Source organism: Esox lucius, chromosome 13, assembly GCF_011004845.1.
Source record: "Esox lucius isolate fEsoLuc1 chromosome 13, fEsoLuc1.pri, whole genome shotgun sequence".
Lineage (NCBI taxonomy): Eukaryota > Metazoa > Chordata > Actinopteri > Esociformes > Esocidae > Esox > Esox lucius.
Genome location: NC_047581.1, coordinates 36,164,253 through 36,236,341, shown reverse-complemented (window position 1 = coordinate 36,236,341; position 72,089 = coordinate 36,164,253). Strand labels below are relative to the sequence as shown.

Genomic DNA, 72,089 nt, shown 5'->3' with positions numbered 1-72,089 from the left:
TGCTCACACAGCCCCTGTCCCACACCCGCCCGCCCCCTCCCTCCCCCAGCCCCCTCCCCCAGCCCCCCTCAGCCGGGAACCCAATCCCCTTCATCACACAGCAGAGAGGGAGATAAAGAGGAGGGGAGAAAACGGTTAGGTGAGAGATAGCGGCGGAATGCTACAGCGGAGAGCAAAACCAATATGGGGGAAAAACTGGGGAGGTGGGGGGAGGTGGGAGGAGGTGACGGAGACGCGGTGCTGGTGGTGGTGGGGGTATAGGAGTCTAATATGTAAAGTCAGAGGGGTCAGTGTGGGCGCAGCAGTGTTGTTTGTTTTATCAGCGCCTCACGGCCGCTGTGGGACGGGCCCTGAGTGACGGCCAGTGGCCACAGCCTTCCGCGGAAGGGGCCCGGTGATGGATGCTCAGAGGCAATCTAGGACACTGCAAAGGAAACGCCATCAATTCAGCAGCGCGAGTGGGAGGTGTTTGCTCGCTCTCAGACAGTGTGAATGCGCACGTGTGTGAGTACAGTTCTTACAGTATACTATATGTGGCTGTGTGCGCGTGTGCGCGCGTGCGCATGTGCGTGCGCGCGCGTGTGTGTGTGTGTGTTTGTATAGGGGGGGGGAGGGGTCAAGAGATTACAGCTGTCTCTTGGCTGTGGGAAGTGGCTGGGCGATCCTTCCCATTGGTCATTCCCATGAACCCTTGGCTCCCTGAGGGGCACTCTGGGAGGAGACACAGGGACATATCAGCTCCGCCTCGGGCCCAACTGCCACCAGCAGGTTCCACTGGATGAGAGGCCTGCCAGGCCTGCTCTGTGGAGAGGTGGTTGCTGTGTGTGCGTGCGTGGGTACATGCAGACTTGCGTGCAAGAATGCGTTTGCGTTTGTGTTTGTGTGTGAATCTGTGAGAGAGCGAGGGGTCGGGGGTAGCTAAGCCCCAGAGACCAGCCAGGGAAATGACACAGGGATAAGAGCACAGAATCCCAAGAACTTCATGGTTTCTCCCTTATTCCCGTCAGTGTTAGCGAAGTGCTATGAAGAAAACCATAAGAGTAATCATGTTGTGTCTGCCTTAACTGCATTATAAGGTTTTCAGCAGCTTCAAGGGGCAGTTAAACTCCGTCCCTCAATGTCATAGAGACATAAAGGATGACTTTCAGAGAGTTTTGCTCTGGGGGTGGTGGTGGGGGGGGGGGGTGGGGGGGTGGTGGCGGTAGTTGGCTGGAACATGGGCTGGCTCCCATCAGTGAAAGAATATAGTCCGTGAAATGTTTCAATGATTTACTTGATCACATTAAAATGGGAACTGACTTGTTTGCTGTGACAGTGTTTGTTGAGTTGGGCCAGCCAGCCAGTCTGCCTTGGTGTCCTGCTGGATGTGTAGAAGGTATGGAAGCCTATACAAACACAGCGTTTCTATAGCAGTGCAGTCAGGGATCTGTCTGTGGACTTACACAAACACCTGAAGTGTGGACGTTTCTTTACCACAACATTAACAATTATGTGTTTTCAACTGACATCCAATTTTTGGGGTTATTATTTTTAGTTGCATATAGCTTGAAATTACCACAAATGGTTTCCTTCTTATGTATTGCTTCAGTAAGAAAGCAGTAGGAGCTGCACATGGGTTTTGTGGGCTACTACAGGTTGCTGATTGTTTCTTGCAGCTCTCGATTAACCAGTACAGGAAAAACAATACGAAAACATGTTGGCATTTACTCTGGTTTCTTCAGACCGTCACCTTTATTACACAAATGGGGAACCCATTAATGCCAAATTGGCCGTCAGGAGTTGAATACAACGTGTTTCCTGTTTTGTTCAGCTTGGTAGCTGTTGTATGGAGCAAACATGCGACTGAGACAGAGGTAGAGAGGCACACCATGCTGTCACCGCCGGGAAAAGAGGCTCAAATGAGTCACTTTGGAAAGTAAACAAATCAGCCCAAATGATGGTGCTCATGACAGCAAACAGGGGAGAGATACAGCTGATCGCCAGCTGCCACGGTAGAAGGAGATAAGACAAATTGGGCCTATTTGAAAGTAAACTCATGAGAGCTGTTAGATACAGTTTTTTCATCACACCTCGAGTTTGACACTCGTCATGCTCATGCCTGTACCATACTGTAGCCAGTGAGCTTTCAAAAGAACCATGAAACAAAGATGTGGAAAGACAGATGGGAAGATATTCATAACCAGTTTTCATAGGCCTCCAGTTGTTTAGAAGTGGAAGGCCCCACCAAGACCTTGCCTGGATCAGGTTCTCCACCCAAACTGGATCAAGGAGGACACTCTTGTGAGAGAATAGCAAGTATTCCACAAATCTGGCCTTTACTCAAGAAAGCCCACTTTAGTACAACTGAATTCTGTGGCCATTTGGCATAAACTTTAGTGTGCTGAGAAACCTGTTGGAACAAACACAACAAGGCATATCAAACAAAGAACCCCATCCCTATTGTGAATGCTAAAATGCGTGTTGCCTTTCAAGACGTCTTGGTCTCTACACTTCCAATTGGCAAGGGGCAAACCGTATATTGCACTTCAAGATTCTTGGTTTTAGACACATGGTAGTTAATTGGGTAAAGTTGTATATGTCCAGAAGACACAAGTGAGACAATTTCCATTACACATTTTTTGAGGACAGATGAATCAGCCCCGGAATGCCACACTAAAGTGTATCAGGACCCCTTCTCTTCCTGTTACATTTAAATTAGCTGAAACCTTCCTGTCACATTTTTCTTTAGATGCAAATGAAGCAGAACTTCACTTATTGTCCAGTTATGGTCACGTAAAGACCAGATTTCAGTAGAGAGCCAGCACAGTTCTACTTCATAGACTTTATTTGTGACTAGTAATCTGATGCCTTGGGCAGCAGTGGGCACTTCAATCAACTGAGATTGAAAGCTGTTGTATTGGTCTCCTGAATGGCACAGCGGTCTAAATCGCAGCATTGCATTACTGCTGTATTACTGAGTTCAAATCCTGGTCATATCATGTCTCGGGGTCCCGCAGGGCAAACTGTCTCAGCTTACTTGACACTTTACATTTAATGACTAAACATTTTTAATTGCTTCACATCAGATATCTCATTTTTGAATTATTACTGTAGTCCTTATTAATCACTCCAAGTTATGAAGCACAGCTGAGTGAGCATATGTTGATATCATTTGTTTCTTATCTTATTTCAGTGGATCTCATGGTCAGTCAGTTGGAGAGAGGGGTTGTTATTACTTCTGCCTTATGCACATATAATGATGTTACTCATATGACTAGAAACGCATATGTTCCTTGATTTGAGAAAAACACAAGCTGCTAATAATAGCAATGCAGTTCTGTTGATGTGGTTTCAAACGTATTTACTGAATGTGCAGGGTACGACGAGTCAAGAGAAAAGTGCATTTTATATGGCTTAGTAAAATACTTGGATAGTACTAACAGTGTAATAACAATGATAAAGTTATTTATTATGTCTTGGCATCATCATCCTGACCGTCGCTCCTGACTGTCCCTCCTGACCGTCCCTACTCCTGACTGTCACTCCTGACCGTCACTCATCCTGACCGTCCATCCAGACCGTCCATCCTGACCGTCCATCCTGACCGTCCCTCCTGACCGTCCCTCCTGACCGTCCATCCTGACCGTCCCTCCTCCTGACCATCCATCCTGACCGTCCCTCCTGACCGTCCCTCCTGACCGTCCATCCTGACCGCCCTTCCTCCTGACCGTCCCTCCTGACCGTCCCTCCTCCTGACTGTCCCTCCTGACCGTCCCTCCTCCTGACCGTCCCTCCTGACCGTCTCTCCTGACCGTCCCTCCTGACCGTCCCTCCTGACCGTCTACTCATCTGGAGGCTATTTTATTTGTTACGATATATTTATTATTTTAATGTATTGAAAAGGGAATGGCAGGCAACACCTTGAAATGTTCAAATGCAAATGGTATTTGCTCATGTTGTTTGCTGTCCTATGTTTGTTTTCATTTATGTAAAAGTAGAAGTCTACATTACCATGCCTATTTATTTACTGGAGTCAGTGCTTCTAAATAAAACATGTATGTATATAAAAAGAAATCATGAGGAGCTGCATCTTTCTGCAGTGCACTGCTAATGTGGTTCAGTTACCTGTAGCTAACACTAGATACAAATCAATTATAGTAACCCAGGCTTCTAAATGTGTATATTTTCCATTTCTCGCCGACGAGACAATTATACTTCATCATTTTCTGTTATCAATACAGGTAGCTCCATGAGTTTTGTTGTAGAAAAAACACATAAAAAATATATATGTTAAACATTTTATTTAAGGAATTAGAAATAGATAATTGTGCCAAAGAAAGGTAAAGATGTGTGAGTTTGTCCAAATCACCTTTAAGTAACATCAAACCGAAAGTAGAGTTTCACCTGATTTGGAGACTCAAACCCACAGCCAATATTCCTTGAGAAATCTATAGGTTTACCACTGTAAGCCACCTATCACAATATTTGCTACACATATCTTTAAATAATTTCTTTAGATCATTGAATGTTATATGTTATGAAAGCAGCTAAAATGTAAGATGTATATTTTTGGACGGATTAGCTCAGATATTTTGGTAACGTTTGCCCCTCCCCACCAAGTCCATTTTGTTACCGTGACGTCCTTTTCACCATTTCCTTTGTCATGGTACCAGAGCCGTGGATGAGAGGGTTCCAGTAGATGTGAGTTTAAACAGGTTCTACACTTGTAGTTGTGGGCAGCCTTGGTTTTTCAACTAAGACCATAAAACAGCCAAGGCCACATGACACCGGATCAGAACATGCCCTGCAGAGATTATGTTGCCCTTTCCACCCAGAATATTAGCAACAGTTAGCTTGAAATACCGTTGTGGATGAACATGAGATGCGTGACGGAGGGAGTGACAACTTTTGGGCTCTCTATTCCCACGATGAAAGACGGGTTCTCTCAATGTGTTTGTGTACATGGTGAAGACAAGCCCTTTGATGAAGGTGGTGTGGAAAAAGAGATCTGAGGCCATATCCTTGTGAAAACCTTTGCACATGTAAATTGTTGGGTCAGCAGCGATGCTGGAATAGATGTCTATTGTAGGCTAGGGAGAGACCATGGACCTCAGTGTCACTGCCAGTCCCACAAAGTCACCAGTGGAACATTCTGACTCTGGAGGAAATTAATTGTGGATATAGAGAGTTCTTCTTGGTGCACAAGACAACACGCAATGGTTGCCCGTGGGCACTGGCTGAAACCGAGTAAACACTGGGCATGGTTCCTGAAGGAAATAGACTCCAACGTGTCTTTAAGCCCTCACCTAGGGTTCTTTGATTCCCATAAAAAGGGGAAATAAATACGTTTTGATCGTTGCAAAGTTGTAAGTGGAACGACAAGAATTAAAGCTGACAAGAAAAACATTTTAGAAAACAAATGAACACCTCACATCTACAAATGTTGGATCCTAGTTTGAGCTTGGTTTTTAACGGCAAAAAAGGGGAAGTGTGAATAATCGCTCTCGCTCTTACTTCCAATTGATATATTAAGGAGGTGACAGATTCTTTCGTGAGATACAGCCTGATCTTCAAACAAAAACTACCCAAACCCTCATTGTAACTTCAGCAACATAATTACGACATGATTTGACGTTTTAATTATGCTTTGGTGCCGTCTGTAGATGATGATGATGTGATGCAGTTGAAATTACAGCACATTTAGCTGTATATTAGCTGTCAATCAAATTGTGTTAAAAGCAGCTAAATCTTGATGTCTTCAACGTGAGTTACTGAGCTGCAGTTGGTCACGCCCATCACTAAAATCGAATTGCAATGTCAAATGTAAGAAATGTATGCTATTTCATGGAGTTTTCTACTGTAAAACACCTTTAGGGACCTCCTTAGAGGTTGGGAAACCCTGGTCTACAAGCATTTATACTGTAGCTCCCTAAACCCACCATTGTTGCCAAAATCGCCAAAGCTTGCTAAAACAGATGCTAATGCCCAACACTATTATTTTGCTGAACAAAATATTTTCTGACGCAATTGTTTTATTTATATTTTCAAACAGAGATTTTTGATTCTGTGGTCACTGAGACATTTGTCTGTGGATCTTGAGGAATGCTTTGGGTCTTTTAGACTCCTGGCAGAGGCAAATGTTTTGGTCTAAAATCTCATGGTACATAAATCCGAGATCAACAAAGAACATGTACTTGAGTAAATAAGCCCTTTTTATAAGAAAGTTTGGAGCAATTAAGGTTTATTTAATTTACTATAATATATCAAAAGACATTGCAGTTCACTAGAGTCTGGCCAGCAATTTAAACCAAAGACCAATTTTTCAGACAGGATTAGGACAGGACTTTAAAAGCAACCATAATTTGTTGTCCAGGGCCATGCTTGATCTGTGCCTCCGAAACCGGCACAGCATGTTTTAAATTCCAACATGGCCAACTTTTTCCCCTGCCTCAGTATGATCAAATTAACACTTTACAGGTAATCTGTAAACTACATCATGTTAGGTTAGAAAATTAATTCATATTTTGCCATGGAATCTAACAAGCCACTGTTGAGAAACTGTGCTTCCCATTTATCCAATGCTTTTAACCATGGCTGGACAGCCCAGTTTAAAAGCACCCTCTATCTCGTTCAGGCTGTTGATAAGAGGATAACTGTGCTTTTTGAGAATGAGAGTAAGTCCCCAGGTGGTCTAGTGGTCTGAAGGCCTCTAAAGGGCACCTACTTTACACTGACCATCTGCACCACTATGGTATATCACTATCATTTTCTGTCATTTACGAACAAAGGGGTTGAAACAAAAAGTCTATGTTGACTAGGACCTGTCCCTTGTTGAAGTTGGACTTTTTAGAGTTTTTTTTCCCCAGCAGTTATAGCTGTTTTGACAATCACAAATGAAAAATTATATTTTTTAATAATGCATGTTATTTAGCTATCATATCGAGTAATTGAGAGGCATTAGTCTCATTTAAAAATGATATTGCTGTTATGGCTTTCTTTGTTGAACCTTAAATAACCAATATAATAACAGACATAATAACAAAAAATGTTGCTATGCGTTTAAGTTGTTTGATCCATAAACTTTAATCACGGTATTTTGATTCTAGGTCGAGTTGATTGCAAAGATGCTCTAGCAGGTTGTTTGCTAAGTGTGAATGAGTGCATGCGTGTGTGTGCATTTAATCAAGCCTATCCTGAGTACATTTTAGTTGAAAGCATCAATTAAAATTAATGAAGTATCAACAGGAAAGAAATGAAACCAAACAAAGAGAACATATTAACAGAAGCTTATAACAACATGTTACAATGGTCAAAAGTGTGGTTCTCTGTATTGTTGAAAACCAAGACATCTGTTCTATCAATGCTGGCCTGGCATGATGATATAGGTGGCACTAAATATTGTTTCTGGTAAGATACAGGTGCCCACCCATCTTCAATTACTGTTTACATACCATTGTTATGGCTCTTACAATTTCGTTCCCGGTTTCGGTGGCGTTTCAGAATGATTCTATAGGTTTCAGCTCTTATTATCTCAGTCAAAATGGCACGTTTTGATGTTTAGCTTTCAGTGCTTTGTCTCGTGTAGCAGATCCTCATTAACGGCTGGAACAAGTTGTTAGAAATTGGCCATCTGCATACATTGTGATGGTCCCTGACATATGATCTGCATGACAAGACACCACTGGCACCCTTGTTCTCACCCACACAGCTTTGAGGCCACTGGGAGAAAGAACATAATGGTGACACTTTATCACATTTTACACAAACTAGGGCTCACTCAGTATGTTCCCCACCAAAAATATTCAAATCATATGCAACAAGAATTTAATTACGTGCATCCATAATGTGGTATTCATTTACATTTCGGTGCTCATGTTTTTGCTTACACAAGTGTAGTATCTATATTTATCTTTACATTAAATAAATAAACATTTCAGATTCACTAGAGATGCCTTCCATGAACTTCAGCGATGCATTCTAGTATGTGTCAAGGAGGTTCTCCACAAAGGTTCTCAGCCTTGTCTAAGCTGACTATCCCCTTTGTTGTCATCCTCCTAGACCCATCCACTCCACCCTACCTGGCTCCTTCCAAGAGATGCAGAGAGGACCTTTGTCTATCCTGCAGGGTCTCACTCCTGGTGTCCTAGAGCAATCATTTGTAGACCCTCTCTTCTGTCTTTGCTAAGTCACCTGGATGACGAAAGGCATCTCTGCTTTCAACTCTGTGAGCCAGTCAGGCATCTCCTCTTGGTTGTTGGTCCACCACCTCAAGCTCAACCATAACAAGATGAAGCAGCTCTTCCTCTGGGGGACAACCTCTTCGTTATGTTTGACAACACAATGGCGTCCTCCTCCTGGTTCCAAATATATTGGCACAACCTTGGACAACCCTATGTCCATCTCCAAACATTAAAACATTGAGTTGTTCCTGCAAATGTATTCTGTTGTCTAAGGTTGTCGAAAATGCATTCGTAGACAACCTCGCCACACAGAGAAATCAGTGCAGATCCAAAGCCAGACTTTTATTATCTTGCTTATGATCTACTGCAACATACTTTTGGCTGGGCTTGGGCCATCAACCCCTGCATCCTGTCCAGAACCTCGCAGCCCATCTTGTGTCCAATCATCTCAAGTTCTCCCATGTCACCCAGATCCTGCCCACACCACTGGCTTCCAGTAAAAGCACGTATCTGTTACAATAACATGGCACTTGCTTTAAAGGCAGCAAGGGGAACTGCCGTCCCTTCCTTCAGGCCATGCTCAAACCCTACACCCTTACATCATTCTGCCACCTCTAGTCTCTGGAAACCCCCATGGGAGGGCAGCTCCTGCCCAATCAAACATCATCTCTGTCCTGGCACCCTAAAGGTGGAACCAGCTTCCTCCTAATGCCTGGACATCAGAGGTTTATTATATTAAAATGATCATTATAAAATTTAAATGATATTATAAAATTGATTATGGCACTGCCTTCTACTTCTAATGCATGTTGTTTGATGTAAACCACCTTTCAAATAAGGCTTGATTTGGAATCTGATAGGAGGGGCTCACAAACGCTGGTCAGCAACAGAGGATTAAAACAGGTTGGCGTGTGTATGGCACGCACTTGAAAAGCAACTAAAGAGCTGAAGACACACCATTAAAGCAAATCTGGTTTACTTGTTGGAAGCAAGCGATCATTGTAACTACAGGCGTGTGATATAGCACATTTCTGTATTACACCTCCACAGGGCCTTTTCCTGCACTACTGAAAGTTCAGCAGAGCAGCTTGAAAAAGAACTGACATCAGCAGAAGACAAATGAACAAACGCCTCGTGCCACACATGCGGGCCATGGGACGAGGGGGTGCAAATGAACGGGAAAGATGTGATCCTGTGCCCCGAATCCAGGCTGTGTGAATATGTCAGACAGGCCCTCTTTCCCTCTCTTTTTGCGCTTTCCAAACCCCTTGATTGAATGCCTCCTCATTCCAAACCCAACTGGTGCTTTTGACAGCGGCGCAATGTATCACCTAAATGTGACACAGAGCACTGGATGAAGGAACAGCAGTGCCTCCTGTTTGTTTTCTTCTTCTAATAGGACTTTAAGAATGCATAACAGTGCCAACTCAGAACTCCATCTGAATACTTTAAACCCGCCCCCCCCCACCCCCCAAAAAAATCTAACATAGCTGCAAACAAAACGTAAACAAGGAAATCAGGGACACCTCTCATTACAGCTTGATGTAAGGCATGTATTCTGGGCTTGTAGCAGGGGTTTTCTGCTTCATGCGTTTGAGTCATTGACGTTTAATAGTAATACTGCGCTACGAGCTAATCTGTCGCACACGACGATGACAATAACCTGACGCTTCCTGTGCGACATACAGTACTTGCCTGCGAAAGCCTCCCAGCCACAATGCTCACTCACCGACGCGTATGAGGGTGGTAAGCATAACCAGTTTCCGTGGTTACCGTCTGCCTGTTATGCAGCCGCTTGTAACGCAATCTAACGGGCACGGCTGGCATGGTCCGCCCTGTGAACCCGTCATCTGAGACTTCCTGTTTACCTCACCAACGCAGTAAACACGGATTCAAGAATAGCGGTTCATCTCCAGTTCTGACAACGGCCCGGTCGTCACGTCAACAGACCTGCAGCGGAGGGATGGAGAACTGGATGGGTGTTCTGGTTGGCAGAGGGGGCTGGATGCCTTTTTACCCCCCCAAGTGAGAACCCACGGATCTGACTCAGGTTTGCACCCTCTCCTCGATGTGTTCTGCTCCAGCAAACAAGTCTCACCAAAGTGAGTCTTACGAGGCTTAAGCCAGGACAATACTTTATCATCGGGTTCAATTCCACCCCACTGGCTGCATGCTGCCACTTATGCACTTAAAGCTAGTGCTTTCTCTCTCTCTCTCTCTCTCTCTCTCTGTTTTTCACTCACACTCTTTTCGTCCTTCAGTATCTATCTCTTTTCTTTGGCTTTTTCTCTCTTCAGATCTCTTCTCTTGCTCTCTGTCTCTGTCTCTGTCCCTCCAACTCTCTGTCGATTTGTGTTCATGAATACTTAACTCCCTATTCATAATTTAGTCATCGCAGGGAAGGAGCGGAGGGACTCGCCTCCTGCTGCCGGACAGATTTTGGGGAGATTTGCGATGTCATGTTCAACCAGATTTTAAAGAGAATATGACAGAATTAGTAGAAAAATTTCATATCTTCTAACTTCCTGTTAAAATGAAAGATTGCTGACTACTTTAAATAAGAGAGTGGTGTCTCAAGGAAATAATGAAAAGTGCAATGCTGATTAACATATTGCAGCAACTGAATTACATGGTTAACAGCATGTGAAATATTCGTACCCCCACATATGCATGTAATGGCGTGTATACAGCAAGCACGCATGGATCCACCCACACACACACACACACACACACAGTGACAATCACATGCATGGACACCACTCAGCACCTTGACCTGATAAAGCAGCATCCATCCCCAGTCCTCTCTGGCTGAGATCTCTCCTCAGGACCACAGAGGAAAAGTCATTGTTCTGTCTCTCTGCTAATAGCGTTAATATTTGTGTGGGCCATAAATAAAGTTAACAAATAGGCATATAAAAAGAATTAATGAAACACAAACGGAAGTGGAGCGCGGAGATGCATGGTTACGCCGAGCAGCGGCAAATTGCCCAGAGGGGGGGTGGGGGTGGCGGAACAGTCATTACTCTGCACGCCGAGCGGGGTCTGGCTAACACCTGTGTTTCCCTCCCAACCGCTCACCCTAATTAGCCCACACACACCCCGGGGATCCTCCATGCCACGCGGTACCGGGCCCCCGACTGGAGGGGGTTGAGTGGGACACGGACGGCTCCGATGCCCCCCTTTAACGCTCGAAAGTCTAACCGCAAAGCCCCTGAAATCTCACGGCCGTTCGATGACAATAGCACTCTTATTTAGCCTAGCTTGGAGTCTGGGAACCTACGAGAGAGAAAAGAGAACGAGGGAAAGAGAGAAAAGGGCAGTGACTGGATTTGGAGCTGGGAGACGTACAGTGGACACTTTAGGTCCTGTCAAGGAACATACTCAACATGTGACACAGACAGATGCAACTAAGGCATTTCCTGCCAAAACCTGGGCTCTGTTCATGAGGACATGACGTTGCTCAAGCATGTTTCAGCTCAGAAATGATCATGTAATGAACAATTACCATGTGATTCAGTATACTTGTTTCTCCTTTACGTTTCACTTCACTGAATAAAGCCCGGGTCTATATCATGCTGCTCATCCTCTGCCCCCATGGCAGGCTCGATCACTGGTCCACAGCCAATAGGAGACAGGAATGGGTCGATGTGATTGGGTTTCCATGCACCCGAACATTGATCCAGTAAGGTGCCCAAGGGGTAAAGGATTGATGAGAGAGAACTGAAGGAGATAGAGATCACAGGAAGTCTGACCCCACTGAACTCTGGGAAGTCACTACAAGCACCTTGCCAAAGAGCAAAGCAACAGTCGAACAAAGACAAGCACTTTGCAGTCAGTGAATGGAAACACAATGTTATGTATTGTCTATAGATCCATAGCCTGTATGACACTAAAACTTTAAATACTATATTTTAAAGTTGTATGTCCTAGTGTCTGAATTTTCATCCCCTTTTTATTCATCCATTGGCAATACACCACTATAAAGGAGTTTAACAAATGTAGTATTGGCTATTTGTCACTAATATGGTATTTATAATAAAACTACATAATATAACAGCATTTGAATCAACCTGAAATTGGCTGAGACAGATAGAAGATTACAAGACAGAAGGTCGGATATTGGGACATACTGCATAACTTTTTCTTTCTGAAGTACACATATACTCAACAGCAGTAAATCGAATGACAGTGAACCAAGTTGCAGTTTTGATACATTTCCAGTCAATAAAAACATCCACTACCAATTCTCTTAAATTTGGACAAGTAAAAGTTGGAATTGGCATTGTTAATGTGGTCTATTTTTTTAACAGTTTGGAAAATAAATAGGATTCCCTCCAACCCTGAAAGTGTAAATTGCCCACCATCTACTATATGCAAAATATTGGTCTTCTTCTCCTATAGTGAATCCTTAGTCAATGATTCACATTAAATTTAGTCAACCAGTCTTTCTAATAACATTTTGACATTTACTTTCAGTCTTGATTGCAATTTGGATACATCCATGTTTACATTCAGATGATATATCAAGATATTATACTTGCTTTGTATCAGAATGGGGAACTGATTGGTTTACAGAAAAAGGGAAATCACAGATCACCATTATTTTCCAAATCCATTTCCACCTAGTCAGAATATGATTAGAATATGAGTAGAATATCACTAGGAGTAATGGATCTGCTAGTAGTAGGCAACGTATGGACCTACATTTTTGGAACAGTGGGTTTGATTTGGACTAAAGGGGTCAACAGCAATCTTTTCTGCCTGCTTCCTTGCCCTGGAGTCATGTACTGTAGGACCTTGGAAGATGCAGACCCAAACCAGACATTGATGGTGTGTGGGAGAATAAACTGGAGATTTTTATAAATTTTTTGCAGTCGCAAGAGGTACAGAACATCAAGTGGTACAACACATCAGGAGATATTGTACACCAAAAGATGCAAAACAATTAGAGGTAAAGCACATCAAGAGGTACAGTACAAACCCGATTCCAAAAAAGTTGGGACACTGGCATGGGCAGCCTACACATCTGGAAAGGCACCATCAATGCTGACAGTTATATCCAAGTTCTAGAACAACATATGCTCCCATCCAGACGTTGTCTCTTTCAGGGAAGACCTTGCATTTTCCAACATGACAATGCCAGACCACATACTGCATCAATTACAATGTCATGGCTGCATAGAAGAAGGATCTGGGTACTGAAATGGCCAGCCTGCAGTCCAGATCTTTCACCCATAGAAAACATTTGGCGCATCATAAAGAGGAAGGTGCGACAAAGAAGACCTAAGACAGTTGAGCAACTAGAAGCCTGTATTAGACAAGATTGGGACAACATTCCTATTCATAAACTTGAACAACATGTATCCTTAGTCCCCAGACGTTTGCAGTCTGTTATAAAAAGAAGAGGGGATGCCACACAGTGTTAAACATGGCCTTGTCCCAACTTTTTTGAGATGTGTTGATGCCATGAAATTTATAATCAACTTATTTTTCCCTTAAAGTGATACATTTTCTCAGTTTAAACATTTGATATGTCATATGTTGTATTCTGAATAAAATATTGAAATTTGAAACGTTCACATCATTGGATTCTGTTTTTATTCACAACACATCAAGAGTTACAGTACATCAAGAGCTACAGTACATCAAGAGATACAACACATCAAGAGCTACAGTACATCAAGATGTACAACACATCTAGAGTTACAGTACATCAGAAGGTACAACTCATCAAGAGGTACAACACATTAGGAGGTACAGTACATAGGGTGGTACTGTACATCAGGAGGTACAACATATCAAAAGGTGCAACACATCAAGAGGAACAACATATCAAGAGGTGCAACACATCAGGAGGTACAACATATCAAGAGGTACAATACATCAGGAGGTACAGTACATCGGGTGGTACTGTACATCAGGAGGTAAAACATATCAAGAGGTGTAACACATCAAGAGGTACAACATATCAAGAGGTACAACACATTAGGAGGTTCAGTACATCGGGTGGTACTGTACATCAGGAGGTACAACATATCAAGAGGTACAATACATCAAGAGGTGCAACACATCAAGAGGTGCAACACATCAGGGCATCATTTTAGAAAATAAGACACAAATAATAAATCCCCTTCCCACCCACTGTCCCTGTACACAGAACCAAACTCTCTTTTAGTCTAAATGTTCTCATCACTGCTCCTAGCGACAGGCCCATATGTAACCTACCATGTGAACGGATGGTCTTTGATTCATATAAACATATATAGAGTCTCTGAGAACAGAGACAATTATGGAGCTGCGGTGATGACAGAAAACTTCACAAAGAAAAACATTTTACTACACTAAAATGATACTACACGGAACATTTCTATAACTCTTCCCACAAAAGTACCTGTTCCATCCAGTAGATTAGCCTGCCTACACTCTCCCTATTGGCTACTGCTTGCACTCACAGCTGGAGCAACAGTTCTACATCTTGTCTGACCTTTATCTACAAAGCATTTGATGCCTTTTTCTATTAACAATGATTAAAGACAGCTAGCTTACAAGACTTTAGCTAGATTACCTACAGTAGCAGGTCAATGGAGTTCCTTTAGGCCACCTTCAGTAGACGAATAAGCTACCCACTGTAAATATACAGTGTTATTTTTGTCATAACTGTGACATAACTCGCTGTCTCAAATATGACATAAACCTATGCTTTATGAAGGGTGGCAAAAGCACTGCTTAATAAAAATCATATTCAATTGAAGCTTTAAGGTATTCATGCAATGCCAGGATAGTTATTTCTATCGTACGTAACATATTTCAGTTTTTCGTTTTCAATAAATTGCCACAAGTGACAATATGCTTTAGCTTTGTCACTATGCGGTATTATGTGTAAGATTGATGGCAAAAGAAAATACAATATTTAGGCCTACAGCACAACAAAATGTTAATGGTTCTGAATACTTTTGGAAGGCACTCTATATAAGCACTGTAAAAGAGCCATACCAAAGACTTGTTCTACACATTACTGTAATACTGTGTGTCATCCTGATGCCCATATTGGCTATGTAACCAATAGGAAAATGGTAGGCAAGAGTGTGGTACATGTACAATATATCATGGCAAAGAACTGTTCTTAGGCACTATGCATTGTGGTGTACCTGGATACAGTTTAATGTTATTTTACAGACTACAGCTGTAATAAATCATGATATCAAAAATAACATAAAACTTTCCCATTGGTCACTAGTTTATAATACAAATAAGGACACTGTTGTTAGGCCTGAGGCAATGGTATCTGGCCGAAGTGCGTGGTTCCAGGCTGGAGTACATGGTTCCTGGCCGGAGTGCCTGGTTCCAGGCTGGAGTTTGTGGTTCCTGGCCGGAGTGCGTGGTTCCAGGCTGGAGTGCCTGGTTCCAGGCTGGAGTTTGTGGTTCCTGGCCGGAGTGCGTGGTTCCAGGCTGGAGTACATGGTTCCAGGCCGCAGTACGTGGTTCCTGGCTGGAGTGTGTTGTTCCAGGCCGGAGTTTGTGATTCCTGGCCGGATTCCATGGTTCCAGGCCTTACCCCTGGTATATTGACCATATACCACACATTTCGGTATATAGTATTTAGCATACAATTTTTCAGTAACTTGGTGATACATTATGCAATCACCAGGTAATTTAACCCATTATCCTAACAATTAACTGTTTTGCAACCTCAATTTACAATGATTTATAAAGTCTGTATCAACGAGTCCTTAGTCACCCTTTGTAAAGCATTGGTTTATGTCATATTCAATAAAGCGGATAATATCACATTTGAAAGTTGTATGTAGCCTACATCACACTGTTAATGCCATATTAATGACCCCGTTATAAAGCATGACATACAGTTATAAATGCTTTGTAACACATTTATGTTGTGCTTTTGAAGGCATTCTGTAGCATTTATAACACAAACATCACTTAAAATGTGGTAAATATTGTTGTATTCCTCTCTCACACACTATTACTGTTAAATGTACACAACCTAACTAACATTTGTTTGTTCATTCATTCAAAAATGTATTTTCCTCACACTCATCCTAACTCCGACTCTAACCTTACCCTAATCTTGACGTAATTAACGCACAAACCTAACTTTAACGCACCACCCTAGGCATTGTCTTACCCTAACCCCAAACCCTAATCATAACCCATAAGTCTACAAACACATTCAAATATCATAAGGATTCATGTACACACACACACACACACACACACACAAACACACACACTTAGGCAAGGACAGGTAAGAAAACAAATCGATTCACGTTGACAGACCACATTGGACAATGCACTCATGATTCCTCTGCCAGGAAACTTGTGTGTATGAGCGTGGGTGGGTGTGTGTTTGTCTGAATGTGTGTGTGTTTTCTCTACTGTGAGAGAGGAAGCCAATCTCCCTACATGCTGGCTCCAATGACAAGAATGGGTTTTCTTACTTTATGCTACGGGACCACACAAACACTCTCCAAGACACATAGTCATGCCCATTGTGAGATATGCGCTGTCTACCTCTTCTTTCTTTGAACATGGTGGTCTTGTATCATAACTATGTTTTCATTTAATAATGTGGCCTTTCCTTCTGTGAAGTCACATGACAAAGACTTGTACAAAGCGCTTTTTCACGTGGGAGACTGATTCTTAAACTTTGCAAGGCGGGTGGCTTGAGGTGGGAAAGAAAAATACGTGTTAGGAAAATATACAAGGTGTGAGAGTGTTGATGCGGAATGTAAGGAACAGAAATGGGAAACAGTGGTTGCGTGGAGCCCCCCCCTGATTTTACACCGATTTTGCTTACCAGAAAGCAATTCCATGGAAAATGAAAGAAACTGTACTTAAAACCACAAAGTTGACATTAAATACATGGAAAGTAGTCGGGTGTTCTCCAGTTCAAATAATATATAATAAAATGCTATAAAGTTCTCCATGAGATTGTGCTTGATTGTAAAAATTACCTCAAAAGATTGATGGCACAATCTCTAAGGTGTTTGGCCGTACGTCTTTAATCAAGGCTCTGGGTTCTTCACGCTTTCCTCCTATTTCCAAACTTTAATATCTAATTATCCTCTCCTCTCCTTCCTCTCTTCTTGGTTGGGTCCACGTTGGCTGAGACAGATCTGAGGATCCTCTGGCGGTGACAGAAGTAGGCTGCGCACACCGGCTCTGGCCCAATCAGGGCCGATCTACATGGTAATGTGTGGCGAGGGCGGGATAATGAAGTTCCCAGCTTGCCGGCTGGAAGGGTATCCTCCAGTGTGCTGTGTGATTTATCTCCTCTGTCAAGAACCAGGACAGCCAGGACTTGTCCTTCCCCATGGTCCCCAGGAACAGGAGCCAACACAAGTCCAGATAAGAACGGCATAGAAGCCTGGATACGGCTGGATTCAAAACCTGGAATGGTGGCATGTAAATTCTGTGGTTAGCGTCAAGTGGATAGATTAAAGTATATGTATATTTATTATCACACACAAACACCTTTCTTTTTTAAAGCTATTTTTACAATGCTGGCCACCCACATACTATAGTTCAGGGAACTATAGTAAAAATATTACAGGATAGGAGAACTCATGTCAGGGTTTATTAAAGCTGCAAATACTTTGGCCAACAAATAATGTTATTTTTACCTCAGCGCAAGCTATAGCAGACCAAACAAGCTATAGCAGACCAAACAAGCTATAGCAGACCAAACAAGCTATAGCAGACCAAACAAGCTATAGCACACCAAACAAGCTATAGCACACCAAACAAACTATAGCACACCAAACAAGCTATAGCAGACCAAACAAGCTATAGCAGACCAAACAAGCTATAGCAGACCAAACAAGCTATAGCACACCAAACAAACTATAGCACACCAAACAAACTATAGCACACCAAACAAGCTATAGCACACCAAACAAACTATAGCGCACCAAACAAGCTATAGCACACCAAACAAGCTATAGCACACCAAACAAGCTATAGCACACCAAACAAGCTATAGCACACCAAACAAGCTATAGCACACCAAACAAACTATAGCACACCAAACAAACTATAGCACACCAAACAAGCTAAAGTATAGTACACCAAACAAAAGTTAATTGCTGTATAGGTGTTGGTGGAAATCCCAACATTCTGATTAAGAGAAAATCACAACTTCACAGTTGTCTTAAGTGCTACAAATGTGACAAACTGAGACAGTGGCATTTGCATGTTGTTGACATGTCTGTCAAGCCAGAATGAAGTAGATGCTCAATTTGTTATGGGGATTTATAACCCTAATTAAGTCTATGTACACTGCTATTCAGTTACATACTAATCCTGGAGAATAATTGACTCACCATTCATGCAACTCATTATGGGCATGCTTCTGTGTGCTTGAGTCCTTTGGTACATGAGTTTGCATGGATGTTTTTTTTTTTTAAATCTTTGTCCTTGTGTGCGTGAAATGTTCTTCCTCATGTTCCTCCTCTACGTCAGGCCTGTCTGCCTGCCTGCGTCAGGTGTCCTGACCGTGCCCCATGCGGCCCTGTCTCTCCAAGGCCTGGCCCGGTCGCTTTACATCTTTGTCAGGCTTGACCTTGGAGAAAACAGTTAAATTAGTCCAATGAAGCACATAATGAGTTCATTTAGGTAATTAAGCATTCAGGTGGAATGAAAAAACACACAATGAATATGCCCGAGGTCTGTTCCACGTCGGCCAGGCTAAATGATGAAGATGCTAAATAAAACTAATTAGCCTTTTTTCTAGCCTAACTTCTAACAGGAGCTACATGAGACCTAAGTAGAATGGACTTTTTCAAACGTACTCATGTTGTCTAATTAAAACTAATAGGACTTTTTTTTTGGCAAATTGAAACGATATTCTATTTAGCTCCAAATTTACCCTGAGTTGGTTGCATGAACAATAGTGTCCATAAGGTAAAGTGTTCATCTTTTCTTCAGGGAAATAGGTCATTGTTTCGGTCATACTCACATCTCTTCCCTACACAGCCATCATGAATTGCTACTGTGGGTAGAGGTTAACTGGTGCACAACATAGCCCCCCACAGCAAGCAATTTTACTTAAAATGACCCTGAATATGGACTCACTATAAAAACAAATCCAGAAATGTGTACGTGTGTACACAAATTGACATTTTTCATTGGCCTAAAGTATACTCTAGTCACCATTAAAGAAATATGTCTTATTTGACAGGCAGACAATCACCGAAGGTCAAAAAAAAATCTCTTATAATGAATAAGCTTTTTCTCCTACTGTTTGAAATCCTCTGTAGTGCTGGAAAGTATTGCAGTCAGATTTCTAGAATTTTCCTGAGATCAACAAGCCTTTTTTTTTTTTTATCTCTCTCACATTGCTCAACATTATTCTCTCCACTAATTAATAGAAATTAACAAAGCCAGTTCTCATAACCTCCAATGGAAAGGAAGGATCAACGGAACAGGACTCCCCTGAGGTCCACCAAAGGGCTTGTGCAGTGAATCCTCTTTAAACCCAAACCATTTGGGATGGAAAGTAATGCGACTACATCATTTGAAGGGGCTCTCAGTCCCTTTTCAGTAGACAAAAATGTCAGAGTCCTAGATTTGCAAACAGTCTGTAACTTCCGACCGCTTACAAACACAAACCTGCAATAGCTACACGTGTTAGAAACAGACGAGTCGCACATGGCGATCAGTGTCAGGCAGTAGACACTATGTTAGAGGGAATTGTGGGTAAGTGTGGAACAACAATTTCATTTAAGTAATTCATTCATAGAGACTTGCCTACCTTGTAGGACCATTCATAGAGACTTGTAGGACCATTGTGGATGCATACCTTTTCACCCTTTCTTATACAAATCTTGCATGGACGTCAAACCCACGACTCCGCCATTGCAACCGCCAAGCTCTGCCGACGGAGCTTTCTGAAACCGCGACCGATGGGAAATAATTAGCGCTGTACCCCCCGGTGGCCTTTTGAATGGTGATGTCACTTGCCCGGAGACATTGAAGTAGTTGTCGGTGGTGCAATGTTTTTGTGACGCTATGGGTTTTTTGACGGCCGTTGTACTTGCAGGGTGTACAGAGGTCCCAGTTCAAACGCCGACTGGAGCCAGGAGATCGACGGAAGCGATTCATTTACATGATGAGACAAAAACAAATATTCCAAAGTACTTACATTTCTCACATATGGGAAACACTTCAGGAACTTGTTGGAACTTGACTGTGTTGCCATGTATGGATGTGTTATTCAATTCATTTGTCTGGGTCATAGCAGTAAACACCATTCATTATGTAATTTAGCTTTTTTCATTTCTGTATACTGTACATCCATGTAATCTCCATAGACAGACTCTGACAGTGGAATGGCCCAATCCTGTTATTCCAATCTTGTGCCAGTGTACTTGGAATAGCTTAAAACAGTTTATGACAATGTGAAGAGGCACTATGATTGTTCTGTGTCAGTTTACTCTGAATAGTTAAAAACACTTCATGATACTGTCAGGAAGCCTTATAACTGTCAGAACCATCTCAGTTTCAGTCCCGAAGATCGTTTCTTGTACTGTTTCCGAATTCTGCTCTCGCATTCATCAGCTACTTCATTCTGTATTACGATGATCATGCGTGTTGGCCATGGTTCCCATGGAGCTGCCAATTTCTGTACATTTCCTTAATAGAGTTCCTGAATGAAGGATTTAGCCTTTGGAAGGTTCCCAAATGAATGTATTCTTCCTCCAAACACTGTACCTGAAAAGTCAACACGCTGCAACTCTAATGAGACAATGGCCAATTCAGTGAAGTTAGCCTTACTGGTTTTCAGGCGATGGGGAGGGACGTGTCCTTTCTGTATGCAGAATATCCTACACAGGCTCTCCTTGGCTGCCTTTTATTTGGAAGCGTTAACAAGTCACAGAGCGGCCAGGCGGAGGATAAGTACACAGTAATTGACTCCTGGCCTCTGTTATTGTGTTAGAGGCCTAATAAAAGCGTTCTGCTTTCACGGCCGCGCAGTTCCACAAAGACAACAGGCCCATCTCATTTGTCATCAGTGCTGCTAGGAGCACGCAAACGCCCCGGCAGCTGAACCTTTCGCTTCCTGATACGTCTCCTCCGCGCTGTGGTAAAGCGTGTGCGCGTGTGCACGTGTGTGTCCGCGCGCGCTTGTGCACGCATGCGCACGCGCCGCCCCGTGACACATTTCTTCTCCGTCTCTCTCCCTCCAACTGGCGTCTGGTAGCACGGCGTGGTGGAGCGCTGCTAGCTGCTGGGGCCGGCGTGTGTCTGGGCAGGGCTCCGTGGAAGCATGCGAGGGTGACAGCGTCAGCTTGGTTCTCCTAATGAATGTCTCACTTCCCGCGGCAGTCTCCCCTCGTAGCGCTGATGGCAGGCCCCGACATCTCATCGCTCGACAGCTAGCGCCATCATTGGTGCGACCTCGCGGCCTCCAAACGTAGCCCGCAGACCCAGTGTCACTTTAGCTTTGGCAGCGGCTGGACGTATGAGGGGTGAAGGGTAAATAGATTAATAGAAGCTAATGAGAGCGAGTGGAGCAGCCAGGTCGATACAAACAGCGAGCTTTGGGAGATAATGCTGCTGTTAGCAAGATTACGCTGCCATGCATTCTCGCCCTATCACTCAGGGGTTGGCCCTGGAACCATTGGCTCACGAGATAAATGTACAGTGTATAATCAAATGATTACCACTGGACATGATTTGTGTGTTAACGTAAAGAAATGTGAAAATATTTATACTGGTGGTATGTGGCTCACCTGTTAACGAGCCCTCAATTGTAAGAGTTGCGATAAAAGCACCAGTACATCTACTAGAGACACTTGGAGCAGGTAACCTGATGTTGACATGTGGTCTGATGCCACGTGTCCATACTGCCATATACAGGGCATTCAAAAACTATTACGACCCCTTCACTTTGCCCACATTTTGTTGTGTTAATTTATCACTATAAAGTACCATTAATTTGTCTGATTACATCATCTGTAAAATCACCTGTCCATGGGAACAAAAACCAAGCCATATCATCCAAGGAACTATTCTTAGACCTCTAGTATATAATTGTGCAGCAGCGTAGATTTGGGGAAGGTATTAAAATTGCTAAAGCATTGAATGTTCCTAGGAGTGGACTTTACTACCAAGACTCTGTCTAGAGCTGACCATACAGTCACACAAAGTAACTGGGCAAGAAGGGCCTGGTCCAGGGTGGTGACCAAGAATGAATAGGCCACAATAACAGAGCGTCAGAGATGCTACGCAAAGATGAGAGAACCAGTCAGAGGGACGACCATCTCTGCAACATTACATCAATCAGGCCTTTATGGCAAAGTGGAAGCCACTTCTGAGTAAAATTCCATGTTGCCTGAAGGACTCTGAGAGCATGAGGAAAAAGAAGATCTGGTCTGATGAGATCAATATTAAAAATGTTCTACCTCTGTAATATCGTATCCTCCCTTTGGTTAAACAATGGTGGCGGGAGCATCATGCTATTTGGATGCTTCTCAGCAGCAGGGACTAGGAGACTGTTCAGGATTGAGGGAAGGAGCAAACAGAGAGGTACTTCAAAGAAAACCTGATGCAGAGAACACAAGATCTTTGGCTTGGGGCTGTGATTCATCTTTCAGCATGACAGTAACCCAAAGCTCACAGCCAAGACAACACTGGGTTGGCTTTGGGACAGGTCTGTGAATGTCGTTGAGTGGCCCAGCCAAAGTCCCATTGGACATCTGCAGGGAGACCCAGTGTGCAGGCACTCCCCAAGAACTCTTGAAGCTGTGATAGTTGTCAAAGGCGCTTCTACAAAGTAATGAATAAAGGTTCTAAATAGATGTGTATACAAGATATTTCAGTTTTGTATATTCATACAATTTCCACACATCTAAAAGAAAAAACATGTTTTTGCTTTGTCATTTTGTGGTATTGTGTGTAGATTGTTTGCAAAAAGGTTTTACTACAAATCTTTGTAAATAAAAACGAACTGCTTTTCCGGGGAAGGAGCATCGTATCCTGGTGGCATTTTGGGAGCAATGGGCAAGTGAGAAAAGGGAGGATCTGGGAGAGAGTAAAGTAGTGCGAAGCAGAAAGAGGGTATGCAAGTCTATGTGTGAAATCTGAACAGTACTGTATAGAGGATTACAGTTTAGTTTAGTGCTTCAAGTTCATTCTACATGAAATAAAAAAATGTGTTTGCTAGGCCTACCTCAACTTATTGTTAGTGAGTTTTCCTAAAATCAGTTTTAAAATGCAATTCTGTATACATAGAGGCAGTCCTTGATTCCTACATAGCAGTTAACCCACTAGTCCTAAATTGGTAGAATTCTCTTTTAGAATGAATATTTAATGTTCTGACAAGATTGAACATGTTGCGTGTGAGTGTTGCTAAATAAATTGACACTGCGTGTTGTTCAATCATTCCATCCAAACTGCTCTCGCAAAGCAACAAGCATCTATGTTGCCAGGTGCTAAAATCAAATTTGAGACAAGTCCCACCTTCTTCTCATTCATTTTCACAAGCATTTCAACACATTGAAAGATGGGCGAGGAGAGAATATTCAAAGATACTTTCAATAACAGGTTTCACTTCTAACTGAATCCTTGGAGTGATCAGATCTTCAGTTTCCAATCAAACGGTTTTGACTTAATATAGTTTACTTACAGTAATATACATAAAAATAGTTGGTTTAATTAGTTGGTTCACTTTCAAGTTTAGTTATTTTCATCATTGTGGGTTTAGTAAATCAACCGGCATGTCACCTCCATTTGTGAACAGGAACTCAAATTCTTCTTTTTTGTAGCATAGAAATGTTTTAGTCTGGTTATTGTACATCAAAATGTTGAATTGGTACACAAATCTATTGAACCATTAATGGTAGTTAAATAGATAAACGATAGTTGATGAAAAAACAAGAAACCAGGCAAACCTAGTTCAGCCGGCCCACAATAAAAAGAGATTTTCGTTGTTACACTTCCTGGACGCGAACCCGGGTCTCCCAAATGAAAGTTTGTGTCTTTAACCACTATGCAACACACGTTTCAAGTTAACCTCCACCACACATAGCATCTATTAACTGTATGGCTTTTGCCACTGGCCGTTTTTACAGCTTACAGCTTCGTGAATGACATTGATATTAGAACTATCAATATAGGTGACGATAACTGACTTTTTCAACAAGTGAAAAGACGAGAGAATTGTGTAGTCAGCGAAGTTTTTGTCTACCCTTAACAAATCCTAATACATGATTTGAAAATCCCCCAGAAATAGTTGCAATATAACAGTAAACTGTTTTATTTTAGGCTTCCTATAACGTAGCCTAGCTACTGAAGGTTTTAGCCAGCAAAGTTTTTGTCTGTCCTGAACAAATCCTTTTTTGCCACTGGCCGTTTTAATAGCTAATTAGCCATTTGTGAATGACATTGATACAGTATCCATCAATATAGGTGATGATAACTGACTTTTTTGTCAAGTGAAAAGGCGAGAGAATCGAGTAGCCAGCTAAGTGTTTGTCTATCTTGAACAAATCGTAATATCCACCAGAAATGTTATATTTTAGGCTTCTTCTTACGTAGCTACAGAAGTTTGTAGCCAGCAAAGTTTTTTCTGTCCTGAACAGATCCTCAGGCATAATGTGTTGTGACAGGAGTCGAACACAGAACCTGCTGTTCCAAAATCTACGTGTCTAACCACTACGCTATGTAATAAGATTCAGTCTCCCAGTCAGTCAGTAAGAGACACTCGCTCTTCTACGCCGGCTCTCCTTACACGGTCTGGCAAAAAAGTCAAGGGTATGAGAACCTTGCATCTTTCCCCCATGTGTTGCCATTTCTTTCTTTTAAATGTTGTTTTGGTGGAGTTCCATCAACCGTTTTATGGTGTCTATGGGAACATGAAGTTGTGGTACAGTGAGTTTGGTGTTATGGTGCAAATCTTGTTGGAAACATTCAGGTATTGATGACTTGGCAATTTTGTCTCTAACAATCAAAGTATAGCATGCCCATAACACAGTGCACTGCGTGGTTAAGCGCAAAACATACTGCACTTCTAAAGCCATCATAAAAAAAACAAAAAACATTTGACACTACTGTACATGTTTGAAAGCATTATGTTCTTTTTGGGAGAATGAAAACCATTCGCTTTGGCTTCAAAGGCTAACAAAAGAAAACATGTTGCTTCTTGACACACATTGCCATTGCAAAGTTGTGGTGAGCAAATCAGCCCCGTTGACACTACTAAGCAAATTATATGTCGGGCCGTTCAGGGTTAAGCAAGAGCCCCACATTGTCAGCCTTGTGTCTGTGGCACGGTGTGACAAATGGCTATCAATGTCTGGGGTCCAGTCAGGCAATGACTCAGATACTGACTCACCATTGGCACTGGAATGAAATGAGTGTAATCACCATAGAAGCAACCAGTGGAACTGTCTGGCTCTACACTCCGCATTTCCTCTTTATGGGGCTCCTGGGACACGTTATGCCTCAGGAAGCTCACAACCATACAGTCTTAGACTGCAAAGCTGTGACCAGTGTCCAGGCAGGTTGTGTCCTCCGTGGTCAGAGAGCTCAGCAGCAGTAGCTGTTCTGGCGGGGCAGTGATGGGTCACCGCTGTGTCCTCGGAGGCTGATCCTCTGTGGTCCAGTTACAAGCCAGGGCTTTATCATTGTGAAACATACACATTGTTCCTCTCATGTCATCTCTCTCTTTCTCTCTGTGCCCTTTGCTCTTTGTTGTTCCACTCCTGTGTGTTATTTTCTTCTTCATTTCTCCATCCCTTGCTCTCTCCCCCATTTTCACTCAACAAAGAAACATAATTCTGATGGTTTTTCCTTATGCATTTTTCTCTTTCTTTCAGTGTAACTTCGCTGAGTGAATCTATATGCAGATCAAATATTCTGATCAAGTCACCTGTTCTCACACACACATAAATCCAGAACCTGCTACTCTATATCTTTCTGTTCCTCATTCACCAGAGATCAATCACACATAGATGACAGAGAGAGCGCAGCACAATGTGTTTCCACCAGGATCTGGGTGGGGTTTCTAGCTAAGGACACCTGACCGAAATACACTGACCACATCCAGACCCCAGAACCTTCCAGCCCAGAACCATTAACCCTCAGAAACATTTATCCACCAGAACCATCCAGCCCCTTGGATCATGGACCATCCCCACAACTACCCAGTTCAGACACAGACACACAGAGGGCTTCCAGCCTTTCATCCAAAAGGCTGAGAGGGAGATGAGACATCCAAAAGGCTGAGAGGGAGATGAGACATCCAAAAGTCTGAGAGGGAGATGAGACATCCAAAAGTCTGAGAGGGAGATGAGACATTCTTTTCTAAACTCTTCCTCACCTGGCTGAGATGAAGACCATGTCCGGCAGCGCCGCTGATCGTCACACCTTCTCATCTCCGCCCTGCCACCTTCTCCGCGGCCCACGACTGGTCCCAGACCTTGAAGGGCGTGTCACTGAGGTGGCGAACCATGGTTGTGACCTCATGTCCCCCCCTTCATTAGAGAGTAGATCTGGGCAGGGACTTCCTGTTTATGTGGTGACCAGTGGGAGGAGAGGGAGCACAGGGACCTGCCTTTAATTGTACCCTGGGTCGGAGTGAAAGGAATGCCTGAGGTCTGGGTTTCATTCTACCACACCAGCCCGGCTCTGGGCTCTGTCCACCCCCGCCTCATTCCTCTCCACCCCCCCCGTACACACACACCCCTGCGGAGATGGCCACTAATTGGCACATTGGCTGCCAGTGTGGGTGTGGAGAGTGCTGCACCAGAGCAGAAAAGCCACAGGACTCCTTGCGCAAGGGGGGAGCCTGAGGGAGAAAGACTTACGCAGACCACTAGACTCCAGCCGTGGCTGCCCCATTGGCCCCTTTGGTCCACAGGTTTGGGGTGATTCGGCTGTTCTTAATTGATCAGTTAAAAAGCTAATTGGCCAGAGAGTCCACTCACCTGATTTGACTGAATTACGAAAGCTTGCATTGCGAATAGGATGTGTTATGAACGTACTGACATTAATGGTAACTTTGATTAATTAGATTAATAATATGACTTTTCTCACTCATGGTTTACCCTCACAACATACAGCTGGTAAATAACTGTGCTCTGTAATTGTTTTCCTCTTTTTCCTCTTTTCTTCACGCTACCATTTTTCCCCTTTTCTTCACGCTCCCATCGCAACCCTGCTTTGCGTACAGTGAACCTGTGAGCTATGTCACGGCCAACACCATACATCCTCAAATAATATTGAACAGATGAATAAAATATTTAATTCAGGCAACTTAAAAGAGACCATTTGCATTAGTTGCGAAGCAGATAAATAATAGACCTGTTCAAGAGAGGCTTTGTTATGGTGTTGATTGAATTTTATGTTTGATGTATTTTTATAGGTCTTCATCCTGTCTTTTATTGACTACTCATGCCATCTGGAACCTTCCAGCTGTGAAGCGTTTTGTCTTGTTGGAGCCTTTTGTTTTTGTCCCTCACTACTGTTGGCATACCTAGCGTAGCCTACGGTACAGGCAGACACTCACACAGCCAAGTAATATCTACCCATCTCACATTCAAATAATCTAAAAGATTAGAACCCCTCACTGGACGTCATATCTTTGATCAACCAAAGACGCTGACAAAGTAAAAGTCATTGAAATACTGTATAGGTTTCTTCATTTCCCCCACGGCAGACTCGTTTACATAGACGTCTAAATTAAAACCTGTGAAATTCCTATGTTGCTATGACTTAAAGAGGAAGAGAAGCTCTGGGTTCTAGAACTGTTTCTGTAAATAGCCTTGTTCTTTTTTACATTCAGATATTCAGTGACTAGACAGAAACTTGATAGTGTTGGTTGAGGATGGCCAGTAAAGCTGTTTCAGGTTGTTTATATTTTTAAAGTAGAATTTTTTTATGCCTTTCCGGCATATTGAGCCAGTCAATTCAATAATTTATTGTAATCTGTTTTATCATCATCACCGTTATTAGGCACACTGTTAATTGTCACACAATTGCACACTTTGAAACTCTTTCAAATACTGCAGAAAATGTGCTTTGCAAGACTGAACAAATGTCCACAAGTTTCCAGAGTTTTAAAGCACTCAGTATGTGTGAAATGTGGTGTCAGATGACAGCTTCTACTTTTTAAAAATGTATCAACAAATAATCCTCATGTAGCGCCCTTTACCTAGTAATATAAACTTTACTAATAGTTGTACATTTCATCAGTATCAGGCTTTTGTACCAGCCATTGTTACAGCTAACTCTCCACGGCAGTTTATTTTACTCTTTACACAATGATATATATATGACATTTTGCAATGCACACCTTTTAAGTCTTACATTATATAATAGTAACTCCTGCAAAATGATGTATTTGTTGTTGTAAAATAATAAACCTACTACATTTTGGTGATATAGAATAATATGATTCACAGGGTAGGCCAATATGCTATTTCTAACAGAAACTTTAAAATAGCCTGTCCATCCAGGGCACATTCAGCATATCACTTCCTTAAAACCAGTTGAATAATGACCCTCTTTCCACTCTTGGAGTTTGTATTTTGCTACTTCTGCCTGGTGCCTAAATGTCCTTGTGTGCTTGGGTCAATGTTTAAAATCTTGAGATAATAATAATAATAATAAGAAGATAGAACCGGCCTAAGCCCCGCCTCCTCACCATGGTAGGGAATACATGCTATGGAGATCCCATCCATAGACAACAGCCAGCAGACATGGTCAAAAGGTGTAGCTGTTATTCGACCAAACATTTGAATGGGGAAGACCAGTGGTCTAAGCAAGTTTCCAGCATCTCAGAAACAGCTGACCTCCTGGAATTATCAGCACTACATGCTTTATAGTTTACCGAGAACGGTGCGATAAACAAAAAACATCCAGTGAGCAGAAGGTCTGTAGACAAAAAACACGTAGTTAATAAGAGAGGACAGAGGAGAATGGCTAGGCGCAAGCTGACAGAAAGGCCAAAAATACTGAGATAACCACCCTCTACAAAAATGGAGTGCAGAAGGGCATCTCTGGACACCCAACACGTCAAAACATTAAAGTGGCTAGTGGCAAAACAAAACATTTTACCCAATACTTGACAGGTGTACCTAATAAAGTGGCCACTGAGTGAATATCGTGCAATGGAAATAAAGGGTTTAATGAAAATACAGTATTTCAAAGACATTTTGCTTGATGCTGACTTGAAAGTTGCCATTCCTTACTGTAATCAATTATACAGGAAGATTTCAAATCCCCCGTCCTGTCAATGACAACAGCAGCTTGAGACGTTACCATGGCAATGTTAATGCTGGCTCCCTGTGACAATATGATCTAAATGATTTAGAAAATATGCAAGATTGTTCAAAGCAGCAATTTCTGTATGTGAACCAGCCAGAACAAGTAAATAGGGTGTGTTTAGATTTTATATATAACCTAACCAGCCTGAGCACACATTCCTCTGTGCCCACACTGACCCCATCACATGAGGAATAACAAAAACCGCTAGTTATAACACAACCATATCAGAGGTTTATTCCTATTTCGCACCAATGCAAGATTCAACAATGGTAAAGGAAACATGCGATATTCCTGTAGCTGTTCTGCATGGTACAGGCTGCAGTGCAAGTAAAAATAGGTGGATGAAAAGGTGTGGTTGAATGGTCGGACGTCCAGCAGGGGGTGGGTTTTGGGGCATTAACAGGGGGGCGGTCATGGGCTGATATGCAACAGGGCTGGCCGACTGTGAGCTCCTGGAGCACGGGGCCAAGTTTCCAGTCAACACATGAGTCACTCAGCAGAGATGCGCCCGAAATAAATGGCTTCCCTGTTCCAGGCGGAACCACACCCTCATGTGGTTTTTTTGGAGGGGCAGCATCGGTAGGCCCGGCGACCGCCCCACTGGGGTTTTTTTTGGGACGGGGTTCAGGAAGTTGAGGGGGACGGGATGGGGGCGTGTGGGGTGCACGGAGGCGTGTTGGTTCCCAAAATTGCAACGCCGGGGGGAAGCAGCTGGCAACCCTTCCGTCTTTCATTGTTGTTTGCCCGCAGCAGGGATTGTAAACAATGGCACTCCCTCTCTCTGGGCGTGCTGGGGCCGGGCCGGGCTGGGGTTTCAACAGGCTCCCTCTCTCTGGGTGTGCTGGGGCCGGGCCGGGCCGAGGCTTCAACAAGCACCCTCTCTCTGGGCGTGCTGGGGCCGGGCCGGGGCTTCAACATCAATTTGATTTTGTTATTCAGTTTTCTATTGTGTTATTTTAATAGTAAAGAATAGCCCATGAAACTAGCTCATGTCCTTTTTTGTCCAGCTAGTGTCCAGCTAGTGCACTTTGTCCAGCTAGTGCATGAAGTCTATCAGTGACTAGCCACATATGGACAAATAAGATGTTGATGTAATAATCGGACGCATCAGGCCGTTATGTCCATTGCCAGTAGCCGGGCACTGGAAGCCCAAGGAGCAATGTATAACTGGGCTGACAATCTGAGGATATCAATCATCAATGAAACGTCAGATCTCAATACAGTTTTCTGCTCACAAAAGAAAAGAAAAAACACAGTAAACAAATTTTCCAAAGTTTCTTAGAATTTCTTTGTATAAAAGAGGTCAAAGCATATTTAGTTATCGCACACCTCCACTTCAGAGAAGGTGTTTTCAAACAATATGCTAGAACACACCAATATTGCCCAATAGGATGTCGCTAGGTTGTGCATGGGTCTGCCTACCTCATTGTCAATTTGATTTCACTAGCTTCCAATTGCATAACAGCTAGTGGGCTATCTTGGCATAGTAATGAAAAGCTTTGGCCTAGCGATAATATGAGTTATGGTACTGGCAACCTTTTGTGTGGCATTTCATGTCTCATGGTCAGGAACACAAAAGGGCTCAATTTAAGATGTTATCCACAAAACCATTCCAATAAAAGGCATGTTTATAGTAACTTGTTACAACAGTGTATTCCACACTTATCAAGCTAATAACAACAGCGGCTGATTAACATGATCATTGTTCAGTGTAATCAGTTCTATTCTGCCGTCTCTGTGAACAGTCATTTTACAAGGCTTACTGTGGGAAGTATTTTGGCTACATAGCCAGTAGGTTTTTTTACTTTTTTGTTGGGTGTGTGTCCACAGCCCTTTCTGTATGTCTCCTTGTCTCTTTTTTTCTCTCCCTCTCTTTCAAATGTTCTCTCTCATTCTTTCTGAGAGACAGTGCAGCCAACCAGACAGATGTTTAGTGTTGTGAAGGAGGCATCCAATCAGTCTAGGAATCCACAAAACTAGGGTGTTCTCTTTCTGTCTGTGTCTCTCTCTCTCTCTCAGCCTCGTTTGCCATCAAGTTTAAGCATTATTAGCTACCTCACTGAGAAGTGACAAGATAGGTTGGAGTCGGCCATTCATTACCCCTGGTGACGGAGGTGTCATTCTCTCCATCTATTATTTATAAGGTCTTTAATTTAACCAGGTAGTAGTGGCCGTGAAGCACAAAGCTCAAAGACACAGTTACTGTCCTAATACATCCTGAGAGCCTTAACTGAATAGACACTTAATCAAGGGTTCGAGGGTCTGAACCCAATACACCTATATATATATATATATATATATATATATATATATATATATATATATATATATATATATATATATATATATGCAACTGCTTTCAATACATCAACTTGAACACAGAAACACATGCACATTTACAGAGACACAAATGATTTATGTCCATATTACAGGTTTTTCCAGGTGGGAAAGAAATGCGCTTTGACTTAAAACAGACACTAGGGGCAATAGAGTGAGACAGAATTAGTTATAAAATGTAAATAAACTGCTGTTTTTCTATGGTGTTGTAGACATGGATAATGAAAGGGCTGTTAAACTGCTAAATCTATCTCTGAATATAGTGAGTTTGAATCCATCAAGAGATTTCCCAAGCCTTAACCCTATACACAAATTAGCCTCGATATCTAACCTTAACCAAAACATTATCCTTAAAGTCGCAGTCTGAAACGTTTGTGATCCACAAAACAATGTTTTAAACTTTTCTTGGCCTAGATGCTTAGTATTGTTCCTAAAGAATTATAACTATTCATAATCTATCACTACAGTATCATACTTCACTTACATTGACTGGTTCTGATGAGTGGTTCTGATGAGTGGTTCTGATGAGTGGTTCTTATGAGTGGTTCTGATGACTGGTTCTGATGACTGGTTCTGATGAGTGGTTCTTATGAGTGGTTCTGATGACTGGTTCTGATGACTGGTTCTGATGGCATCAGGAAAAACAGAATCGCACATCAGTGACATAGTTCAACTTTTGTCCCATCACTTTTTTATTCCTAACTGTAATCTTTAACTTAACCAGTCAGAATAAATACCATAATAATAATAATATAATAACCATACCAGCACAGTTGCTGCAGTTATAGGTTCTAATCTTTGCGTAGGGACCATGCATACAGCTGGGTTGTCATCCTTGTACACTGTTCATGCATAAGCTTCTGAAAACGTCACTGATCAACATTCATCTATCCCTGTAAAAGTTCTCAATCTGACGTGAATTTGGGATATCTTCTTATTCCCACACATGCACACACACACACACACACACACACACAAATACTGAAGCTTCTAGGTGCGCCAACTTTGAGAAGTTGGATGAGAACAAGAACAAGGAAGATAGGGGAGACGAAACAGCGTAAAGAAAGAACAACATTACATCTGCTAGCCCAGAATTAGAGCGTGAATGTATTGTCACTCAACTGAGTGTTGCACTTGCAAACTCCAGGTTCACTAACAAACAGGGACGGCTCGCTCCCTGTCTTTTCCCCTGAGGACTCGACGCGTTTGGGGAGATAATTGATGAGTCCCTTGGCACGTCGTGAGGGAGGGAGCGCTACACTCAGATACACACAGCCACACACAAAGCTCAGCTCAGAGAATGTGTTTCTTCTGTGTATCCGTATGGCAAGAGAGAGTGTGGGTTTGTGTGCGTGTGTCAAGAGAAAAGGGTGATTATTCCCGTCTTTGGGGAGCGTAATCCATTTCCGCTAGGCTTGAGACGAGAGAGGAGCCTGTGGTAATGAGAGATGAGAACCTGAAAGAGCTTCAAACTACATGGAGAACTGAAAGAGGTCTGCGTCTCCCCTATCCCTCCATCCCATCTCCATCCCTGTAGATCACTTCGCGGGCATTGTGTCTGTATCTCAGCCTCAACTTTTCTTCTTGCACAAGCTTGAAGATGCTTCAGTTCTGTGGTGAGCTAGTTCGATGTAGTGCCTTACACTCTATCACCAGTGACGTAGTGGTAAAGAAACAGGTGTGTAGTGGCTACTCAGATCTGGTAAATCAATACAACATAAGGAACACAATGTTTGTAACAAGCAAAGGGGGTTTAAATCTGTACAAATATACTTAGCTAAGCACTGTCCCCTCAGTGTGTTCTCTCCATTGGAAAAAGAAATATGCGTAGAAAATATGATTAAGCATTTGAACAAACAAGCTTGGGTTTAGGCCAATGTCTTTGATGTCCATAATGTATGGACTTTTTGTTTGGATTATGATGTACTTTCTTAATGCTATCAATGTACTCTATTTGAGTCCTTGTTAAAGTTGTCACCCACATTCTAAATAATTATGAGGAAATTAGGAAAGCTGCTGATCTTATTCGATTACATTTTTCACATTCTCTGAAATTATTCTGTGGCATAAAGGCTTTTTATACAGTCCAATGTATATTGCAAAATGTGTGCAATTGATAGGGGCCGCAATAGAATGGGCTAAAATGTGCATCTGCACATATGATTGGTGCTCCTACAATAGCAACATTCAATCTGTGCTGCCTTCAAGTCCTGCCAAAAGCAGTTATAAATACCCCCAAGGAGCCGCTTTGGTTGTCTACTAGGTTTACTTGGTCAACAGTTCAGCGTGACAAGCACTTTTTGCAGGAGATGTGAAAAGTCCATACTGCAAGGGCTGCGCAACCTTGTTCCTGGAGCACTACCATCCAGTAGGTTCTCTCCAACCCTAATCTAGCGGTACTGATTCTAAACATTTGATGGATGAAAAGCTAAATCCGCTTAGTCACAGGGTTGGAAAGAAAACCTAAAGGACAGGAGCTCTCACATAATTACTGGGACATGACAAACAAAACTCCTTCACTCACTGCATTCACCTCAGTATGACAAACTAGATTCATTCATGGGACAAAAAACTCCCAACGTCTGACTGAGGGTTAGCCTTATAAAACAGAACCACCGCTAACGGAGACCTCCAAGCGCTGTGGTCCGGTTTCTCTCACACAGATTAAGCCTAGTCTGGGACTGCAAAACCAAGCTCAGCTGAGATTTTACATTGAGCTTAGTGTTTTAGTCCAGTAACAGGCTTAATTTGTGTCCGTGAAACCGGTCCCTTGTGCATGGCGAATGACTCACTGACTGCCATCAGATGGTGAACCCAACATTCTGGATTTAGACAAGGTGATAGTGTGAGATTGTGAAAAAGCACCTGTGTGTGTGTGTGTGTGTGGGTGTGTCTGTGTGTGTGTATGAACATGCCGTGTGTGTTCCGCACGTGCTGTATCTGTGTGTGTTCGTGTGTGTCCCCGGTACTGTAAGACGCGTGTGTGCTGTAATGGAGGCTGTACTGTTTGGTGTGTGTTCTCTGTCAGTCTGTCCCTGCTGTGGCAGAACTCCTGCTGAACGCCTCCACACTCATACCCCCTGCAGTGGGCTTTGATTGCCGTGGAAACAGCACTTAAGGAGGAAAATTAGGATTGCCTCCTCTCTATTTTAAATGTGCTGTTTAATTGGCTCCATTTAATAGAGAGAAAAAAGCAACAAAAAAAAAAAAAAAAAAAAAGGTTGGTGTGTGATGTCTTAGACAGTGTGTTGTTGAGGAAGATTAATACAACTGTGTGTTAACTCCAGTTATAGGCTTACGAACAACATAGAAAGAGGCTAAAATGGAAAAATGGTCAGGGTTTGCCAGTCACATAAACCTATTGTATCAATTAATTTAAACCCGGACAAACACACAGACACTAATATTAAAATATATACTACTCAGAAACGTTCATACCGTGCCCAGCCCTCATACAACACCTAGGCCAACATATCCACACGCCAACACACTCTGTACAACCTGGATGAAATTAGATGGAAAATTACTGCTCCAAAGGCACCACCTCTTGCACAATCAAGACACTGGCCTCTGGATTTCAAGCAGGTATATTTGCAACTTGCGGCAGCGCACACAGGCACACAGCACGATGCAAACACAAACACACACACGTGCCACACACACATACACACACGCACGCACGCACACACGCACGCACAAACACAAGCGCACGCTTATCATTATTAGTGTTTGGGCCCTCCCACTTTCCCCTGGATAGTAGTATTCACTGTGTCCCCCCGGTCACCTCAATGGGTCACAGAGGTCGGCGGTCAACTCTCTCGCTCTGACTGGTCTTGTGTTGAACCATGACCACATCACGACCACACACGTTCAGGTGAGTGCCCGGCGGTCACGAAGGAGCACAGACCCGGTCCAGTCAGGGGGGCAGCAGTGTAGGCGGTTCCAGTGTATTTCAGTATGTATTCATTATGCTGTGAAAGGGTTTGCAGTTGAGGCCAGGCGATTGTGGCGCCAGCGTGTGATTGTGGCAAGACAGGCTGACCGCTTGAAAATGGCTGAACTAACAGGGACAGGAGGCAATGGAGCAGCTGGCCCAGTTTGCTCTCGCCGCCCTTACTAACACACCTTTTAATGACAGATCTTCAAAACACCAAAACACCACACTGCAAATGTTTGTCCGAGGGAAAGAGAGAGACCGGGGGGAGAGAAAAAGAGAGAGAGAGAGCGAGAGAGAGAGAGTGGGGCAGAAAGACACCCATACGTTGGTGAGCATGTGAAAAAAGTGACCTTTTTTTTATCGAGTGGGCCTATGCTGCTGCTTCATAATACCTGATCACTTAAAATGGGAAGGTGCGAAAAATAAGTATGCTCAAAATGTCAGGATATTATAATTATTTAAGATTTGTATCTTGTAGAATTCACTGCGCACCTGGCCAAATTCACAGTGCACTGGAAGAGTGAACCTGCTCCTTTTTCATAGAAGCACTTCATAGAAACAACGAGACAACTTGAGTGGGGAAGCATCTGAAGTGGTATTCAAAATGTACAATTTGTATGATTTCTCTTTAATAGTTATTTGGCTGTACTCTCAAGCAAAGTGATGCGCTAAATGATCATATTTTTATTCCTTAAACAGACTTACAGTGTCATTTTGGTACTCCAGTCGGACATGTATTTCTGATGAAATGCTGTAATTTCCTAGTTAAATTGCATAGCAGTGTAGCAGTGTTGTATACAGGTGCTGGTCATAAAATCTGAATATTATTAAAAGGTTGATTTATTTCAGTAATTCCATTCAAAAGTGAAACTTGTATATTATATTCATTCATTACACACAGACTGATATATTTCAAATGTTTATTTCTTTTAATTGTGATGATTACAACTGACAACTAATGAAAATCCCAAATTCCGTACCTCTGAAAATTAGAATATTACTTAAAACCATTACAAAAAAAGGATTTTTTGAAATGTTGACCAACTGAAAAGTATGAACATCAAAAGTATGAGCATGTATAACACTCAATAATTAGTTGGGGCTCCTCTTGCAGCAATGGGGCGTGGCATGGAGTCGATCAGTCTGTGGCACTGCTCAGGTGTTATGAGAGCCCAGGTTGCTCTGACAGTGGCCTTCAGCTTTTCTGCATTGTTGGGTCTAGCGTATCGCATCTTTCTCTTCACAATTCCCCATAGATTTTCTATAGGGTTAAGGTCAGGCAAGTTTGCTGGCCAATTAAGAACAGGGATACCATGGTCCTTATCCCTATTGCTTGTATTCTTTTTTCTACCACATCTTTTCCTTCCCTTCGCCTCTCTATTAATGTGCTTGGACACAGAGCTTTGTGAACAGCCAGCCTCTTTAGCAATGACCTTTTGTGTCTTGCCCTCTTTGTGCAAGGTGTCAATGGTAGTCTTTTGGACTGCTGTCAAGTCAGCAGTCTTCCCCATGATTGTGTTACCTACAGAACTAAACTGAGAGACCATTTAAAGGCCTTTTGGGTTTTGGGTTAATAAGCTGATTAGAGTGTGGCACCAGGTGTCTTCAATATTGAACCTTTTCACAATATAAAAATGTTCTGAGATACTGAATTTGGGGTTTTCATTAGTTGTCAGTTATAATCATCAAAATTAATAAACACTTGAAATACATCAGTCTGTGTGGAATGAATGTATACATTAAACAAGTTTCACTTTTTGAAATGGAATTACGAAAATAAATCAACTTTTTGATGGTATTCTAATTTTATGACCAGCACCTGTACATTGGATCGGTCCAACTCGTTGTTGAACATTTTTCACACATTCCACATGTACACAGTAACGTGCACTAACAATGTAGGTGAGATCAAAGCATTGAATAACGTTTTTTTTGTGGGGATGAAAGGTGATTCCTTTAAATGAACCCACTGTGAGCTGGGAATGACTGGGTGGCCATGATGGCACAAGGGCCAGATTGAACATCTAAACTGAGGCAGCAGGTGTTAACAGTGTTAGCTTTTTATGGATCTACATATAAAAAAATTGCAATTGAGTGCTCTGGTGCTTACAACCTAAAAAAAGTTAGGTTAGATTTGGTTACAATGTTGTCCAGTGTTGAAAGGCAACATTGGACAGTTGTTCAATTGATGACTATGTGAATTTAATCAATGATCTCCTGAAGAAGCTATCCACTTAGCCCTTTCTTTGGTGCACCCAAATGTTTGGAAATGGTGAAGTGCATCACCACTTTTGCCCGTAGCTACTGAGGAGCATGACTAAACGCACGTGAAAATGGTTAGCAGTGCCCCAAAACTACCCACAATAGTTAACAGTTTCAAAACGACCCACATTATTGTTTATGAATGTGAAATTAATTCACAGATATTAATTTCAGAAGATGTTGCGTTGATAATACGAGTCAGATCTTTTCACCTGGCTGAGCTACAATCTGGTTCAACCATGATGCTAAAAAATCAGAACTATATTTCTCTAAAGCACTGAAAAATCCAAACAGCAAAGCCTTAGACCAGAGGAAGGGCGCCTCCCTCTTGCCCTCTAACAACAATTCCAGCTGCTTCTGGTCTGCTTGGGGCCAACTAGGACCAACCTTGCTTAGCTTCAGTGGCCAGACAGTAGTGGGATGCAGGATTATATGCATGGCAACCGGATGTCTTTAATTTGACATGCTTTGGCAAGACAATAAAACTGTTTAAACAATAATGCTACTCGTAAAATGGTTACTTCCTGAGTGGCAACAATAATGTTAGCATACTTAGTAGCCAACTACATGTGTTAAATACCAGGGATTTAATTAAAACCAGTGCCATTGTTAGGCCTGCGCTTTTTGAAGAACCCCTGGGTTGTTTAATCCAAATCCAAAAATAGATTTAAGATTTTATCAGGTCTGATGAGTTTGCTTAAACACACGCAAATATGAAGATGTCTGCTTGTTTTGCGTACTGACATTTGCTGAGCTGTAACATTAGGGACACGGTAAACTACAGTCCTGTTGTCCGCAGCAGTGCTTTCCCCCAAACCTACCACATCTGAACGCCTCAGACACCACACGCTAGGATGTTGCGCTGGCTCTCCGGGACACAAAAAATCTGCTCATCCAAAGCCTTTCCTAAGCCATGGTCACAGCCCTTCTCCAGTGTCGCTGTTAAGGGTCTCTATCTCCAACATTGAAGCAGGATCGCAGAGTTTAAATTCAGGTTTGCAGTAGCAATCTCTTGCTCGATCTAAAATGCGCACAGATTATTAGCCTTCCTATTATCATTGCATATGTACCTAGCGTTTCTTTTTCATAATCACATCCTTCACAGTGAAAAAACTAAACAGAAGAAGCTATCCGCATTGACAGTTGATAACTGGCTTGGTTTAGGAAGTGAGGTTATTTTTCAGATATTTGGGAAAAACTTAGTAAGTCAGCTTGCTAACTTCGCTTTAAAAAAAAGTCTTGTAGCAGCAGTTGTGAACATCTAACATCAGTAAGCCACACAGCTAGCATAGCATAACATGAAACATACTATACCTTTAATGAGAGGAGCAGGAGGAAAACCTGTCTTCTCAGTGCTCTGTCAATTGTTTTCCTAGACTGAGCTTGTTTGATTTTTGAGTTCCCAGTTGTTTTGAATGTATCAAAAGTAATACGTTTTGGATTTGGCATACTGCACGATTTTCACTAAAAAGCACATGCTTAATTGTTCGGAAGTCCCATCATGTAGCGTGTAGTATGATCACTACACTAGAAGTAGTAGGCATGCCAGACTTTGGACATGGCCAAAGTGTGTGCCAAATGAGTGGGCTGGTTGCAGTGTGCATCACTGAAATGCAACTTTAGAAGAGACAGCCACCCCGGTATCCTCAGAACAAAACTCCTACACAGACACATAAAATAGCGAAGAAAGAACGAATGGCAAAAGAAATAAAGAAAGAGAAGGAGATACCGAGAATGAAAGACAGAGAGATGAATAAGAAGAAAATACTGGAAATATTTCTTTACCATCCCGACTCAACCTCTGAACATACAAGAAAACAATTTATTTGATGGCTTGGGATGTTTGAAATGGTGAAAAAAAAAAAAATAAAAAAAATACCAACTTGCTCCTGTCACCTTTGCCTTGCTGTGGCCTGTGTTGCTCAGGGTATGTTTCTCTAAAAGTTGTTGTTCATCTGTTCACCCTTCGCCTGGTGTGTGATAAATATGCCTGGAGGGACGCACAGCGGGACACAGGGTGTTAGGGTTCAGCTGTGTTTGGTTGCTCACAACCCGAGGAGGGAAAGAAAAAAAAATCAATGATGAAATGGTTAGCAGAGGTTTAAAAGGAACGTTTACAGAGGATCCCTAGGTGGAAGGTGATGTAGTTTGTGCTTCTGAAAGAATGTGATCTAACTTCAGCCTGGAATGGAGCTAGGTGAACGGCTGTACAAAGCAGGTTGTCTCTGAGTACATATAGGAATGTGTGTGTGTGTGTTTGTGTGTTTGTCTGTTTATGTTTTGTGGCATGCATGAGGGAAAATGTGTGTTTGTGTAAGAGAAAAGCGTGGAGAGTAGAATAAGAGAGAGAGAGAGAGAAGGTGAAAGATAGAGTCCGTCAGTGCTGTAAGACCAATACAGGTGAAGGAAGAGAACAGACAACTTCAGGACACTACTGCTGCTTCTCTATAGGGGGCAATCTGTCCTCTGTCCTGTAGGCAGTTAGACAACTCTCCGGTGATTGTACACATTGTAGGGAAAAGGAGAGATCTACTGTTGATCTGTTACTAACGAAAATTTAGCAAATACACATACAAGCACATGTTATTCTACACATTAGAAGACCGTTCTTCTTTCCTTGGCATACCTTTCCAACCAACAACTTCAATAACGTCAAACTTTTTTTTTTCCTTTTTAAAATAGACTAAACAAAACTGACTTCTTAGCGCACATCTCTGGGTATATCCACATCTGCTCTGTATGGCAAAGCCATTGGCGGAAATGGATGAGGTGATCACATGCGTCTGCTGAACAACATGATTCCTAATATGAGATCCCGGAATGATCCATCTAATAGGAAAGCATATTGATACCACGACCATCCCACACATGTACAAATACAACAGTCAGAGACAAACAGATTGGTATGTATTATAATCAACATTCTGGATCAGGTCCAATTACATACAGAGCCAACACAGGAATGATTGACACCGATTTAGCATAAGACTGCTTGAAACCGGTGTCATGCGCTTAAACATATTTTCAGTTTCTTACTGTGTGGGCGGGAGGAGGGTGGAGCAGGTTCTGTCCATCAAAGAGTAAACTCATTGGCCATTCGCTGTCATGGGTAGACTGCAGTTTGGCTCTGCCAAGTTGTGGGAAAATAGCACTTGTTGACAAGTTCCTTTGGCATAGTGTCAGTTGTTGGTGTCCATTGTAGTTTTTGTAAATTGCTATTTATATGTACTTTTTAACACATACTGAGGTGAAATTCCCAGTATAATGCTTGAGGACTTCAACTCCAGGACACGTTGGTGTTTTCATTACCAATCACTGATTGGAAACACAGGTGAGGGCAATAACAACAAACAGGTGTCCGTGTTCCAAACGAGGCAGAGGGGGCGTTGTCCCTTGAGAAGTACGCTAGCTTTCCCAAAAGCTCATTTAGATCAGCAGTCCCTTCTTTTAAACATAATACAAATCAAACCTATTTTTTATTCAGGAAAAAACAACCACATTCATCAAAGTAAGACTTAAGTAATCACACTGGTTGGCCTGTTATAATGCACACGTCAATATGGACTTCATTAATATCCACTTCATTAGATCAGATTTGTTAATGTGCATACCATTGACCTCTTTACTGTATCTATATTGGCATCCTTTCTATCTGAGCTTGTCTGCCGCGTGACATCCAGCTGCCCTTTTCATTAGGAGAATTACATCCTGAGCTTTGATTCGTCAGAACCTGCACTGCGTTACCTACTTACAAAGCATTAGCGACCCGCTGAGTTCAGAGTAGATGTAGAGTGCTTCCTAATTGGAACTGCACAGCACAATGAATGACTAAATTGCAATGGTCAATGCTATTTCAAGTTCATCATAACATTGGTTATTCAACAGGAGGTGAAGCTGAAGTCAGTCAATTATCCTTGTGTAAATATCATTGTTCAGCCATCTTTAATCATCAGCAAATTAGTCTTTAAATAAATAAAATAATTATAGACATTTTGCCTGGTCTTCTGCGATGAAAACTCACAACAGTGTTGTACATCACTAAACCCTGTGCAGCACACTGTAGACAGCATCAGCCAGGCAGTTGTACGGGTACATTATTATCATATATTAATATATTGTTCCATTGTTTGCCTATTTTCTTGTTTGTGGAATAAAATGCAATTTAGTTTAGGTATGTTTTTATTGGAATGGTGAATTCTATTACAGTCAATAATGTCTCAATGGACTAGTGCACATTGTATTTGATATAATCACTAAGACTAGGGTATACACACACTCCATATAATACTATTAATATACATTCTAGTAAATACCAATGATTTGGTAACTCAGCGTACACATATGATTTCAAAATCATCTCCACCATTAATGAGTGATAATGTGATGAGTGACATTTCCAGATTGGAAATGTTTTGAATAAGAAACTTCACAGCAATTCCAAAGCACAGGATCTTTGGTTTAGATTATTAAGCATTATTCCCGTGGAATTTCTTCCTACCAAAGTCCTGTGTGTGGGATATTTAATTAGGAGCTGAAGAATATATACACAATCCAATAGAGAGAGAAGTAAAGAGGGAGGGAAAGCGGGAGAGAAATGAGGGGGATCAGGGTGGCGGGAGCGACAACAGGATTTCGAGACAGCTCTTTTTTTTTCGGCAGGAGCTTCCTCTCAGGTATATGCAGCAAACTGCCGCACCGTGCGCCTTCCTTCGTCTGACCTATTTAGGTAATTGCACTCTTCATTAAAAAATTCAGTCTGTAAGAGAAATTACACTTCCCCGTCGGTATCTAGGTAACATAATCTCCCTCCGGCGGCCTAATTGCATGGCATGATAACCTCACAGGCCGGGCCTCTTTAATTTTTCATCTCTTTTCAAATAATTATGGATCAGTGGAGAGAGGTATTGATTTGATTCATTAACTTCCCGCTCAGTGCCAAGGTTAATGATTACATGGATCCCAATTACACGCTAAAGATCCACCTGCCTATTTGGTTTGATTGGCTTCCACTTTATTATTGGCAAAGGTTGTGTTAAAACAATGCCCAGCTTGGTGAGTGAGGAAGCTAATAGGATCTCTTAAGTGCTCAATTTCACTTGTCCTTGTATACGTAATTCACAAAAACAATGGATATTGTATATGTCTGAGTATATATGTCGGACCATGTATGTTAGGGGCAGTGGAAAGAGATTCAGGCGAAATTGGATTGCGGTGACAGGGGTGAATTTTTTTTGACCTCACAGTGTTTCTTTTGAATGTCATGGAGACAAGATATCTTCCAAATTGGGGAAGGAAGTAATGATTCATTAGCATCTTGTGGACTTGACAGCTTTTTTTTGTGCCTCCCAAAACAATAAAACATTCACCCAAAACCTAAAATGTAACACATCTAAAAGAAAGACATCTGTAAAGGACTAACATGTTTCCATAATTTTTTTCTTGCACACAGTGGATTTAAAAATTCTACACACCCCTGTGAAAATGCCAAGTTTTTGTGATGTAAAAGAAAGAGACAAAGATAAATCATGTCAGAAATTAAACCACTTTTAATGTGACCTATAATTTGAACAATTGAATTGAAAAACAAACTGAAATCTTCGAGGGGGAAAGATGAAAAATAAAAACCTTACAATAACCTGGTTGCATAAGTGTGCACACCCTCTTATAACTGGGGAAGTGGCTGTGTTCACGAGAAGAAAACTAGTCAGGGAGGCTTCTAAGAGGCCTACAGCAACATTAAAGGAATTGCAGGAATTTCTGGCAAGTACTGGCTGTGTGAGACATGTGATACATCTGTATTAATGGGCTATATGGTAGGGTGGCAAGACGGAAGCCTTTTCTTACAAAGAAAACCATCCAAGCCCGGCTGAAGCTTGCAAAAAACAAAGTCCCCCAAAAGCATGTTCTGAGGAAACCAAGGTTGAACTTTTTGACCATAATTCCAAAAGGTATGTTTGGCACAAAAACAACACTGCACATCACTCAAATAACACCATACCCACAGTGAAGCATGGTGATGGCAGCATCATGCTTTGGGGCTATTTTTCTTCAGCTGGAACCGGGGCCTTAGTCAGGGTGGAGGGAATTATGAACCATACCAAATACCAGGCAATTTTGGCACAAAACCTTCAGGTGTCCGTTAGAAAGCTGAAGATGAAGTTAACCTTTCAGCACGACAACGACCCAAAGCACACATCCAAATCCCAAAAGCATGGCTCACCAGAAGAAGATTAACTTTTTGGAATGGCCCAGTCAGAGCCCAGACCTGAATCCAATTGAACATCTGTGGGGCGATCTGAAGAGAGATGTGCAATCCGACAGATTTGGAGCGCTTTTGCAAAGGAGAGTGGGCAAATATTGCCACGTCAAGATGTGCCATTCTAATAGACTCCTACCAAAAAAGACTGAGTGCTGTAATAAATTCAAAAGGTCTTTAAGGGTGTAGTATTAGTTTAAGGGTGTACACACTTATGCAACCAGGTTAAGGTATGGTTTTTATTTTTTATTTTTCCCCCTCAAAGATTTCAGTTTGTTTTTCAATTGAATTGTTCACCTTATAGGTCACATTAAAGGTGTAAAGAGTTCTGACATGATTTATCTTTGTCTAATTCTTTTACATCACAAGAACCTTTTTATATCCACTGTATATAAACAACAACTCAGTAACTATGTTGAGTAAGTATATTATACTGTATTTCCTATATTCTACTGTATAGCTGGTTTCTGGTGCGTGAGCGGAGCTGTGGTTCCAAACCCCTGAGACCCTGAGCAGTGAGCTCCTCCAGAGTGATTTGAAACAGACATATGAGGACATTAAAATGACTGTAATGTGTAAATGATTTCCTCCATTACGTTTCCTCTCCTCCCATAATCATTTCTCTTATTTCCGCCACAATACGCCAAGAACGGGAGGGGAGAGGAAGTGTGTCGTTGCAGATTCACAGAAAAAAATTACATCTCTACTTCATAATGTTAAAAAAGAAAAAAAAGCATTAATGAAGAGATTAAAGAGCAAGGACAAGTACATTTGCCAGTTGTTTATGTAACTAGCATGAAATGCTCCATGCACACGTGTAGTTTTTGTTTGCATATGAAAAGGCTAGAATATTACATTTGTATTAGTTGTTCAATTATATTTTTCAGTTTCACTGTGTTTTGAGTTAATTTGTTTATTATGTACTTTCAGACTGGAAACACCACGTCTTGGCGTTGGGTTTATCATACGATGTCGTAGCATTACGTTCTTTTCCGGTGGAATAACTCACCGCCATCACATCACCGTGTATACAGTACTACTTATAACAACATTAACACTGTATTATTATGATTTCAATTCCTATGGCAAAGACCAAGATATGCAGTAGACCGGGGTGAGTCATTAAATTACGCCTATCTTTGGACTTGTTAGCACTAGGGGTGTCGCATACCGGTATTGACGATAACCGTGATGTTTGAATTTTCTTTATGTTAATAATGCACATATGATAATATCGTATTCATTAGGTGAAATTATAGTTGTATTTTTCCAAAAACCCATCTCGGTTTTTTGATGCCTTATTCATGTCACTTATAGAGGAACGATGGATGTGGTTAAACAACGCGACGCGAACTATGCAGTGGTGTTGAAATCCACTAGAACCCCCGGGAGAGATCTTCAAAGACGTGCCGTTTTTGTCGACTATTCACATGGAAAAAATGACGTATTTTTCCAAAAACTCCTCTCGGTTTTATTATTCATGTCAGCTATAGACAAACGATGCATGTGCTTAACTACGAGTCTGGACCTATACATTAGCGTTTGAATTAATGCCTTTTCGTAGCCTATCACTAGGCGAAAATGTTTTGTATTTTTACAAGAACATCTTTCGGTGTAAGGCCTTGTGGATCTTTTGTTTAGCAGTTCCTCTGGTTGCTTTTTCACTATCCATTAAGTAAAATTGTTCTTTTTATACAATTTTTTATTTTTTTTTGTAAAGTTATGGTTACAGAATCTCTCCACCTCACACTCGTATTTTCAGTGTAATTCATTTGCCAAAAAAGAGAAACACCCCACATTAAACAAAGATGAATTTGACTGATAGCATTTTTTTAATTCACATTTTCTATAGATACCGTGATAATATTGTTACATGAATTATTTTTGCCACGATAATCGTGTAGTGAAAACCTGATGAAAATCTCATAGTTTGCGCTTATCCACATCCTTAACTGTTTTAATTTACACCAGCATGTATGAGACACCATGAAAAGAATTGTGGTCATCAATCGCCTGGAAAATTGAGCGATATGCATGCGAACTAGCCTCGCACAGAGGCCTGATCCCACAAGCTTATGGCCTGAGTCCACTAGGCGTTTAGCATTTGTGTGTGCCTTCGCTTGTTTCACTGTTCGCTGGGCGCTTGTGGGCATGTACAGGTGCTGGTCATAAAATTTGAATATCATCAAAAAGTTGATTTATCTCAGTAATTCCATTCAAAAAGTGAAACTTATATAATGTATACATTCATTCCACACAGACTGATATATTTCGAGTGTTTATTTCTTTTAATTGTGATGATTATAACTGACAACTAATGAAAATCCCAAATTCAGTATCTCAGAAAATTAGAATTTTATAAATGTTTTTTATTTTTATTTAATGCTGTTAGTTAATGCTGGTTAGTTTTTTTTTATTTACTTTTTTTGTTTTTCTTGGCTAAGTTGCATTTGATGCGCAAATGTTCATGACAAAGGCAGTAATAATCATTTTCAGGCATTTTTATCAGCTACACTTACTGATCTGCTTGGTTGATTGCAGTAGCTCGATGTACAGTGACAGGTTTTTTATTTGTAAATAATGTTTTACACCTGTAAAAAAGATTTGCAAACTAGTTATCACTTTTGTAGTTTCATAAAAGATTTGCATATGCTTGTAACTGACTTAATATTTGAAATCATGCAACTCATAACACCTGCCAATGTAAAATACGGATGCTCAGAGTTTTGTCACTAAAATGTTGTTACAACTGTGACAAAATTAATTGTAATTGTAAATCAGTCTGCGGTAGTACATTTCACAACGTTTGCAACAGAGATAACCCATGAGGACTCTGATTGGGACGGCGTAGCTTTTCTGACCAATGAACTAATTGCATAGTGAGTCTGCCAAGTTTTCACCTTTTAACCAATCTGTGTAGATTCTGAAACACCAGTGTTTAAACTCATAGTGAGGAGGAGGAAAAACTTGTCTCAGCATGGTCAGCTTCTGCTGCTGCTCGTACCTCAGTTTTTGATATTATTCCAAACCTTTTATTCAGTTTGTTCAAAGTATATTTTCATTTCATTTCATTTGAAGAGTACGAAAAACTGTTTTGAATGAAAAAAATATAAACATTATTGAATAATAACAATGGAAAAATAGTAATTAGCTAGGAAGTGACATGGCTAGTTACCATTTTGCATATGATTTTTCGTACTGAAACTGTACCCTGTTATTTGGAGCAGAAAGTCCTTTAAAGTAAAAAAAAAAAAGTTTGACAAACAGTCATGACAGCCCTAGCTAGTAGATTAAATATATTGAACAAATGCAAACCCATTAAATTATTAACAAAAAATACATGTTATGGTGTGAACCATATTAAACTGGTTACCATGAGAATTTCTATAATTCTTGTGGTAAATGCATATCCATGTCAAATGCAAAACGGTAAACAGCTATGTAAATTCCTTGTTATTCGCTAGATTTTAGTAATTTAGTTAGTAGACTCCAGTAAAATTAGTTTGTGCATGATCTAGCTAGGTGGAAAAAAAATCTAAACGGTTTGTTATCCTCAGGGACGCCGACAGGAATCCAAGGGCCCCGGGACAGCATTTACAGCATTTACACCATTTACAGCATTTTAACGTTTGAACATTTACGACCCAAACCACAGGCCAAAAAATAAATAAAGAGTAATGATATTACTGTCCAAACAACATGTAATAAAAGTGTTACTGTTTAATGTTTTAATTCATAACTAGGCCACATTCAAATCCCTTTGTTTTCAACACAGATAATTTATTAGGCTGTCACACCTTTTCAATTAATAACCTACTCAAAATCAGCCATTACTTAACTGCCACACATTTTGCATGTTCTCTTTTAGATTTGTCCTTCCATTTCTGTACTCCTTGTTTTGGTTGCATGGTGGCAATGTTTTAGCCAGAAAGCTACTGTAGTTAGACACATTTATGTTAGATTTATAAAAAAAAAAAATCTTAAACCTGCACTGGATAGGATTTATTCAGTAAAGAAAACAATGCCCGATAGAGAATGACATTCGAAATAAAAATATGAAAAATACCTGAAATAATGTTCTGTTCCAAATATGAAATAATTACCTGTTCCAAAAAAATTCAAGAGTTCGACTAATTCAAGAGTTCGACTTGCTAACGTTAGCTTAGTGTTCCAGGTAGATAGCTAAAGAGTTGGTCTAAGTCTTCTTACGCTGTTTTCGTAGTGTTTGATGTAGTAGACAAGGGTGGAATTGACAGTTTTTTGTCGTCCGGGTCTCAAGCTGCCATTACAGTTTCTTACAGTAAGCAAACTTTGCTGACTAGGCAGTGTTGCCAACTCCTCAGTAAGGAAAGTCGCTATTGGCTGTCCTAAAAGTCGCTAGAAGTCGCTAAATGACGTCATCGCATAATTTGCATAATTTCCCATCAGCATCAAGAATGGATTTTCTTTTTCTTTTTTAACATACAAAACTCTCGTTGGGGAAAAGAATATACATGCGTTTTTACAAATGTTGTCCATGTACAAGAAATAATCACATGAGCAAAAAAACTAATAACAAATCAAAAAAGGGTGTGCTATTTAAGTCGAAATCAAAAGGCTAGAAAAAAAATAAACATTAAGAGCGACACACAAGGAGAGATATCATCATGGTCATGGATTTAGAGAACTGCACCAACTGCACGTGATGGACGCTGCCTGTAGGAGAGGAATAACATCGTAGGAGAGACAAAAAGTGAGTAAAAACACCCTAAATATGTTTAGAACTACAATTTTGTTTTCTTTCTTCTGTTAATTCTTTTTTTTTTTTTTACCAACCCTCCTCCTTTATCCAGGCTTGGGACTGGCATAAGTTACCCAAAAGAGACACTCTGGCAGAGCGCATGCGCGATTCATTTTCAGTCTGGAAGCAGAGGAGTTAACATCTCCTGCTCTGACTGCAGCACGGAGGAACTGCTGTGCGAGGACTGGGCCGCCAGGGAGTGCTTTCAGATGGGGGAGGGGCCCACGACGGCACCCGCTGCTCGTGGAGAAGAGTAACAACTAGTCTCCAATAACACCACAAAAAGTCGCTAGATTTGTAGCTAGTCGCTTTTTTGAAAAAAAGTCGCTAAGGGGATCTGAAAAGTCGCTAAGTCTAGCGACAAAGTCACTAAGTTGGCAAACCTGTGACTAGGGACAACAACGTTGAGTTGGGGCTGGTGGTAGGGTATCACTGATTGGCTGTTGGTAGAACAAACCATTTTTACAGAAAAGGGTTGAATCATAGCTCTGTATAAAAAACAGCAAAGACAAAAAAACATGACTCCCCTGAATAACTGTGTAACTTTCTCGATAGTACTGAATACTAACATTGACACACTAATTAATAACTATATTTAAGCCAACCAAATGGGCTCCCCTGGCCTGGGCCAGGATCAACGTCCACGGTTGGCCCTCCCTGTCAGGTCGGGTTATTCTATAAAAAAAACTCGGGTAAGAGAAGCCGACCGTGCTTCGCCACGTTTTTCTTCCTCCGCGTCACTACGAGTTTAAACTGGCTGCCGCTGCGTGTTTCAGAATCTACTCAGATTGGTTAAAAGATGAAAACTTGTTGTGTTCAAAATGCATGCAGTTCATTGGTCAGAACAAGCTATGGCCTGCCAATCAGAGTCCTTATGGGTATATGCAGAATTCTGAGCGTCCGTATTTTACGTTGGCAAGTGTTATTAATGAGTTGCATGATTCTGAATATCAAGTGACGAGAATGCGAATCTTTTATACAACGACAAAAGTAATTCCAAGTTTGCTAATCTTTTTTTTACAAGTTTGCAAAATGTTTTTACAACTACAAAAGTAATTCCAAGTTTGCAAATCCTTTTTACTAGCGTGCTAAAATTCTTGCCAATAAAAACGTATGTCGCTGTTTTACCTTCATATACTGTTTTTGTGAGTTATGGCACTTTGCTTCTATGGCATGTGCATTGTTGGTTAGTTGAAGGTCGATCCAAACGCGCTCAAAAAGAGTTTCTAATGACCATTGAAAATGCCCCATGCCCAAACTGTTCGAATCAAAGCTGGACTAGGCTGATATCCTTGGAGCGTTGAAATCTAAGCTTGTGGTATCACGTGGATGTGCTAGGCTATGGGAGTACCGCACAGAAACTTGATACAGTAAGGACAGTACCAATTTCTGACCATCTTCTGTGAGCAATAGGAAGCTTGAAAACCACATAGAGAGCTGTAGCAACGTTGGTGTCATTGTGTAAGTAGTGGTGTAATTTGTGTAATAGAAGAGATTTATTTTTGATTTGCAGAATATAAGATATGTGGTAAAAACACAGGCTTAGTTTTTTTTTTTTTTTTTTTGATCCGCGTCATCAGGTTGAATCGTTTTGTGAGAATCTTTCCTAATAAAAAATAAAATGCTAAAACATAACAAAGGTGTTAGCAGTCTGGTCAGAAACAAACCACACTGGTTAGCTTTTTGCTATGGCTCAGGCCAGAAAAAAAAGTGCTGCAAGTTAAAAATAAATCTAAATTGGAAAGTCTATTTCAGCATTTCTCAAACCTTGGTCCACATTTAGCCTATAGACCAAATTCCCATTTTTATTAATTCAAATAATTGTCTCCAGTACATTAGGGTAGATATTATACAAGAAAGCAAGAAAACTCAGTTCTAGCTTACGGGCTTTGCTTAGTATTTTACCCAAATTCTCTTGTAGTCTGGATAAAGTTGTTTAGGAATTGATATAGCATGCTCCTTTCCACTGACAAAAAATATGGCTGCAGCCTGGAGCAAAACAAAACATTATTGCATTTTTGTTCAAATTACGTAACAAAAGCCATCTTTTAGGTATCACTTTCACTGTACTGACAGATAGTAGTCAACAGTGTGACATGCAAAAGAAGGTATTTCCATTTCTCTGAAAGTTAATGACTTATTAGCATCTCTTTTAGCACATAAATATGTTATAATTCATAAAGATCCATCATTTGGAATACAATAATTTCTTTGAAATAAGATTTCCTAAGACTCTGTATAGTATCTTCTAACACCATAGACAGTGTATATAAAAACACCATTACATTTTCTTTGAACCTTTCCTGTTAGAAAAGACAAATGAAAAAGAAAGAAAATACTAACTAATTTCAGAAAATACTTACTAGTTTTAGTACTACAACCTAATAAAACCCATTTCATGTAAACGGGTGAACATACTGTACTGCAATGTTTTAATTTGTTTTGCAGTCCAAAAGTTGTTACAGTTTAGTCTTGGTATTTCTTTTATTTGACTTTGTAATGTTATTTCATTTGACACATTTCACTAAAAGAGAAGTTCATTGGTTTTTATCTCATTTTATTTTAGTAGCCTTGGGGCGTGTTTGACTTAAGCATGAATCTTGCCCTGCTTTAACTGTTGGCATCCCATTCAAGACCCCTTGGCGGATCAAATGGAGAGTCATAGGGACTCATATTACCGCAGAGCAGCACACAGTGACAGATTATTTTAATATGCACCCAAAGTCCCTGTCTAGACACTGGGTCAATGACTGTGTACAGTGCATACTGCATCACACACTTTGCACTGTATTGGCTATTCCCAGACCCTTCCAACCTCATTAGGTATGAAACACAATAGCCAAAGGAGGATGGAGTGAGGTTCGGTTGCTATGATGCAATGGAATGGCAAGGACTGCACAGGACTGGAAAGTCTAAATGGTCTTGGCGAGCTGGCCGGGCTCTTGTCTAAAGTCTCTCTTGTGTTTGAGCACTCTGCCACCACCACAGTGGCCAGGGAGCTATTACAGTGATTCCACACGCCAAGGTCTGTGGAGGCTCAGGACAAACACAACACTGCTGGGAGACACACAGACGTGCACATGAACCCCCACACACACACACACACACACACACACACAAAGGAGGAGCTGAGCGACACAGACCCTAACAGAACCGTCGTGTTAATCCAGATGGACACCTACCTCGGTGGTCTGTTTCCGCGTGAAGACAAAGGAGACTCCTTTGACTGGGTTTTCCACAGAAGCCCCATGTAGACCCGAGGCCCTGAGGGGGAGTGACTCCTCCGCTCCTGGTCTCTCTCTCTGCTGTGGAGGATCATTGCCGTTCACCATCCATCCTCAGGGAGAGGGAGTGCCGACAGCCCGGGCTGGTTTAATTTGGCCAGTGATTCCAGTTGGGGTGTGAGCTGCCAACATTTCACAGGTAATGGCAATGTAAGTCTCGTTGTACGTTTCAGTCGTGCTGTTGAATGGAGTTTGGCCTGTCTGTCTGTCAATCAAACCCCTCAAAATACCAGTGGAGGACATGGAGCTGGGAAGGCAGGGGATGTCCACTTCCACATATTCTTCTTCCTCTCGTTGTTTCTCTTTCTCCTTACTCCTGTTTCTCCTCTCATCTCCCTCTCAATTCAACTTAATTTAAAGGGCTTATTTATTTTTTATTTCTCATTATTATTTTGTTTACATTAGCAAAGGAAGTGCAAAATATGGAAGAAGAAAAATTATATACAACAAAAAGTGTGTGTGTGTGTGTGTTGGGGGGGTCTGAGTAAACTTCACACACACAAAAATTGTTCGCCCCCCCCCTCCCCTCCATTAACATTTCATAGAGTACAAGGGGGCGTCCCAGTTGGGTCGTTCTCAGCTGTTGACATTGTGAAAAAAAGTGTGAGTTTTAACAAGTGTTTAAAGAGCATGGCTTGGGACACGGGTCTGTGACTCTGAATGTTCTGAGTGTTAACAGAGCCCTGGACACAGCCAGGCCCAACCTTACATAGACAGACGGGGATTTAACCTGACATGTTTAGGGAACTCCTGCCCCCTTTCCCTCTGGACTAGAAAGGCCCAAGCAGATCAGGGTCAGGTCTGGGTTAAAATCCATTTGACCAAACACTGACCTTACCTAAACAAGCCATTGGCCTAATCTCTGACGATGAAAATAATGATTCATTAACTATGAAACATGTCAGAAGTGGTGTTTTAGTTGGTGACATCAAAGGAAAGCAAGTTTTGTATGCAACCCTGCCTCTCCAAATCCAGGCATACTATTAACATTTGAGAGTCAAAGAAGGAATTGTTTTTAAATGACTGTATCTAAATGCACAAGAGCCACCGTGTTATCAATAGGGCCTAAGAGACACTTGCTTAGGGTAATTTGAATAATGAGTGTTAATACTCTCCATGGTCTAGTCAGATCCAGTCCCAGGCCTATTCATTTAGCTCGTTAAACACGGTCTCTGTTATCAACCTTGGTTCTGAGCACTCCATTCTGTTGTTTGATTCAGTCCTTTGTGCTTACACACACACTAGTGTGAATCCGGCAGTAGTGTCATTGCTACAACGAGGCGATACGCACCTTAAATAAAAGTTCACACATCCTTTATACGTCACCTCAATAACCTGGGTAATGAACAACTCTTAACTCGCCAACATAAATCTCAGCTACAAAAACAAAGATATTTTTTTGAGGGTTCTCTATAATGGAGTTAAGAACGCACTGTAAGCTCATTCCACAGCTAGCTTGAAATGTCACTAATGGAGCTATGCAGTTGGTGCTTTTTATATTTGCTCAAATGGTTGGAATGTTATCAAGGATGGCGGTCAAGGGTGTTCTGGAAAAAATGACCACGTGTCCACACCCAGTGTCGAGCCTGGCAGACTGAAAGTGGAGGGGGTGAAACTGTTAGCATGAGCATATCTGATGTGGGTTCCACTAACATCGAGCTCTAGTCAGTTTAAGTATGGGGGGAAAGCATGAGTTGATCCTAGTATTCTGCAGTCAATACTCAATCCTTACAGTATGCTTCATTGTTAGATAATGTGGTGATTGAGCATGTACTGAACAATGAATGGCTTACTACTCTAGCAATGTAGTTTCTTGTGCTACTACGTTCGATGGATATGAATGAACTACCGATACTTTAAACAAACAAATTCCTCATCAGGCTATGCATTAAAGAACCCTTCTTTGGAATGATACAGTAATATTTTCAGGCTTTTCTTTTTATAACCCTTTTGCTTGATTTGGGAAGGTCAACATACCTTAGTCTCATGTCATGTGTATGTTCTCTGGCCTTCCCATGTTGATGGATGATAATGGAGTTTAGCCTGTATGTCAACTCATATTTATACCCCAGTGAAACATGACATTATGGATGACCACTTTACTGTTTCCAAAGACTCAGATTAACTTTAATTAGTCAAATCCTAACTGGAAAATAAACAAATTAGTACAATTTCAAGTTTCATTTAAGTCAGTGTGCACCGAATTCAATGTTTTTTTTCCCTCCCCTTACCACACAGTTGAATTCACTCTTTAAGTTTCATCAGAAACACCTGTGAGGTCTGCCTTCAACACTCATCCTCGACCTTCCCATCAGGCTGGTGAACGGCATCTCATCCACCCAACCGCTTGAACGCACCCCTCACAGCAGATCCCAATCACCTGAATACTACACTGAACAACATTTTAGAGTGGCCTTTTATTGTGGCCAGCCTAAAGCTTACCTGTGCAATAATCATGCTGTCTAATCAGCATCTTGATATGCCACACCTGTGAGGTGGATGGATTATCTTGGCAAAGGAGAAGTGCTCACTAACACAGATTTAGACAGATTTGTGAACAATATTTGAGAGAAATATGCCTTTTGTGTACATAGAGAAAGTCTTAGATCTTTGAGTTCAGCGCATGATAAATGGGGGCAAAGACAAAAGTGTGGGGTTTATCATTTTGTTCAGTGTAATTATCTAAATTACCTGTGCTCTCCCTCTTTCTCTGGCTGCCAGTGTATAGCCTGGTCATTCACACCCATGTCCTTGTGAGGTATTGTTTGTGATATTTGTAATGACAATTCCATTGAATAGAACACTTACCAATGAAGGTAAGACTCTTAAACACAATTACAGTTTATAATATAATATTTGCAAATAGAGACAGGAACACACTAACACCAGATCAGTGAGAGCCTGTCTGAAGAACAGTTCAGAAAACCTTTTTGTGTAGGTAAGACAGTGTTACAACATTTCACAAAATTACTGACATCTCATCAATACATGTAAATCTGGTCTGAACCAGTTAGGTTTATTCCTCTTATCAGTTTCTCTCTCCGCCAAAGGTTCACCCAAATGCCCATCTGCATTTTACAAATGCTTCCTGACTTCAATTTTCCACCCATGTCTTGTCCCTCTCTTAATTACAATACCAAGAACATATCTCGCATTCTTCCTACTTGGCAAAATACAGGTTTGGTACCTTTCTAATTAGCCCAATACTAAACCAGTAATTCTTTACTTCCCTATACATCTGTAAAAGGCTCTAATACATTAGTTCAACATTTTCTATAACATATTGCAACGCTACTAAGCCCGTTTGATTGGAGTAATTCAGTGAAAGTTTGTTTTGGTGTCCTGACCCAGGCCTGCCTGTCTGACCACGTCTTTGGATTGTGCCCTTTAGTACTTCTGTCTCCTGTCTGGATTGGTACCTGTGTTACTGACCTTCAGCCTGCCTATTTAAATAGACATACTATACTGTGCGCTTGCATCCAGCCATCTCTCGCTGTGTTCATTACAACGTGTCAATGACAAAAAAGCTGAAGTGAGACTCATGGATACTGTTGCATTTTCATCTCATTTCATTGAGATTGATTTTCTTACTTTTACCTTGACAGGTGCAAGATTATTCAAATCATCTACAGCGAGCATAAATTGCATCCTGCATCTGTTTAATCAGGTTATTTACAATGCAAAATACATTTTTCAGGGACCAATCAATAATACCTCTCTTTGTAAACCATTGATTTGTAACCCTTTTTTGTTATCATTGGATCAATGTTGTATCGCAAACAATACAATGGCCATAGCATACAAGTACTCTGGTTGAGGTCAGTCTTGTTTTACACCTCTTTTCAAATTAGATTTGTCAGAAAAATGAAAAAAAAATAGAAAAACATCCAGGCACTTCAAGGTAAAATATATGTATTTTAGTGTATTATAAATGATAGTTATTCTAATATTTTTCAATTGTTAATAATTACCCAATGTCATCTCAAATGTATCTCACATTTTATAATCTTGTTTAATCATGATAAATAATATGAGTATATTAACACTTTATTTCATTTTTTATGTAGCAATGCATTTTGCCAATATTTTAGCCTTGTAACATTGAAGAGTGAGAAACCTCCCATTCTCTGTACTGCCCTACTAGTTCCTGCTTTGGCAAAGGAGAAATCACCTTTCTTTTTTGTGTTACAGATAGTTTAACACACATCCTATGAATAATTAAAACAAAAGCCAGGTGGTTTCCTTATTTGTAAGCACAGTACAACTGTATGATTATCCAACATAGTATTTTCTTTTTCCGAGATAACCTTAGTTACAGATACCGTTTTGTACAGTATTTTATATATTCATATTTTTATCTCTACTTATGAAATCTCCTAATCGTAATAAGAATGATTTCCCCATTTTTAACTTGTGGAATGTTATTTTGGATATGTAACTGCTTATCTTATAAGACTTATTCGTGTTCCACTAAACAACTAATGATTAGCAATTTAACATTTGATTGTCACGTTCATTACCATATTAATTTCTCATTACAAATTGTGACTGTGTTACAATTTTTATTTTTCAATATTTACAGTCCAACTACAAGGGACTGCTACAACCAACACTTCAGTTAACGAAAGAAGAGAAATGGAGAATGTGTAAATGCACCTGTTTAATAACTGTACAAAAGTGATCTGTTAAGTTCACTTGGTTAGATGGGCAAGAGACAGGCCAGCAGTACCCACAGCCTCAAAGGGACAGAGGAATACTGATCACACAATTACAGTATCAATCATGGTCATCCCAAACACTACTTGGCAATTTTTTTTTTATCAAGTGTTTTGTATCTGTATTCTGTCAGATTATTTTATAAGAAAAATAACATTTCACTTTGTCCAAGTATGTGGAGACATACAGAGAACAAAGAGCACTTCTTTTCATAAAGCACTTCTTTTTAAGTGACTAGTCTTTCAAATAATGGTACACCTCCGAGAGAGCGTTTAAAAGCATGTTTAAAAGCAGAAATGCTGTTGATATCTGTGTCGGAAGACTTTATGGAGGTTTTACTTCCCCAACCAGAATCTCTGAAATGGGTGGAGCATCTGTCAGCCCTTAAACCAGGGAAAGGAGGTATTTGCAATCTTTGGGCTTGCCCTAAATCAGTGAAATGTTGCCCAGCAAAGATGTCTCCAACACTGGTTTGTTGCCAGTTTTACCCAAGGCAGGATCCCCAATGGCTTGTTCAACACCTTGTTCATAGCTCCCCATTCAAACATTTGACAGTCTCTGGAAAGGTGCAGTTCAAGATGTTTTCTCAAAAGTGCCTCGACGTGCGGTAAAACAGGTTTCAAAGCTGTATGCCCGGAGTCATATCACAGTTTTGGCCAAAAACAACATGTTGAACAAGTAGACATTGACAAACCCTCGTGGTACAGTGCATCTGAAAACCCATTCATATGGATATCCTTATATGTTGGGATGGAATTATTCCTCTCTGACCACATCAATAGTTGTACCATGAACCTCAGAATTCACTATCTTCAATGTTTACCCTCTTAAAACCTGTTATTACTATTTCCTTCATCACATGGAATATGTGCACGATGAGTCATAGAAAAAGCCTCCACACATTGTGCCCTTCGTGATGGTGACACCAGAGTGAGCACCAGAGTGAGCACCAGAGTGAGCACCAGAGTGAGCACCAGAGTGAGCACCAGAGTGAGCACCAGAGTGAGCACCAGAGTGAGCAGAACCCAGACGATTGTGCGGAACAGCCAACAGGGATGGGTGAATCAAACTTAGGTATGAGGAAACTGCAAGACAACCGCAAGCTTATAGCACTTTTGTAATCTTTTTTTTTTTTTGGGGGGGGGGGGGGGGGTTAACACTTTGAGACAGTTAAGGTAGTAGGGAGGGCACACAGATAGATGAGAGACCAAGAAGGAAAATTGGAGCTGAACCCTGGTGTCCGATGGGGAGAGAAGGCTTATATGTGTCTTTTATATGTCTAACCACTAGACTAAAGGCTCTGCGCAGTAGCTGATACGCCAATCAGCCATAACATTATGACCACTGACAGGTGAAGTGAATAACACTGATAATCTCCTTATCATGGCATCTGTCAGTGGCTGGGATATATTAGGCAGCAAGTGAACATTCTGTCCTCAAAGTTGATGTGTTAGAAGCAGGAAAAATGGGCAAGTATAAAGATCTGAGCAACTTTGACAAGGGCCAAATTGTGATGGCTAGACAACTGGGCCAGAGCATCTCCAAAAATGCAGCCCTTGTGGGGTGTTCCCAATCAGCAGTGGTCAGTACCTATCAAAAGTGGTTCAAGGAAGGAAAAGCGGTGAACTGGCGACAGGGTCATGGGCAGCTAAGGCTCATTGATGCGCGTGGGGAGCGAAGGTTGGCCCGTGTGGTCTGATCCAACAGACAAGCTACTGTAGCTCATGAAAAAGTTATACTGGTACTGATGGAAAGTTGTCAGAACACAGAGTGCACCGCAGTTTGTTGTGTATGGGGCTGCGTAGCTGCAGACCAGTCAGGGTGCCCATGCTGACACCTGTCCACTGCCGAAAGCGCCTACATTGAGCATCAGAACTGGACCATGGAGCAATGGAGGAATGTGGCCTGGTCTGATGAGTCATGTTTTCTTTTACATCACATGAATGGCCGGGTGTGTGTGTGCATCACTTACCTGGAGAGCACATGGCACCAGGATGCACTATGGGAAGAAGGCAAGCCGGCAGAGGCAGTGTGATGCTTTGGGCAATGTTCTGCTGGGAAACCTTGGGTCCTGCCATTCATGTGGATGTTACTTTGACACCTACCACCTACCTAAGCATTGTTGGAGACCATGTGCACCCTTTCATGGCAATGGTATTCCCTGATGGCATTGGGCTCTTTCAGCAGGATAATGCGCCCTGCCACAAAGCAAAAATGGTTCAGGAATGGTTTGAGGAACACAACAAGTTCAAGGTGTTGACTTGGCCTCCAAATTCCCCAGATCGAGCATCTGTGGGATGTGCTGGACAAACAGGTCCAATCCATGGAGGTTCCACCTCAAAACTTACATGATTTAAAGGATCTGCTGCTAAGGTCTTGGTGCCAGACACCACAGCACACCTTCAGAGGTCTAGTGGAGTCCATGCCTCGACGGGTCAGGGCTGTTTTGGTGGCAAAAGGGGGTTTCTACACAGTATTAGGCAGGTGGTCATAGTGTTATGGCTGATCTTACATAATGCAAATACACTTTCAGAAATAAAAGGGATACATTTGTTCCACTTCAATGGTGATACAAACTGAACACTGACTGAAGCCATGTCTATTACTTGCAGAAAGCCATTATTGCAAAAAGCACTATTTATTTCATATCCCATATGTGAATTGTCTCCCGTAAAAACAAGAAAATTGCAGCCTTAAATGTAGAGATAGACAATGTTTTTATTTTTCATTGACAACCTGTCCAAAGGCATTCAGTTGCAAGAGTGCAGAACAACACATAGAGCTTCATAAATAATGTAACAAATGTATGTACAAAAAAATCATCCTTAAAAATATATAATGAAATGCTCATAGACTACAGACTGTGGAATAATAAACAATTCTGACAAGCAGAAAAGACAGCAACATTTATTTGCTGCTCCAACATGGGCCATTTCTTGTAAGACTTTTTTTTTTGTAGTTCAAGCGTGTACTTTAATTCCAGAAAAGTTTGTCAGATGCTGAGCAAGAACTTCACTGGATTCAGTTTTGTCCGTCAAGAAAGTAACCGTAACATACTTTTCATCAGATGCACGCTGCTGTTTTCACAACGTACCCCCTTTTTTCAGTAGTTTCTGAGTAAAAATCTTCTGGTAAATCTTCATTAAATATATTTATTCTGGTAAAAATCAATTGCCTTTTGGACAACACAAGACATTCTTCTTACTTTTTATTGCAAGAACGTCTGTTTGTATTTAATGTCCGTAGAAGGAGCTCAAAAATATTTAGCTGTTGGCCTAATATTTTTTCACAGGACTGTGGTATATATTGTATTAGTTTGGGGGCTGGGGGTGTACGCCTAAACGTTTTCCAAATTTTTGAAAACATGGTTGTGGAAAATGTCTCACCTTACAAAATGAAATACACACACAGACAGACACACACATATACATATATATATATATATATATATATATATATATATATATATATATATATATATATATATATATATGTAATACATATATCTAAAACCTCTGCACCAAAGCTCCCTTGTATGTAGTGAACATTTATCCGGTTTCATTTCACATAGCACAAAGAGCTGTGTGTTCTGGGAACCTGCTGCAGGGGACAGACCACGGAACCCACATGATCTGCATATGTGTGCTACACAGGCATTTCTATCAGAATACATTTCTGAGGTCAGCCTATACCAACAACAGTATGAACTGAGGCAGCAATGCTGTTTAGGTTGCAACAGGGAATAAGATTAACGTATGTAAGAGGTGTTGTATGTAAAGTGTGTAGAAGACAAAGCACGCAACGGCTCTGCTTGTATACTCATGCATGATCCATACTTTATGGCTATTGGGTTTGGTAAGTAATGACGGAGACATTCAAAATCACTTAGCACTTTTAACACTAGCGAGCAAGGCAAAAGTAAATATTGTTATTGGACAACTCTTCTAAGCGACGTGTGCATTTAATCCTAGCTAGACTGTAAAATTTTTATTTTTATATTTTAGTAATGTAGCACACAATGTGATCCAGGGTGACTTGGAAGTATTGAGAGCGTACAGCGTTGTATTTTTTGAAACAGGGCCTCACTGGAAACCAAGAAACTTAGCCTGGCAATCACCAAGCCGTAAAATATTCAGCCATGTTGCTGCTTAACGTTTCGCTAATATGGTCCTTTATCAATTAATCAATTAATAATCAATTCAAAATGATAAACGCCTTGATCCGAATAACGTTTACGGGTAACGGCGTTATGATTAAGGTTAGGGTTAGGTCATAGTTAAGGTTAGGCATCACAGTACTGAGGTTAATGTGAGGATTAAGGTTAACGTTAAGGTTACAAAAACAGAAAAACAACGGTCTAAACAACACAAATCCCCAACAAAATAATATGTTGCCTCTCGCTGAAATCTTAACTGCCCCTGGTGGCTGGTTTCCAGTGTTAAGTAAATGGCACTTCTCATATGTTGAAATAGAATGTAATCGCGAGTCGAAAAGGACCGATATGTAAGTAAATACTGAACCTAAAAGCACTGCTGATATGTTCATACAAAATATGCACGTAATTCCTGCGATGAGTTAATGATGCGATGTACGACAAACGCATACGCGTACACACGGACAAACAGGCATGCTCACATGAACGCTGCACATTAGGACCCTCACTGAAACCACTACCAGGGAGATCAGATAATCTCGTTGGGCACGTCATCCAGCTGAAGCGGTTAGTAAAAACACAGCCAATTAGGTAGTATTTTTCTGGACGTTAATTAGTGTTTGATAGCCCCGGGCTGCGTGGAGACGAAAGCGTAGTCTGCCACTGGACAGCCGGTCACTGCTGCTACTCATGACGTCTCCTCTTCACTGGCTCGTTTGAGGGATGGCCATTCACTGTGCCTAATCTGCTGAAGTAGAATAACAAACACCAAAGTGCCACTCCAGTTCCCCCATTCCCCAGCAGCCGTTTTCACCCCTGGAGGGCAATTCAGACCAAGATTTATTAGACATAATTAACTGACTGTGCCGCTCCTGTCCTGGCACTGATATTTAATTTGCTCACTTAAATGAAATAGGAAAAATAAGACCTGCAAACAGTGGATAAATGCCTACTGATCAGACTGCTCGGCGTTCAGTGGTATGAAACTTTGAGGGGTTGTATCTAGAATTTGAGGGCTATATCTACACTACCATTCAAAAGTTTGGGGTCACTAAGAAATGTCCTTGTTTTCCATTAAAAAATATGAAATGGCTCTTCCCTAAATAGTTACTGCATAGATTGGAGCTGTGCTTTGGGTCATTGCCCTGTCATTAGAGGAAATTGTCTCCAATCAATATCAATCCACAGGGCATGGCATTGCAAAAGGGAGTGATTGCCTCCCTTCTTCAAGATTCTTTTCACCCTGTACAAATCTCCCACTTTACCACCACCAAAGCACCCCCAGACCATCACATTGCCTCCACCATGATTGACAGATGGCAATTCTTCCAGCATCTTTTCATTTGGTCTGCATCTCACCAATGTTCTTCTTGATCAAACACCTCAAACTTAGATTTGTCTATCAATAACACTTTTTTCCACTTTTCCTCTGTCCAGTGTCTGTGTTCTTTTGCCCATCTTAAAGCTGCACTAGGGTTGATTTTTCTTCAGTAAAAAAAATTAAGTTTTGTCCCCTGTAAACATGTTGTCTAAGCTAAGTTGTTTAGCAATACAGACAGTTGCTAGTGGAAACTCAATTTAAAATTTTGGGGGTGTGTCACTACTTTCCAGTAAATTCTGTTACACCAATCCCATTCCAGCCAATGGCCTTCTGCCAATGGCCTTCCTCGACCAGGATCCCAGAGTCGACACTTTGCTGTTGATGTTGAGCCTGGTGTTTTGCATGTACTATTTTAGGAAGCTGCCAGTTGAGGACCTGTGAAGCATTTGTTTCTCAAACTAGACACTCTACTGGTTTTGTCCTCTTGCTCATTTGTGCACTGGAGCCTCCCACTCCTCCTCCCACTCCTCCTCCCACTCCTCTTCCCACTCTTCTTCCCACTCCTCTTCCCTCCCACTCCTCTTCCCTCCCACTCCTCTTCCCACTCCTCTTCCCACTCCTCTTCCCTCCCACTCCTCTTCCCACTCCTCTTCCCACTCCTCTTCCCTCCCACTCCTCTTCCCTCCCACTCCTCTTCCCTCCCACTCCTCTTCCCACTCCTCTTCCCACTCCTCCTTCTATTCTTGATATTCTATTAAAAATCATCTGTTTCCAGCTACAATAGTCATTTACAACATGAACAATGTCTACAGTTTCTGATCAATTTTGAAATAAAAACCAGGACATTTTCAACACTTGTTAACACGTTAAGAAGTGTCCACGGGGTCAGAAGTTTAGATTGGAAAGCTTTAATCATTCACCATTCATTTTAAGTAAGTGGAAGATGTTCTGTTATAACTGTGATATACCACATGCTTTAGAGATGGGTAAGCCAACAGTTACATCCATATCTTTGACTATGAACCTGTACTACCCCATTTTCTTACGTGAGAGTCCCTGTCCGAGAATATTTCTGTATTTGTTTTTATGCATTGGTTGGTCCTTCTACTTTTTTGTAATAATTTCTCAGCAATACCCAACCATTTTTATCTGTATTTTAGGTCTCTTAAACTCCTACACAGCAACAGAAACTCAGTTTATCTGTGACACATTAGAAGTAAACAGTTCCTACAGTGTTATTTCACCCAGACTGTGTTTGTCTGCAGGTTCTTATGTGTCTCTTTCTCAACAACGCACAGATGCAATCTCCAAACACAGGCGCTACAGAACAATCCCACAAAGACTTTCACATCCTAACAAGCAGCTCCTGAATATGCAATTGACCAACCACTTCAAAGCAAAGAGAGAGAGAGTGAAAATCAAACACTTTTCTGATTTAAGTGGTTCATTTACCTGAATTGCAAGTCGATTTCAGTGAATATTTCCACAACAAAGAAAAGGCATAATTATGTAATTGCACTACAGCAAGACTAGATTCAAAACTCTAATCCCTTACAGCTAAAGTGTCCCCATTCTGTCATGCTGTGTTCACACCCGCCTTACGGTATGTTACAGAGGTAGCTTATTACAAGGGCCCCACACTTACACAGATACAGTCACTGGAAAATATGGATTTCTGGATGTGAGATAAATTCTATCCACTGATAAGAGACATTGCACAGCCCGATGCTTGATAGTTTTCAGAACAGACCTAACCTTTCTAGTGAGCCGCACGAATGTGTTGCAACACTAAGTGAATGTTCTTACGTGGGAATAGTCATAGCATTTACATTTGCGCTTCCATTTGTCTGGGTGAAATTGTTGTGTTCGCCTGTGATCAAAGTCTCGTGGCAAATAACACCCCCTAATTGTAAAGTAATGATAGGCATTATCGGTTAAGCACAGACACTTTCATTAGTTTAGTTTGAAAGATAAAAACAATCAGACTGCATCAATTGCATATTGTTCAGGGAAAATCAACTTGGCCTTGTGGGTAATGGCTTAAGAAACCAGTAATGATGCACTGCGGTGTCACTTTGAATTGTAAGAGGATCAAAATGAGGAAGATCACAATTGGTCTCGTTTCACAGGTTTCATCACAGAAACAGCCGTATGGTTTGGTCGGTAATTGGGGGGGGTTGGTGGTAGCAATGGAGAGAGGGGTGGGGGTATTTGTGGTAATGAGACAGTGTGTGCGTGTGTGTCTCTGTGTGTGTGTGTTTTTACAAAACCGTTCCAGCTGTCGTGTAGACACTCATGAAGACAGCAAAGAAACGTCACTTCCTTAGGGGTCGCAGATGTACAGTAGACAGGAATATTTATTTTAGTGAACACGGGTGATATTGACCACTCACCGATGATACACATTTCTTATTTTTCATTTCTGAGACACATTTGTGAAATGTGAGCCACTCAGGAAGGACGAGCATGTCTACCGCTCAGTGAGTTGTACCTTCCCTAAGCATTGACTTCCTGTTTCACTTCCTCAAAATATTTAAACGGATAAGAGTCCTACAATGGATGTGCACAAGGACTTGATTTTATCATCCGTTGCTGCTTACAGTATATATTTATTACTGGCATGTTGAGGAAGACCAGCAATATGCACAGCATTTATATGAAATGGGGATCTGAAATCAGTTTTAAAAATAACTATGCTGTTGAGATGGGTTTGTTTGTTTTTGTGTGCATGTGTTTGTCTGTGTGTATGTATTTGCGCGCGTGTGTGTGTGTGCGTGTGTGTTTACTATACATGTATTCCTGTGTGTAGAGTTTGACTGCTCTCATGCTGCCCTTTCAAAAAATACTTTTGAAAGATTTCAATATCTTTAGTCATGGTCTTTATACTTAATGCTAATCTGAACCCTTAGCTTTAATACCTTACAATAATACTTCTATTCGGAGGCCATGCTAATCTTTGTTTTATTTCAGTTTCTTTCCACTTTACTTATGCATATAAAAATGTTTACCATTTACTGTACATATTAGGCATTCATTTATTTCACTTCACTAAATGACATTGTTTTCGCTTCACAAATAGACTTTTTACTCCCCCTGGAGAAATGGCATAAGTCTGACATGAGACTGGGATCCCAATGCTAAACTGTGTGTGTGTGTGACTGGCAGAGTGTATTTGTGTTGTAAAGGGCAAAACAGTTAGTATTCTTGGGCTGACTGTGGGGAGATGGAGCAATCTGTTTCTATAGGTGTGAAGATCAGTGCCCTGAGATCTTACAATGCCTTGTGTAATTAATATGATTTGTGGATTCAATAAAAAAAATTCAAATCCGTGTGTGCGTCTGTGTGTGTGTGTATGTGTGTTTGCAAGGGTACGTGGGTGTGCGCATGTGGGACTGTGTTTGTGCGTGCATGCATCTGTGCGTGTGTGTGTGTATACATGCTTGTGTGCATGGTTATCTGTGTGTACACAACTGTGTATGCATGTAATTATGAAGCCAAGACTGAGGATGGCCTCAAGCTTCTTGTTCAATCAGACGAGGCCGAGTCAGACTCGGATGGGTCCCATCTACCTTCCCCTAACCTTAATTTGTCAGGATGCGGCACGCTAAAGGGCCTGGGGTACTCTGGAATCTGTCAACTCATTTGAAGTTGTTGTTTTTCTGTGCCGTAACAAGAGGGTTCAAACTGGCATCCAGACTTACCCACCCCTGGCTTGTTAGCATGTTGCCTTTCAATCAGTCTTTAAGGAGCGTGAACTTCAGGAATTCTGCAAGGTGGCTACATTTCGGGTTTTAAATCAGAAAGCTCCAAATAATGTTCCTGAATATTTTTTCTTAATACCACCTGTTTCTCTTGATGTAGGAAAACACACAAAGATTATTGCTGTGCATTACTGGGGCCAAATTGGACATCTGATTTGTGCACAGATATGGAGTCATCATTTCCGCCCTAAAGTAACTGAACACATTCTATGGACCTTCTGATTCCTATATCGCTTCATTTATGCATTGCACATTAAAGTGACGGCTCATTGTAACTTTGACTGAGCAAAGAATAATACTTTTTATTTAATTTGAATCAGTATGCAGCCATTTAATCTCTGTCCTTTTATCATTCCCTCTATGTCCTCTTTATCTGTAGTGATGTGCCTCAGACGGGCCAAAGCTCATAGGTTGCGTGGTTCTGTATGACATGCCGTTGATGGGAAATGTAAGCCCCTGTAGTTGCTGTGACAAACCAGTGGAAGGAGAGACACTTTCAGTTCCCCATTCTTGCATGTGTAACCGTCCCTCTCTGGCTTGTTGAAATGATACAGTGTGCACAGCTCTCTACAGAGATCTGGTTGAGATCAACTTAATAATTAAAGATGTGACTTAAAGATGAATTCATACGTGCCACATTTCTGGAAAAAGAGACATATACGTTATGCTACACTTACACTGTGCTTGAAATCCCCAACAAAAAGATGTCCTTGCTCTTTTTTCAGTGGTTTACGGTAAACATTCATATTTAGTTCTACATGTGCTGACTGGCATGTAGGGCCAATAGAAATAAAATAGTGGGGTGGAGTAGATCATTAAAACTCTCAAATGGTCACTATCCACAGGCAGTGGAGATCTACATGTGTGTGTGTGTGTGTGTGTGTGTGGAAGTAGCTCAGAGACAGTTAAGCTGCTTGTCCAAAGTGTTGCTTCACAAGTCCGAAGTGACATTGGGCACAACGCAGTATTGTTTACTGAAAGCATAAACACATTCCCCCTCCAGAAACACTTGTCCTGAAGACAACACTCGTAGAACAGCTCTTGACCACATAGAAAACGCAGCCCAGTCCACAACAGATGTTTGTTCTGCTTCAACCTTTGCTATGCGGAGCTCAAAGCGTAAGAATAGACTGCTGGTTTGTCCACATCTCCATATGTCTCTGTAATGTGGAGACCGCGGTGAGGTGATTATGTCAACAGGGAGAATTATCTTCTGCCCTCTCCCGTTCCATATTACAATACACAGACCATTTCACACATGAGTGATGCAGTGTTGTAGCGCTGTCACTCTTAAATTGTTTTTTTCCCCCCTAAGGTTTTGGTGTATTGTGGTTCTGTTGTGTTGCCTAATGTACGGGAGTTGTTCAAGAGCCATACACCAGGATTTCATTTTTAATCTCTTGAGGAAAATTAAAAAAAATTATATTATTGAAATTATTTCACCTTTGTTAAGCGTAAGGAGGAAAAATAAAGTTAGAATGAACGAAAAATAATTAAAGAAAGAAAAAGAAAAGAAAGAGAAGACGGCCCAGAACATTACCACCAGCGAGATCATTAATGAGCATTGCTCATGCTGTCATGGCAACCATTATCACAGTAATGTCGCTAATGGCATCGGAGACAGGCCAAGAGAAAGATGTGAAAATTATTGTCAGATTCAATTAGGCTTCCTTCCCTTGAACTCAGCTGGTCCTGCTGCAGGCCTCCATTGATTAGCTATCAAATTGAATGAAAAATGGAAGCAGTAGAATTCAGACACTCGGCCGGGCAAGTCGTCACGTCTTCATGGATGGGAGCCAGTGGGGGGCGGGGGGCGGGGGGCTGGCCCCAGCTAGGAACCTTAGTCATCGTCATTGTGTACATGTTTCTGTGTTCTGTGTTTAGGATGTAAATAACCACGTTTTCCCAACACGATGGTCTGTCAGGTCGATTTAGTTTATATCATTTTGCACACATCTAAAGATTCATGAAGGATTCTGTCAATTTAGCAGATGATATTACATGACAAAAAGGTTACCAGAGTCGGAAGGTCCTTCGATGACCGAGTTTAGCCACTGTGCTTCATGACACATGTAGTGACTTGCAGTGTCCTCTATCTGAAGTTTTATTTAAACTGACATTGTAGAAACCTTCTCCTTGAATGTCCTAAATGTCTTGATATACTCCAGTTTCGGTATGTATGTATCAGTGGGGATTTCTTTAAGAATGCAAGGGAAGCTCGGCTTCCCCTATAATGTCAAAACAAATTATGGTCAAATATGTACTATTGTTTAAACATTTTATTGACAAAAAAATTTGTTAAAAGACGTTCATCTCTAAAACTAGTTAGTTCAGAATCAGCTACAGGTCGGCTGACTCGATTTTCTTCTCATACAATCCCGCAGCGTCACAGTGCATTTCCCTGTTGAAGACGAGCGTCCATTGACTTCAATGGGGCTGCTTAGAACAGTTTTTTTCAGTGCTCTGAAAGTAGACAGTGATTGGATAAATGCTGCAATTTTGTCCCGCCCACGGACGCTCAGCGTCTCTGGGGGTGAATGAGGAGTGGGTTGGCCCGGACTCCGAACTTCCGCGTGATGTTTGGAGGATCTGACAAACTGCATCTCCTTTTGACTGACAGCGGTCTGTACTATAAGAAGTCACTGAAGCTATTTCGCGCTCAGTCCCATTGTGGATTTCTCAAGTGTTTTCGAAAGACAAACTGCTGCAATATTTCTTGATATTTGTATCATACATTTCACACAATTATAGGCTACACCACAATCCTTGTTTCAGTTTTACAAAGTTTAATATATATTTTTTAGATCATTCATTCATATACAGTAGTAGGCTAGGCTAGCGTCGTACGCGGGTGAAACTGCGCACGATGGCAGACAGTGCTAATACTGTCGACCTGATTTTACCGAAGCCATTAATAAACAGAGTAAAATTATATTTGTAAAAAATATTGCTCTGTTACAAAATTAAATGTTATTGTCTGGGATCCAAAAGACCCCGAGTGTCACTATAAGACCACCAGAGGGTTATAATGTAGGCCAAAAATTAGCTTCCCCATTTTGAAAGACCAGCAGCCGCCACTGTATGCACGCATGCAAACGCCACGCAAGCGGCATTGCTAGCATACTCCACTACGTACTTCATGTCTAAACCGATATTTGAAGGCTATGTCCACAGGGAGGGAGTCCGCGACAAAACTATTTCTGCCTGCCCGAAATTCGTTGACAACTATTGCCGATTTTGTACAACCACAATGAACATGGCGGCAGAGGAGGAGGTACTGTCATTTATGTCTTCAGAAAACGACAAAAAAAAGCAGCAGCGACGCCAACGAAGATGGTGCATTAGACCATTAAACGTATTCATTGTGTACTGCTACTTTGAGGTTTCTGTCTCGCAGAACCTCAGAGGATCTTGGGTAGACTGCCCCATGACTTCTGTTGGTGTTGCACCTGCGTATGCGTTCACTCAAGGCCTACAGAGATGTGCGTAAGACAGAAATGCTCGGTTTTGTTTCGTTTACCTGCTTTGCTATTTATAAATCCAATCATATTTTTTGACTATGCATTTCAATGCATCAGACCTTTTTGGTAAAAGTCAAAAGTCTGGAATAAAACCTGTACAGCGCTATGAAGAATAATTTTTATGGTCCCATGATGAACCATTAAAAAAGGTTTTACAGTGCTCAAGAAGTTCTGTGATTACAAAACATGTAGACCCGAAAAAAACATAAAAGTACATACAAATAAAGAGAAAAAAAATACATACAAAAAAAATGATAGCAAATTAAAACATTTCACTCTGGCACTTAAACAGTCTACGGACATAAGGGCAACAGCACTTACCAGGTAAACCACATGGTCAGTGAGTTTATACACCCTCCAAATCAGGGGTCTGGCTAATGCTGTGTGCGCTGATGTGTTGCACCTTACAGTGCAGCGAGAGTTACATAAATGTTATTTAAATGTAATTATTTTCTCAACAGCTGTTCTTATCACCTGTGAAGACTGCAACAACTGTACTGATGACAAATGTATTTAACTAACATTTGCATAATATGTAAATACTATTTTCTATTCGCTCTAGATAACGAGAAACACTTGCTGGGGCCGGGGGTATATCGTAAGGTTGAACATATGAGCATGCAATGATTTGGCCTCCTGTCCTGGAAGGTGTGTAAACTCACTGATAATGTTGATTACCTCCAATGACAAAATAAATATAAATTTTTCTGTTTATAAATGGAGCAGGGCCAGCCTTCATAAGGCACCGCACATTCTACTCCAATACACGCTGGGCAAGATATTACGTTTAGACCTCAGTAGTGTTCGCCAATTAAAAATGTTCACCTGTTTACACTATAAAAATGTTTATCTTCGATGTTAGTCTCATTCATCTAGATTACAACTAACTAAGTAAAAATGCTCTTCTTGGATCGTTTTCAATTTACACAAGGCAATACATGAGTCTTTCAAAAGACATTGTCACTGCCCATGGTCTTTATATGAAATGGCATAAAACAACCATTTAAATTAACTGAATTTAAATGGTTGAGCAAACCATGTACCAACAAACTGCCTCCCCGACATTCTGAAAAAAACAGTTCTGTAAGGTTTTTTTTATCTTTGAGAAAAATTATGTTTTTTCATTCGGGGGGGAACCCTTTTGGGTTTCAGGTAGAACCAGTTTTCTACCAGGAAAGCAAAAGCTTTCTATTTGTGTCAACACAAATGGTTCAACCAGGAAGCAGAACAGACGTCGACAGTCAAATAACTCTTTTGGGTTCTATGTTTTTCTATCGCAAAAATAATATACAATTATTTAGATAATTATTATTCCATATAGAAATTCTTGGTATTATTCCTTACCAAGAAAAAAAACCCTCCTCTTTTAGTGTAATGTTACAACAAGATGATTAGTAGATGAAACATGAAAAATCTATTACAATTGGCATTTTTTATTTTGTCTAAATAAAATAAATCATTTGAAGATGGTGGCCTGCATCATAAAGCAAAGCATGATTTGCTTACCTTGTCCATGGACTGCTTATAGGGTAAATATATCCATGTGTCATTTTGTAATTTTAGGTTGTCTAACAAGAAATCCTAACACTAGTTATTTACAGTTCAGTGTTTTACTCACCAGAGCCCAGGGCCGAACGTAAACCCAAGGAAAGGAGTGATAAATATCAACTGGGAATAAAGAAATTGTTGATTCTTTGCAAATGCTGGTGAGAAAATGAGAAACACATTGGCCTAAGAGGCAGGTGGTTAGTAGAGTGGGAACAAGTGAAACCATGAGGACATTTAAGAGCAGGGTGCCGGAATAATCCGGATTGATGAGTCCCATTCGGTCAACATGTTTGTGTGCTCTGGAATGCGTGAGGTTTTGGTAGCAGCCACATTAAAGAGCGCAACTCGGACGGCCAGATTCCTGTGGCCAGACAACGACAGCGCTTCTTGCCCCCATTTCAGAGAAAAGCTCCAACTCCCTGATGTTTTCTGGCCCTGCAATCGACAATAAACTCCTACTCAGATTTCCTGATAATGTTTTTACAGAGGGGTACAGAACACCCTTAACTAGTCAAACACCCATGTTCTTCAATGCAAGTAAAAGAAATTCATACAAGGCAAGACTTTCTAACTAAAATATATGAAGGGTTCGGGGCGGGGGGGGGGGGGGGGGGGGGGCATTTTAGTGAATGAGAAAGTGAGTAAGCGAATGAGTAAGGTTTGAATCTGAAGTATACTTATATTAATAACTGTGTATGTCTGCGCTGTGCCGTTCACCACAGAGTACATGACTGCCAAGCCAACTGCATCGTCCAGGTTGTTGGAC

The 72,089-nt window shown here is 41.2% G+C and overlaps 1 long non-coding RNA gene across 5 annotated transcripts; it reads right to left on the bottom strand.

The window, feature by feature from the left end:
- Positions 1-13,794: 13,794 nt before the first annotated feature.
- Positions 13,795-52,436, bottom strand: LOC105014645. Of its 5 annotated transcripts, none has more exons than XR_004576655.1 (4): positions 52,202-52,436; positions 32,269-32,409; positions 18,500-18,738; positions 13,795-17,567 (listed from the first exon to the last, which is right to left on the bottom strand). It is a non-coding gene; the product is annotated as an uncharacterized LOC105014645 (long non-coding RNA). The 5 variants fall into 5 exon arrangements; XR_004576656.1 differs by having other exon boundaries at positions 32,269-32,370; XR_004576654.1 differs by lacking the exon at positions 52,202-52,436 and adding an exon at positions 39,298-39,635.
- Positions 52,437-72,089: the final 19,653 nt, after the last annotated feature.